The following is a 72,089-nucleotide window of genomic DNA, read 5'->3' as shown; positions in this document are numbered from 1 at the left end:
GATGAGTCCAAATTTGAGATTTTTGGTTCCAACCGCCATGTCTTTCTGAGACGCAGAGTAGGTGAACGGATTATCTCCGCATGTGTGGTTCCCACCGTGAAGCATGGAGGAGGAGGTGTGATGGTGTGGGGGTGCTTTGCTGGTGACACTGTCTGTGATTTATTTAGAATTCAAGGCACACTTAACCAGCATGGCTACCACAGCATTCTGCAGCGATACGCCATCCCATCTGGTTTGCGCTTAGTGGGACTATAATTTGTTTTAAAACAGGATAATGACCTAACACACCTCCAGGCTGTGTAAGGGCTATTTGACCAAGAAGGAGAGTGATGGACTGCTGCATCAGATGATCTGGCCTCCACAATCATCCGACATCAACCAAATTGAGATGGTGTGGGATGAGTTGGACCGCAGAGCGAAGGAAAAGCAGCCAGCAAGTACTCAGCATATGTGGGAACTCCTTCGAGACTGTTGGAAAAGCATTCCAGGTGAAGCTGGTTGAGATCATGCAAAGATTGTGCAAAGCTGTCATCAAGGCAAAGGGTGGCTACTTTGAAGAATCTCAAATTTAAAATATATTTTGATTTGTTTGACACCTTTTTGGTTACTAAATGATTCCATATGTGTTATTCCATAGTTTTGATGTCTTCACTACTTTTCTACAATGTAGAAAATAGTACAAATAAAGAAAAACCCTTGAATGAGTAGGTGTGTCCAAACTTTTGACTGGTACTGTAGATGGAGAGATAGATGAAGAGAAAGATGGAGGAAGGAGGACAGTTAGGGCCCATAAGGAGAGACCAGCTGCTCTGCCCTATCACCTCCTCAACAAAACCTTGCTGCTCATTAGCATAAATTCGAATGACAAATGTGGCCAGCTTTGGCAAAGACTAATTAATTCACGAAGGGGGGAAAAAAATCACTGGAGTAAGACTCCAAATCTTTCACTGCCAAAGGCATGAACAAGTGTTAAGTGTAGAGCTAGCTATACCTTTGATGGAGTACTTTCATTACACTTTCTAAGTACTTGCTTCTCGGTTTATTTGACTGCGCTGTGTGCGTTATTCTGTGTTGGTGACAGTTGAGGCCTAGTCAGGCTTGCTTTCCAGAAAAGGAATATGGCTCTCGGTGTGTGTGTATGGCTGTATACATGAACAGTTTGAGTGAAAAGGCATAGCTTTTGCTCGTGTGCAATGACGGCGTGCCGGCATGTGTGCATGTGGGCACGTGTTTGTTAGTTGTTGAGAGATTTGTTAGATTGGTGGATTGTGCTCAATGTGTCTCCACACACTGTACTTTAAAATCTGATGGAACGATAGAGTGAGTCAGACTGCGCTGCTCCTCTGCTGTGGACTGTTTGGCTGGCCCTCTCCCAGCCCACAAACACACTGTGAAGGAATAAGTGTGCCCCCTTGTGGTCACTGGATAAGCAATAATAAGGAGCAGAGAAAATGCTTTCAGACGCCTCTTACATTTTGGACAGTTGTTGTCACAAAGGTAAATTACTTAACATAATACACCAGAAATGCAACTGTTTAAAAATAAACAAATAATAATTCAGTCATGTCAGTCATAGAGCGATATATGAATTGGATTCTGTCCACTATGAGTATGATATTTCATTTAGAGACACCAGGGGTTTACCCAACCACGGGTGCTTGTTTTATTGAAAGTGAGAATGACAGTTTGAATACAAATACACAGTGGGAGCCGATACCGAACATACAACCTTGCCTCTGGTGACTCATGCATCTGAGCTCAGAAACTCTACAAGGCAGGAGACGGAGAATCCGTCACATGTCCATAATTTCTGCCCTTCAAGCAATGCCAGATCAAAACAGTACAGAAGTGTCTCCCTGTGCCTCCTTGGATTGGATTAGAACTAGCCTGTGTCTGTATCAACACTGCTAAAGATCCTGCAACAGTACTGAATGTCAAACAGAGAGATGAATGTGTTCGTCTACATAAACTGTACTCTCCTTTCATTACAGGTAGTTTTCCTGTCTTCTCTTTTCATCTTTTAACAACGTCCATTTAATAAAAGAAGGTTTGTTAAACCCCCTAGAGTCGATATCTGAGCTCCCGAGGACATCTAATTAGCATAAATAAATAACAAATCTAAATCCGCCTGTTTAATCTAGAGATATCTTTTTTTTGTTGCATTTGCTGCGTCTCAATCCACCGCATCCGCCAATGGCGGCCTTACACATCGGCGGAGGAAGGTGGCCGAGCTTCATCTGTGTTTTTCAGAGCATGAGACCTCCTAAAAATCCACCCCCACAAGTGTCACAGGACTCGTCTGAAGTCGATAGCTCAGATCTGCAAATTTCTGTCTGTAACAGTTTGAGTTGCACACTAATAACACATGGGGCGGCAGGTAGCCTAGTGATTAGGGCGTTGGGCCAGTAACCAAAAGATTGCTAGACTGAATCCCTGAGCTGACAAGAAAAAAATCTGTCATTCTGCCCCTGAACAAGGCAGTTAACCCACTGTTCCTAGGCCATCGTTGTAAATAAGAATTTGTTCTTAACTGACTTGCCTAGTTAAATAACGGTTAGAAAAATATGACCCCTCTATTGAAAGGTGAGACTTTGTCGGTTGTTTTGCTCTAAGACACCCACCAGTCTCACAAGACTCGTCTGAAGGTAGCCCGGTAACAGCTAAAAAAGTTAATGGAAGTATACACTCGCTGGTCATTTTATTAGGTACACCACCCCGTTCACAAAAGTGGAACGCTTCTACAGACAGTGAGTCACGTCACGTGGCCGTGGCTGTGGCTCGCTATATAAAGCAGGCAGACAAGCATCGAGTCATTCAGTTACTGCTCGATTGATTGTTAGAATGGGCAAAACAAGTGACCTAAGTGACTTTGAGCGTAGTATAATCGTCGGTGCCAAGAACGCCGGATCCAGTACCTCAGAAACGGCTTCCTCCCTGGGCTTTTCACGCACCAGTATCAAGGGTTTACCGAGAATGGTGTGTCAAACAAAAAACATCTGGTCAGCGACAGTCCTGTGGGTGAAAAAAGCTTGTTGATGAGAGAGGTCAAAGGAGAATGGCAAAAATGTGTAAGCTAACAGGCGGGCCACAAACAGACATATAACGGCGCAGAACAACAGTGGTGTGCAGAACGGCATCTCTGAATGCACAACTCATCAATGCTTGTCACGGATGCGCTATTGCAGCAGACAACCACAACGTATTCCACACCTATCAGCTAAAAACAAGAAGAAGCCGCTCCAGTGGGCACGCGATCACCAGGAGTGGAAAAACATTGCGTCATGCTGATGGCAGAGTCAGGATTTGGCATGGACCCATTCTGCCTGGTGTCAACGGTACAGGCTGGTGGCTGGTGGCTGGTGGCAGAGGCGGTGGTGTGATGTCATCTATTCTGTATGGACCAACATCCCTGTGGAATTTTTCCAACTTGTAGAATCCATGCCCCAAAGAATTCAGGTTGTTCTGGAGGCAAAGAGAGATATGACCCGGTAATAGTTGGGTGTACCTAATAAACTGGCTTGTGAGTGTATATGGAATGGGCTTAATGCCAAAAAAGAGGCTAAATATGGGTAAAAGGACAGACACTTTAAAACAAACTTTCTTTTGATTTATTTTTGTTTTTTTTCCATGTATACATCTGTTATTCAATGCGTTTCTATGGGCTAATAACAGTAAGGCCAAAGTCAATGTTTCATTAACAATTTTTTAAATATATGATACCTAAAGTGGTCCTAAAACCTACAGTAAAGGTGTCCTCAAACTGGCTTCACTCTTGGACAGTTCACATAGCCCATGACAGCCCCGAAGAGGGTCGCCTGTATTGCTTCCTCTGTTTAACAAAATCCTAGATGATTATTAATGATTTATCAGTCACAGTGGATCTGTTTAGTCAGAGTAAATCGTGCCTTTTGGCAAGTGCCACTGGCATAAGGGGCTGAAACGATCCACTTGAATAAAATTACTGATAAACTGTCTGCTTTATGGCTCGTCTTGTGTTTCCCATCAGGCTCTTTGTTTTCCACTTTACAACAGGCTTAACTGGCCTAAACATCTGTCTCTCATCAAGTCCAGGTGTTCCCTTACTACACAACACACAGTACCATGCCGTCTGCTCTGCTGCTCCTCTCTCTCTCTCTTTCTCTCTCTCTCTCTCTCTCCCTCCCTCTTGCTCACTCACTCTCTCTCTCTCTCTTTCTTTCTCTCTCTCTCTCCCTCCCTCTTGCTCACTCACTCTCTCTCTCTCTCTCTCTCTCTTTCTTTCTTTCTCTCTCTCCCTCCCTCTTGCTCACTCACTCTCTCTCTCTTTCTTTCTTTCTCTCTCTCTCGCTCTGTCTCCTTCTTTTCCTTCCTAGCAAGTTTAGCCAGGTGCAACTGTTCTTGCCAAACCCCTCGTAAAATTCTCTGCAACGCTTGTTCAAGTGCTACCTCACCCAAGCTGTTCCTCCACAGCAATTACGCCAAAACAGTTAATGTGGTTCAATGTGATGTACACTATATATACAAAAGTATGTGTACACCCCTTCAAATTAGTGGATTCGGCTATTTCAGCCACACCCATTGCTGACAGGTGTGTAAAATCGAACACACAGCTATGCAATCTCCAAAGACAAACATTGGCAGTAGAATGGACTTACTGAAGAGGTCAGTGACATTCAACGTGGCACCATCATAGGATGCCACCTTTCCAACAAGTCAGTTTGTCAAATTTCTGCCCTGCTAGAGCTGCTGTTATTGTGAAGAGGAAACATCTAGGAGCAACAACAGCTCAGCAGCAAAGTGGTAGGCCACAGAACCTCACAGAACAGGGACCGCCGAGCTCGCTGCTTTTGGACTATGGAGCAGTGGAAACGCGTTCTCTGGAGTGATGAATCACACTTCAACATCTGGCAGTCCGACGGACAAATCTGGGTTTGTTGGATGCCAGGAAAACTACCTGCCCGAATGCATAGTGCCAACTGTAAAGTTTGGTGGAGGAGGAATAATGGTTTGGGGCTAATGGTCTAGTTCCAGTGAAAATAAATCTTAACGCAACAGCATACAATGACATTCTAGACGATTCTGTGCTTCCAACTTTGTGGCAACAGTTTGGGGAAGGCCCTTTCCTGTTTCAGCATGACAATGCCCCAGTGCACAAAGCGAGGTCCATACAGAAATGGTTTGTCGAGATCGGTGTGGAAGAACTTGACTAGGCTGCACAGAACCCCGACCTCAACTCCATCGAACACCTTAGGGATGAATTGGAATTCCGATTGCGAGCCAGGTCTAATCGCCCTACATTAGTGCTTTACCTCACTAATGCTCTTGTGGCTGAATGGAAGCAAGTCCCTGCAACAATGTTCCAACTTCTAGTGGAAAGCCTTCCCAGAAGAGTGGAGGTTGTTATAGCAGCAAAGGGGGGACAAACTCCATATTAATGCCCATGATTTTGGAATGAGATGTTCGACAATACTTTTGGTCACGTAGTGTATTTATATCACAGGAGGTTGGTGGCACCTTAATTGGGGAGGATGTGCTCGTGGTAATGCCTGGAGCGGAATCAGTGGAATGGTATCAAATACATGATTCACATGGTTTCCATGTGTTTGATGCCATTCCATTCGCTCCATTTCCAGCCATTATTATGAGCCGTCCTCCCCTAAGCAGCGTCCTGTGATTCATATCTTGCCAGTTTTCTGTATTTCAGATCCAAGGAACATCCTTCTACTCAGAGCACCCAGCCGTGAGTGAGAGCAGTGTTCTTCAGGTGGCACACAGAGAACGCTGGCCACCGACCATTACCTAATACCCCAAGTCTACACCTGTGAAACACATTAACTTGACCCAAACACTGAAACTAGGTGGTATTCTTTTTTGTCTTCGTTATGTCTGACAGTGGCAGGACAGCTAAAGCCATTTCAAGGCAATGCTATAACCATCGGTTCAAAAGGGATCATTCAAGCAAAGCCACAACTATTATGGGCCTACTATTCATATCTTCACATGAAGCCATCAGAATTTCCATACTGTATGTAATATGATTGCTCTCCGTTTTAAAAGCTACAGAATGGGCCTTTGTTGGCCAGATCTTATATTCTTGCAATGTTCCAGTCTCTAATGGGCAATTACACTAGGCCTGGTCATTTATTTATTTCATATCATTGCTACCATGGCAATGACGTGTTCATTAATACTAGCATGCTGTCGTTTACCATTTCGATCTCTGTTCCTAAGCTGCTGCTTCACAAAGGAAAATGAGAGGGTCTTCAATGAAAACATGTATCATGGGCATGGAAATAAACAACACCATCGAGGAGGCAATTTTCTGTGCATTAAGTTTAGCCGTCAATTTGGAAAGATACGGTCCATAGCATTGGTTCCTCCTGGCCAAATCCAACATGCTGCGGTATGTAGATGATAATGGTAAAATGGTAGCCGTGTTGGAGCCATTGGCCAAGCTGGTTAATCTAACAGACAGTTAGTGTAATAGGTTAGGAGCCAGACTTGGGGTAGAACAACAGAAGCGAGACCAGCACAAGCAAACAGGCCATGCCAATGGGGAGCTGCTCAGTGTCTGAGAGAGAGAAGCCATCTTAGCAGTGCTGCTCATTGTCACTTTGTGACTCAACCTTTATACTGAACCATGGCGGCAAAGCCCTCGTGTCTCCAGAAACATTTATTCTACAAAATCTGTCTTTGACGTGAACATAGACAATCAGACTGCGGAGAAAACGGCATTGAATTATGATGAGTAATAAGTTACCCATGTGTCTGCCACTGAGTTCAAAGGACATAGATTCTAAAGCATGCTGTACTTGAATCCCTGGCCTTTGAGAGGACAAATCATTTCCACAGAGGGGAATATTTCTAGAAAAATACTTTCTAGATGTCTACATGTCCATAGTACTTATTCATGTTTTTTGATTGAATATGTTCTGTTAAGCTATGAGTTGCTATTCTTCCAATCCTCTTTGACAATAAGAAAGAAGTACAGTTGAATTCGGAAGTTTACATACACTTAGGTTGAAGTCATTAAAACTTGTTTTTCAACCACTCCACAAATTTCTTGTTAACAAACTATAGATTTGGCAAGTCAGTTAGGACATCTACTTTGTGCATGACACAAGTAATTTTTCCAACAATTGTTTACAGACAGATTATTTCACTTATAATTCACTGTTTCACAATTCCAGTGGGTCAGAAGTTTACATACACTAAGTTGACTGTGCCTTTAAACAGCTTGGAAAATTCCAGAAAATGTCATGGCTTTAGAAGCTGTTGATAGGCTAATTGACATAATTTGATCAATTGGAGGAGACGCGTTCTGTCTCTTAGAGATGAACGTACTTTGGTATGAAAAGTGCAAATCAATCCCAGAACAACAGCAAAGGACCTTGTGAAGATGCTGGAGGAAACAGGTACAAAGTATCTATATCCACAGTAAAATGAGTCCTATATCGACATAACCTGAAAGGCCGCTCAGCAAGGAAGAAGCCACTGCTCCAAAACTGCCATAAGAAAAGCCAAACTACGGTTTGCAACTGCACATGGCGACAAAGATTGTACTTGTTGGAGAAACGTCCTCTTGTCTGATGAAACAAAAATAGAACTGTTTGGCATAATGACCATCGTTATGTTAGGAGGAAAAAGGGGGATGGCAGCATCATGTTGTGGGGGTGCTTTGCTGCAGGAGGGACTGGTGCACTTCACAAAATAGATGGCATCATGAGGGAGGAAAATTATTTGGATATATTGAAGCAGCATCTCAAGGCATCAGTCAGGAAGTTAAAGCTTGGTTGAAAAATGGGTCTTCCAAATGGACAATGACCCCAAGCATACTTCCAAAGTTGTGACAAAATGGCTTAAGGATAACAAAGTCAAGGTATTGGAGTGGCCATCACAAAGCCCTGACCTCAATCCCATAGAAAATGTGTTGGCAGAACTGAAAAAGCGTGTGCGAGCAAGGAGGCCTACAAACCTGACTCAGTTACACCAGCTCTGTCAGGAGGAATGGGCCAAAATTCACCCAACTTATTGTGGGAAGCTTGTGGATGACTACATGAAACGTTTGACCCAAATTAAACAATTTAAAGTCAATGCTACCAAATACTAATTGAGTGGATGTATACTTCTGACCCACTGGGAATGTGATGAATGAAATACAAGCTGAAATAAATTATTCTCTCTGCTATTATTCTGACATTTCACATTCTTAAAATAAAGTGGTGATCCTAACTTATCTAAGACAGGGAATTTTTACTAGGATTAAAAGTCAGGAATTGTGAAAAACTGAGTTTAAATGTATTTGGCTAAGGTGTATGTAAACTTCCGACTTCAACTTTATCTTAATATCCATCATACAGAGCTTAGCGTAGCTGTAGTCTCCTCTTTGATGTATGGTGTAGATACACTCAGCACAGTGTTGCCGTGCCTACACACACCTTATCTCTGTGTTCCCCCTGTGACCACCATTGTTGATAGGCTAACCACACACATGATGTCCATATCTCAGGTAAGGCTGTAACTTCAGAGAAAAGGGAGGGAGAGATGGAGATAAGGAGACCCACATGAAAAAATACTATAGTTACTAAAGAATGTTACAGGTCTTACTATAGCATTCTGTAGTAAACTGTAGTATACTGTAGAAAACTATACTACACACGGTTATATACCTCGTTAATGTGTAGTACTTACTATAGAATATTGTAGTATACTGTAGAATACTATAGTAAATACTACAGTTTAATATAGACCACAAAAACATTACAGTAAATACTACAGTAATGTCATCAAAAACACTACAGTCAGCAAAAACACTCCAGTAATTACTATAGTATATACTACAGTGTTTTCGTACTACAGTATTTATACCAAAGGAAACTGTAAAAACTACAGTATAATGACAGAATTCACAACAGTATTGACGACAGTAGGGTGGATATGGTGGGTGGAAATGGTTTCATGGCTGGTCTGACTGTTTGAATTAATGTGTCTGAAATGGGCATCGTCTGCTAACGCTCTGACATGGTGTTGCTCTGCCCCCCCGGTGTACCCACTTCAAACCCTCCTCCCCCTTCTCCCTGTGCCATGGCACCCATGATACTTAGCCCCAAAGGCTATGTACTGTCACACTGGTGGAGTGTGGCTAGACTGACATCTGAAAACATGACAGAACCAAGTGTGTCTTGCTCTCGTCAAACAAAGAAACAAAAGAAAGACACCTACTGTAAACTTATTTCAGCTGTCACAGCTACTGGAACAACTTGATTTACACCTAGCATTAAATAAGTAAGGAGGTGGATGAAATGTCTGTTTTTTACTGGCCAGAGTAGGAATGATCCAATGATCCAGAGGCTCACGGGAAGGGCTTGGAAATTCACATGTAGAACATTTGGTCAGAATTGATGGTGAAATTCCACAGAGAGTAGTTTCTATTGTAAGAACCCGTAGGTTCTGACTGTAGTTGTAGAATGAGCACTATCCTGCTGAGCCTCTGTTTCTGACAAGCTGTCGTCAGGCAGAGCGGCTCAGCTCGCAGCCCAGCTCAGCCTAAACCTGGCCCAGACTGTCCAGGCCTCTGGACCACACATCCACACATCAGCCCTTTATTCTTCCTTCCACTGGGGTAATGGAAACTACGGCGCGGTGTGGAGGGGGAGGATGTGGCCATGGGCCCTGGGCCCCATCGTGGTTGGCACCCCCCTAACACCACTACACCGAGAGGTCTGGGCAGGCAGGCCACACTGAAAGAATTACAGTGGAAACACTGCAGCGCCCATGCTGCATGCCTTCAAATGGAAGGAAATCCTGGACATGTAGAGCCCATTAGAAAAATACTTGAGGTTTTAGAGAAATTGGGATAACCTCGGCCCTGGGTAATGCCATGCTGTTTATTAAAAAATTAAGCGGGGTCCATATGGAAACCATCGCAGACTTCATGCACAAACCAATCAAAAGTGCTGCTCTCCCTGCTAATAAGGGTGACCATGACGTTTTCATAATGTTATCCTACTGTGCGGCTTGGTAATGACTGAACGATGGGGATATTTTATCCGTGAACGCACAGGGGGGTCCTGCTGGTATTGTTAGAGCAGAAAAGACATTTGGGGTGAGTACCTTCCAACAAGTGGAAGGTACTTTTTATTAGTTGGTTAGCAAACTTGTTTTCAAAACTCCACTGGAAGCTTGTTTAATGAAGACAGAAATATCAGCCAGGCTGTCTATTTTGGAAGCATCTAAAAACCGTAGACAAGGTTCATTTGAGGCCAACAATTAGTTTAATTTTTTTTTAGAAATGCAGTATGTAAGGGGCATTTCTAAAAGCTGGACCTGTTTTATTTGAGCATGAGCACTGGCTGACATTAGATGTCTGTTGTATAGTATGGGTTTTGATCTGTGTGCTGTGGCCACTGTTTCCACAATCTTTGGGTCAATCACCTTTTGCCAGCTCTAGGCCCTTCACCACACTCATACAAAGCTCTGTAACCCTGATAATCACACCTTATTCCCCAAGGCGCTACTCTGTGAGCTATGCAAACAAACCCTCAAACACACTTGGCTGGGCTGCTACAGGAGATAGGCTCTAATCCCTTGTTAACCTGAAACACTGCTATAAATTAACTTTATTTATCTGACCCGATGCTCCACCGTGAAGCAAATTTTGAGGGGGAGGGGATTGGGGACAGGTTGTCTTGATGTTATCTGTCTTGGTGTGGGTCTGGGTGTAGGTGCTATCGGCCTTGGTCCATGTGAAGACTGGCTCCCTGTGTTTCCTTTGCCTCCATGTGTAGTCAGGGTATTCATTAGAAACTGTTTGTCCTCTATCTGAGACAGGTGCCAAGCCCAGTGCTGCTGTCAAAGTCCTGGCTGGTCTGTGTCTAAACTATAGTACGTCCTCTCACCACGGCTACTATCACAGCACAGTGGCACAGACAAAAACAGGAAATCCATCCAAGACCTCAGGTGCAATCTATAGAATGGATCATTTCTGCAGATATGAAGTATAAAAACAAGGTCTTACAAAGATGTGAAATAGTTGGATTTGTCTTACGGCTTGGCACATTTCTTCCCTGTATCATCATGACATATGAAAAACATTTGTCACCAAAGGCCCAGCCTAAGACTGTGTGAGAACACATCTCACATTATCATGGCTGGTGTCCGAGGGCCCCACTATGGCATCAGGCACTGGGATCTGATGTTTGTCCCTCTTAGAGACAGCACCATGGGCATCCCCCCATCAGAGCCACTTGTGAAATGTGTCTGTTTGAGAGGGAGCGACTGCAGCATCTGGCACAGTGATATTGCTGCCAAAGGCCTCTTCTATGTGTCACAAGGGGTCAGGGGTCATTACGTCAGCCGCCCTGAGGGTTAGTGATAGGACCTCAGAAGATGACTTCAGAGACTATGTGTCTTTGCTAGCGATAATTTAAGATGTACATTGTATTGTTTGCCTCAAATTATATTCTACCTGGCTATGATAGAAATGTGAAGCTATAATATGGACAGTGTTTGATCGTGTATGACCTTACTGATGTCCTGTTTCATTTTCAATAACATCCATGAAGACCAGAAAAAAATCACATTTTTGCTAAATAAATCTAATTTTATGTCAATACTGAGAGGAAATGTAAAGGATTTGGGTACGAATAAAAGTCCAATAAAGGCTATACACTCATTCTACAGTGCCTTTGAATTTAATTTTAATATACAGTAGGCCCACCCGAGGATATGTGACTGTTGTGTTAAACAACTAATGGCTTTTTCTCTAATTCATTGATGATCAGATACTTCAGATGTAACTGGTTCTGTTGCGCTACATTTTTACAGTTGATAGACAACTTTATCACTGTTCCAAACTTAGATGATCCTCTTTTTTAACAAAAGCCTGTATAGAAATCACAACATCTCTGGTGCTGCAGCATGCGCTCATTCGTTGTCATGCTCTGTTGTGGGATTAAAAAGGATTCTGCTTGTCTCCAGTCATGTGAAATGACATAGAATTGCATGAAATGCGTTTATTAAAGGCAATTTTTGTCTAGGACCGCAAAAAAGATAGATTCATGCAGTGCTTTTATTAAATTGGAAATCTTTTCACCCCTACCCTTGTCTGCGATGTTCTGCGAATCCAACACCTTCTGGCTACTTTGTCACTTAATGCTTACAAAACAAAGACCTGTTTCTAAAACTCCATATATGGTCTGTCCTATGAGTGAGGGTAAATGGTAGGCATGTTCATTGCTATTTATTTATTTTATTTTATTTCACCTTTATTTAACCAGGTAGGCTAGTTGAGAACAAGTTCTCATTTGCAACTGCGACCTGGCCAAGATAAAGCATAGCAATTCGACACATACAACAACACAGAGTTACACGTGGAATAAACAAAACATACAGTCAATAATACAGTAGAACAAAAGAAAACAAATAGTCTATATACAGTGAGTGCAAATGAGGTAAGTTAAGGCAATAAATAGGCCATGGTGGCGAAGTAATTACAATATAGCGATTGAACACTGGAATGGTAGATGTGCAGAAGATGAATGTGCAAGTAGAGATACTGGGGTGCAAAGGAGCAAGATAAATAAATAAATACAGTATGGGGATGAGGTAGGTAGATAGATGGGCTGTTTACAGATGGGCTATGTACAGGTGCAGTGATCTGTGAGCTGCTCTGACAGCTGGTGCTTAAAGCTAGTGAGGGTGATATGAGTCTCCAGCTTCAGAGATTTTTGCAGTTCGTTCCAGTCATTGGCAGCAGAGAACTGTAAGGAAAGACGACCAAAGGAGGAATTGGCTTTGGGGGTGACCAGTGAGATATATCTGCTGGAGCGCGTGCTACGAGTGGGTGCTGCTATGGTGACCAGTGAGCTGAGATAAGGCGGGGCTTTACCTAGCAGAGACTTGTAGATAACCTGTAGCCAGTGGGTTTGGCAACGAGTATGAAGCGAGGGCCAACCAACGAGAGCGTACAGGTCGCAATGGTGGGTAGTGTATGGGGCTTTGGTGACAAAACGGATGGCACTGTGATAGACTGCATCCAGTTTGTTGAGTAGAGTGTTGGAGGCTATTTTATAGATGACATCACTGAAGTCGAGGATCGGTAGGATGGTCAGTTTTACGAGGGTATGTTTGGCAGCATGAGTGAAGGATGCTTTGTTGCGATATAGGAAGCCGATTCTATATCTAAAAATATATTTTACTCCAGGTGTCCCTCATTATAAATAACGTACAGTCCCTTACTGAGTGGAAATGTAAAGGATTGGGGTACGAATAAAAATCCAATAAAACGAAACCATAGAGAATAATTTCTACTGGAACCACATAAGAGTTAATAAAGAGCTAAATCTCTTTTGGTTTTCAAAAAAAGATCCAGAATTCATATTTTGTGGGAACAGTTTTCCAAGGAAGCATTCTGAAGATGAGGTAAGACATTTGGTAGTGCTTGTTGCTAGATTCAAAGCAGAAATGTTTCAGTTTCTCATCTTGGAAATCTAAAATTGGCAATGCAGTTGACTACATTAATTATCAACTAGCAACGTCCCCCTGTGGGTTTCTCCACTTTGAAGATTCCTCCACATCAGAGAGCAGATTTAACCATTCAGCAGACGAACAATCCAATGATCTGATCACAATGCCACACGCTGTCTGATGGCAAAGAGAGATAATAGCATAAAAACAAAACCGCTTCATTGGAAAAATCCAGAGGAAGAAATGTGGCCAACTAGTCCGACTCTTCTCCAGTGATTGGAACAGATTTTTTCCCCCCTTTTCTCTGAGACAGAGCGCTGTTCTAATCCTCTGCTCCCATTGTTAGGCCGTGTGTGGGACTTGTATGGGGAAATGACTTTTTGATGGCGGTGGTGGGGATAGTGAGCTTTGCCAGAGAAGGTTTCAGAAGTTAACAGGACAGTTTCTATGTTGACAGTAAAATCTTGGCTGGAACACCAGGCTACTGACTATAAGGGTTATCTATTTCAGTGGTTTTAAAGATTATGTCTTAAAGGAAAAAGGAGAAAGCACAATATCAAGAGCTAGTGAGATTGTTAAAAGGAAAAGGTTTAATCAAGACTTACACAAGATGTAATTCTCATACATCTAAAGCTGATTTATGTTGGCAGAAAATAATGGTTTGGAATCATCTGTAAGCTGTAATCATCTCAGTATCAAGGCCTATTCTAAGTGTCCATTTCAACAAGAGTTCAAGTGCTACAAGAAACGACTTGTTTTGAAGTGTACAGTCAAATAGAAACTGTTGGTCAATATAATAATGTTATCATAACCTAATGTAACCTGATATGACGTCCGTTTACCCAACACTCTCCTTACCATACAGAGGCAGGGAAAAGGGAGGCGAGAGCAGCATGGTCAGTCTGGGCTGAGCCAGAAGTCTCTTTTTATTTCATAGAGCGCGTGAACACTGAGGCTGAATTTAACAATGCTGAGAAGGACTCAGACAGGACAGGCAGGCAGGCAGGCCTCAGGCACACTGGCTGGACAGTCAACAGCCATGGGACCTGAAGTGTGTGTGTGTGTGTGTGTGTGTGTGTGTGTGTGTGTGTGTACAGTGGGTATTGTGGGGCATAGGGTGACCCTGTCTTTCCCAGACATGTTATGGAGGCAATAAGGGGAGGGGGTATCGGTCTTCAGCCAATCTCACACCTATCTTAATTAATCACTAAATGTCATTGTGGAGTATGAAATGATCAGACAGTGGAGGCAGAGAAAGAAGAAGCAACAAGGGTGTGTGTGTGTGTGTGTGTGTGTGTGTGTGTGTGTGTGTGTGTGTGTGTGTGTGTGTGTGTGTGTGTGTGCGTGTGATCTGCTGCACCAGAAAGAGAGTGAGTCCCACCAGCTAGCTACAGCCAGGTCAGATTACTGCTATGTTGTTGGCCTTTGTGCTGATAATCCTGCAATGACTGGCATTTTCCTACCACCTCACCTCAGCCTTCTCACACTTGTCAGCTGTGGCCACCAGCAGGCTGATAGGGCCTGTCAATTAGCAGATAATGGTAGGAGGGACTGGATGTCAGAGAGCCGGGGATCCCGGCAGAGATACATCAGACATTCGTCTCTTTACCCTGGGCTATGATGTTTTGTTAGTGAAGAAGCTCTGAGGGGGAAAACAGCCATGAGGACTGAGGAAACTTGACAAAGACTGGCACATTAGTTAGGGGCTCCCTATAGCTCCGCTTAATTCAAAGAGACATCGCAGCCCAACTCTCTATGAGGACATCAACGAGACCAGAGAGATGGCGGCCGATGAGGCATGAGACAATATGCCCAGCATAAACTCCAGAATTAGGACCGGCCAGGTTGACATTTTGAAAAACGTCCTGTCAACACAACCTGTCAGCCTTTCTTATACATCGTTTCAGGAAGCTGCTGCAAACGTCATTCAAATTGTCCGAAATTGAGGCAACATCAGTGCTGTCATTCACTCACCAAAATTATAAAATTAACTCTAACTCTTAACTTCTAGGACACAATATCCTCAGGGGTTACATTTCAGTATTACCTCTGTATGGTTATGGTTAGGGTTAAAACAGAAAAACTATACAACCTACTGTACTAGAAATGTGAGCAAATGTCTTTAGTCGTCCTCTCAAACAGAATTCTTGACTTTGAGATGTACTCCGGCTAAACATTCTCAGTCATATTAAGTGACCTGACCAAAGTCACAGTTAGGTTTCTTTGACAACATTGTTCTGCAAAGATGCTTTGCCTCTTCCCCAATCACCATTTCATAACAGCCTTATCAACTTAAAAATAACACTAATTACCTTTTTCTTTGGGCAACGGAGACAAATACTCCCCTGGATATGATTAGTCATGTCAACACACATCACTTCAACCTGAGTGAGACTGAGCCATGTTGAACATTACCTCTAAATTCAATCCAGACTACCAGAACTGGCAGGACTGCTTATTGGACTGCCAACACCAGTAACTTATGATCAGTAAAAAAAAAAAAAAGGAGTTTTGCAGAAATATTAATGTCACATTCAATCAGTAATAATTAGGGGTAGCGGTATTAGTGCTTTGAGCTTTGGGAAAAGCAGGATATACCTTATTAAAAATGTGCCACGTCTTTGGCTGTCTTGGCTGTGATATCCCCCCAATTCACTATGCTCCTCCTGTACTAGTTTTGTCAATGCCACTTTACAAAAAAGCAATGTCTCCCTCTAGAGGTATGCATGTCACATAACAGTCTACATATTGCCCTCAGCATCACACATACACATAGCATATTACAGATAGTTGGCATATAGCTTTTCAATAGTAAAACATTTATGATACTTATTTAAACAGTGTACCCTAGACACTGTGCTGACAGAGGCTGTACCCTACACATAATTGGGTCCTCTGTTTAAATGAGTATCATAAGAAATGTTTTACTATTGAAAAGCTTCCAGGCCTTTAATAAGTAACAGTGAAGTACAAGCTGATGATAAACTTCCTATTTGCACAGGCAGAGAAGGCCATCAGAATAGTGTATACACACCTCGCCACCTTTATAGCTAACACCATTCATATTTGTATTACATTATAAAAACGAACAAGTTGTACAAGACATGGCAAACACATGACTTAAAACTATACATCATTGGGGAATCGACATCATGGGTTCATTGGGTTGAATTGGTGCATGGGTGCATTGCAAAATGTGACATCAGCTATAACTGGCCTAGAGTATGGTCTGGCCTGGAGCAGCATGTGTAAATGTAGCCAGGTCTGCAGCGAGTTTTCTGCTCAGGTAAGCCAATAATACATGCTCTCTAAACAGAACAGGTCAAATAAAGACAGTGAATAAATAAATCATTAAACATCCCTATGTACTACATTTGTTCTTGGTTTACTTCCCAGTAAACAACAGTTTGATGGAGTAAGACAGTTGAACTTAGCTCATGAGACATTTATAACCTATATTCTTCAATATTAAATGGCTATATATAATTATTTTAAAATACCAAAAATGGATGTAGATTTCCCATTTAAACGACATGTTGCCATGTTTTAAATTAGGAAAAACAAAACAAGATTATTGTTCATCCTAAATACACCAGTCCTGAGTGGCTCAGTAAGCATTGATGATGCTAAAATACAAACTAATAGATCTGCTTCAAAAAACGTGGTTGAACGAGATGCAGGCTATGTTTGCTGCTATTGTTCATTTATTGGTGGTTATTTCATTTTTAAATTAACTGTTTGTTATAACTGTATTTCTGTCATTTCTGTTATTCAGGGCTCTTGGTCTCAGTATGACTCCCTGATCAAATAAAGGTTAAAATAAATACAATTCAAATAAATCTGAGGTTCCAAAAATATTCCTGGCTGCTCTGCCTGAATATTGTACTTCTGACTGAAACAATTTTTAAAAATTCTCTGCCGTCTTTTGATCTCATCAATCATTATTCTCGTCTGTCTTCTGTTATGCATGGACTGGGAAATGTGGGTTACAATTTAAATTACAGTGCCCTTATCACAGTGTAACTATTCCTGGTATTACAGTGTAACAAGTATTGCACTTACCCAGTATTACACTTGAATAATGTATGATAGGATTGGTTAGCTTTAGGAGTTATGGATAGGGTTACTGCTGTAAGTAACATTGTAACACATTTTAGCAATGAGTAATTACAACACTGCTTTCTTCTCATGTCCTAATGTACTTGGACAGTTGCATTACTTTTGTGTGATGCACCAGTTGGCGGCAGAGACCTTATGTGTGTATTATATCTCTCAGACACTACAGAGAGTCACTTACAGACAGTCCCCTACACCATTGTTTCCCAACTCCATTCCTCCAGTACCCCCACCAGTAAACATTGTTGTTGCCCCAAACAAGCACACGTGATTCTACTTGTCAACTAATCATCAGGCCATCAATGAGTTGAATCAGGTGAGTTTGTCTGGGGCTACAACAAAAATGTTTGCTGTAGGGGGTACTCGTGCACTGGTGTTGGGAAACACTGACCTACACACCTACGCATCATTCTATACATTGGAAGATGTTTACCACTGCTACTCTTTGGAAATACTGACACAAAGCAAACAGCAGCAGCATAAAACCCCATAGCAATACAGAAATGAGCACTACATGTTGATATGTGAATTATCATTAGTGAAGACTGACCCCTTTATTGATGCTCCCCACTACAGTTGCATGCTAGTCATACAATGGAGGCTGGTGAGATGAGCTATAGGAGGATGGGCTCACTGTAATAGCTAGAATGGAATAAATGGAACGGAGTCAAACATGAGGTTTCCATATGGTTGATGTGTTTGATACCGTTCCATTCATTCCATTCCAGCCATTACAATGAGCCCGTCCTCCTATAGCTCCTCCCATCAGCCTCCTCTGTCCTCACAGTGAGCTACTGACTGGAGCCATTCTCTGCTTGACAAAGTTAAGTGCTAGGAGTAGAAAAAATACCCTTGGTTTTGAGCTGAAGTTACCTGAACCATTTTCCCTGTCAAGGGGTTCCAGTTAAAAATGCATTACCCTCTTGTCTGCCGTATATAGTCACATGAGAACATTCTCATTGAGGAGGAGAAGACCAACTATGAGAGACTGAGGTGGGGGTTACATGTATAACAGGAGATCATCCTAGACAACGAGTTTGGCCGGACCATGTTGTTATTATCACAGAATATGAGAATGACTACAAGAGGTAGACCTGTCTAAGGCAGGAGGATGATGAGGTCGCTGGTTTGTGGCACGGAGTCTTGATCAGTTATAACAATGTTCAGTGTTGAATCTGAAGCGAGAAGACATTATCATTCATTGTGAAAAAGGTCTCATGCTTTGAGTTGTTGCAGGCTCTGGGCCTTCAAGACATTTCTCTTTGACACAAAACTATGATAAATACACCTACTGTACATTAAACAAAGCCATAGGTTTGCGGTCCACTAGTTCTTGTGTTCAAACTTACAGTCTGTCAATCAGGCAAATTACCAGTTCTCTTCGTTTTGAGGCAAGTATTGGACAGACAGTCTTTAACTGCAGTGCTGTTTCGTCATTTGGTGTGGAGCTTCCAACATTTCCATGAGGAATGTGTCAACGGGTGTATCCCCTATCAGTTTGAAGAAGAACAGGTGCTCCAGAAACTTGAGGCCAATGGAACGTAGGGCTGGCAATCGAAGTAACAGTTTGGCAAATCTGTATAAGACAAGAACATGTAAAGAGTGACTATGATGATAACGAAACTATTATACATGTGGCTGAAATTACATATGTCACTAAGTACCGTAGAAGTAGGTTCATCAAATATTTGGTGATGACCAAACAATGACCAGTACCTTCCTGGTTGATCAGGGTATTTGTGTTTAGAGTACGCCTCCAGTGAAGCATACACCCCTTCTCTGAGAGCCTCAACCTCCCCTGGGTTTGACAAGCCTTTGGAGTCTACACATATGGAAACAAACATAACGTGTTACTGGTGACACTTTTAGACCAACACACAAAACACATTAAAACTCTTGTGTAATAGAAATGTCTGCCCAGGAGAGGGCAGTAGTAAACTACTTAACATTGTACTGGTCCAACCCAAACAATGGTTTAATTTTCCAAACTGATGTTAGCTTTAAGGTTTGGTTGAAAATAAGCACACTGAGCGTGTAGCGTTTGAGGTCAATGACGTGGACTTTGAAGGCAAATATTATCAGACTTATGAACAGTCTTATGTACAGAGAAACCAGCAAGAAAATTTTAACTGAAGATGTTCGTTTGACAATGGCCTATAAATGAATCATCACAGCAACTAAACTGAGTTAATATAGGCTTCTGTTTCTATTAATCCAAACCATTTGAGGTGTAAGTCATTGAGATCAAGTCTTAAGTACCGAACTGAATACAGTATCTTAGAAAACGGTTGCCTTTCACACACATACTAATAATGATGGCCAATACACTGCATTCGGAAAGTATTCAGACCCCTTGACTTTTTCCACATTGTTACGTTACAGCCTTATTCTAAAATGGATTACCTCACCAATAAACACACAATACCCTATAATGACAAAGCAAAAATGTATATATTTTTTTTAATTAGTGTAAATTTATAAGAAATAATAAACTTAAATATCACATTTACATAAGTATTCAGATCCTTTACTCAGTACTTTTTTGAAGCACCTTCGACAGCGATTACAGCCTCGAGTATTCTTGGGTATGACGCTACAAGCTTGGCACACCTGTTTTTGGGGAGTTTCTCTCATTCTTCTCAGCAGATCCTCTTAAGCTCTGTCAGGTTGGACTGGGAGCGTTGCTGAATAGCTATTTCCAGGTCTCTCCAGAGATGATCGATCGATTTCAAGTCCCGGCTCTGGCTGGGCCACTCAAGGACATTCAGAGACTTGTCCCAAAGCCACTCCTGCGTTGTCTTGGCTGTGTGCTTAGGGTAGTTGCCCTGTTGGAAGGTGAACCTTCGCCCCAGTCTGAGGTCCTGAGCAGATTTTCATCAAGTATCTCTGTACTTTGGTCCGTTCATCTTTCCCGCAATCCTAACTAGTCTCCCAGTCCCTGCAGCTGGAAAAATATCCCCACAGCATGATGCTGTCACCACCATGCTTCCCCGTAGGGATGGTGCCAGGTTTCCTACAGACGCTTGGCATTCAGGCCAAAGAGTTCAATCTTGGTTTCATTAGACCAGAGAATCTTGTTTCTCATGGTTTGAGAGTCCTTCAGGTACCTTTTGGCAAACTCCCAAGTGGGCTGTCATGTGCCTTTTACTGAGGAGTGGCTTCCATCTGGCCACTCTACCATAAAGGACTGATTGGTGGAATGCTGCAAAGATGTTTGTCCTTCTGGAAGGTTCTCCCATCTCCACAGAGGAACTCTGGAGCTCTGTCAGAGTGACCATCGGGTTCTTGGCCCTGACTAAGGCCCTTCTCCCCCGATTGCTCAGTTTGGCCGATGGCCAGCTCTAAGAAGAGTCTTGGTGGTTCCAAACTTCTTCCATTTAAGAATGATGGAGGTCACTGTGTTCTTGGGGACCTCCAATGCTGCAGAAATGTTTTGGTACCCTTTCCCAGATGTGTGCCTCGACACAATCCTGTCTCGGAGCTCTACGGACAATTCCTTCAACCTCATCACTTGGTTTTTGCTCTGACATGCACTGGCAACTGTGGGACCTTATATAGACAGGTGTGTGCCTTTCCAAATCACGTCCAATCAATTGAATTTACCAAAGTTGGACTCCAATCAAGTTGTAGAAACATCTCAAGGATGATCAATGGAGACAGGAAGTACCTGAGCTCAATTCCGAGTCTCATATCAAAGTGTGTGAATACTTATGTAAATATGGTATTTCTGTTTTTTATTTTTAATACATTTGCAAAAATGTCTGAAAACCTGCTTTCGCTTCGTCATTATGGGGCATTGTGTGCAGATTGAAGAGGAAAAACATTTGTTAAATCCATTTTAGAATAAGGCTGTAACGTAACAGAATGTGGAACAAGTCAAGGGATCTGAATACTTTCCGAATGCACTGTATTGTTGATAGTTTAGGAGGAAAGCAAAACATTAAAATGGTTCAGGCTTTACATAACACACTACATTTGGAAAGTAGGCCATCACAATCTATTCCTCTTAACAACCTGATTAAAATGTGTTAAACAGAGACCAGGCTTTTACTTCATATAATACACACACACACACACACACACACACACACACACACACACACACACACACACACACACACACACACACACACACACACACACACACACACACACACACACACACACACACACACACACACACCCGGGGCTACTGGATTTGTATTAGAGAGAGCCTGGTTTATACTAGGATGTTGGTGTGGTGAATTAACATTAAATATAACCCTGCTCTATTTACCTCATTTATATATTTTATATAGTGCTCTGTAACCCAAGTCATACTGTCTTCATATTCCTCCTCTTCACATTTACAAATGAATATGCATTGAACAGGTATACACTACAGTATATCAGTATTACTACTGTATGTAAACAACACAAAGCAACCTTGACTAAGAATAGGCCTGAAATAAGAGTCTTTGTCCCATTCATGTACAGAACAGCTTGATGAGTTGCTATCCAGGATGGAGTGTGTGATGTACAGTAGACCTACCTGGGTTGAAGAGAACGATGGCTCGAAGGCACCCTAACTCAGACCTGTCCATCTGCATGTCTCGCATTTTAGACACCAGCTCAGTCAGCACTCTGTGCAGGTAAAACAAGCTACTTTAATATACTGACAACATTCCTCTGATAGCCTTGGATGTATCGCTGTTTAGAATTCATGGCCCCAACAACTCTTCAGAGACAAAATATTCAAAGATTAATTCATCACTCTGCAAGCATTACAAATGCACAAAATGTTGCATGTCAGATGAAATCTGAGGGAAATATTAATGATCCTACATCAAACCTTCTGAAAAGGTTAGGATTTGAAAGCATGCAAGCATAATTAGGACAGATTTTGCGATAATAAGGCAATGAGCAATGAGCATGTAATGAGCTTGAAAAACCCATGGAATATTTATCAGGAATTTTGAGTAAAATTGGGTTTGTTAACAGTAACACTTTAAATCTTAACTGTAATTATATGATAGTACTCAATACACTATAAGGTAGATTATTCAAGTATCCAATGGTACCAATGAATGGACTAACTGTGATGATGAGGATCTATGAGCCAGGCTGTTAGTGTTTACCTGTCAAAGATGGCCCCCACCCCTGCACTGTGGGCGCTGTTGCGATGCACTTGGAGTCCGTTTGCCAGCAGAATGCTGTCGTTCACAGTGATGGAGCGATGGGAGAAAGAAGCTATGAGGAGCTCATTCCACCCTGAGGGGTAGAGAAGGAAACCTCTAACTGGGTCATATTCATTAAGGCATGCAATGGGAAACGTTACAAAACATTTTCCAATGGAAAATGTAAATGAGCATTTCTTGTTGGATAAGTTAAAACATCCCCTCCTTGTTCAGGTCCATTTGGAGCCTAATGAATATGGCCTTGCTAAGTGGTGGGACATCAAGTAAAAGGCAAGTAAATCCCAGTTGTCAGAGCTGCTCAGTTTGGATAAATTATTTCCCCTTACAGGTTTGACCACAGCAGATGAGATCAGACGATACCTGCTCTTAGGAGGATGACCTGGTCGTCCAGAGCCAGCTCTGAGAAGTGGGGGATCATCTTGGCCCACTCCACCAAGGTAAAGAGCTGCTTGTCTGTTGCCTGGCATATATTGGTCACAGGGTCGTTGGGCTGGGGAGACAGAGTGGAAGTCAGGGGGTCAAGAGTTCATCAGAGACCTGAACTGGAGGGATACAATGAGCTTGAGTTAAATATGGCCTCTACCAAGGGGACTTTTCTGTGGTGGTTTCTAAAGCAAATTGAAGAACATTCAGCTTGTGTCTCATCTATACCTCCCGCCTAAGCAGTTAGCATAATATGGGGGAATGAGGTTGCTTTGCCTGTATGTGATATACAGTGTATGCTACTAAATAGTCATAGAGTATAGTAAGTGATCAGTAATAAGTTATATAGTGTGCAGTGAACTCACTGAGTTGGTGGGCACGCCCAGGCTCCCCTTGATGTATGTCTTGGTCTTTGGCTCCACAGCGAGCTCCGCCTCCTCTATCCTCTCCACAGGCATGTCCTCGTTAGCACAACCTAACGAGTCCGCCTCACTCTCACTCTTCTCCTTGGCTCTCTGGCGCTCGTCCTGCACAGCTGGGGTCAACACATTGAATGTAGCTTCTGTTATAGACAGCCCCATACAACACTGTCCAGGGCCAGCTCAGAGAAGTGGGGAATGCTCTTAGCCTACTCCACCAAGATGAAGATCTCCTTGTATAGCATGACATTTGATATGAATGGCCTCATGAAGAGTTTATGAAAGGTTCAGTAAGCTTTAAAAGTTATATTTTGTTTAAAGTGGGACCAAAGTGTTAATCAGTGGTGTCTCAGTATATGAAACTATTGGCTAAGATCCAATTAAACATCAAACATGATAAACAGTACAATAAGCAGGGAAAGCGTCCGTATTCCACAACGAGAGCTCATTTCTTCACCAGCCATGCCCTGAGGGTAGATACAGGAACTGTGCTGACAGACGCTGAACCCTAGACACCGTGGTAACAGACGCTGTATCCTAGACACTGTGGTGACAGACGGTGTATCCTAGACACTGCGGTGACAGATGGTGTATCCTAGACACTGTGGTGACAGAGGCTGTATCCTAGACACTGTGGTGACAGAGGCTGTATCCTAGACACTGTGGTGACAGAGGCTGTATCCTAGACACTGTGGTGACAGAGGCTGTATCCTAGACACTGTGGTGGCAGAGGCTGTATCCTAGACACTGTGGTGACAGAGGCTGTATCCTAGACACTGTGGTGACAGAGGCTGTATCCTAGACACTGTGGTGACAGAGGCTGTATCCTAGACACTGTGGTGACAGAGGCTGTATCCTAGACACTGTGGTGACAGAGGCTGTAACCTAGACACTGTGGTGACAGAGGCTGTACCCTAGACACTGTGGTGACAGAGGCTGTATCCTAGACACTGTGGTGACAGAGGCTGTATCCTAGACACTGTGGTGACAGAGGCTGTATCCTAGACACTGTGGTGACAGACGGTGTATCCTAGACACTGTGGTGACAGAGGCTGTATCCTAGACACTGTGGTGACAGAGGCTGTATCCTAGACACTGCGGTGACAGATGGTGTATCCTAGACACTGCGGTGACAGATGGTGTATCCTAGACACTGTGGTGACAGAGGCTGTAACCTAGACACTGTGGTGACAGATGGTGTATCCTAGACACTGTGGTGACAGAGGCTGTACCCTAGACACTGTGGTGACAGATGGTGTATCCTAGACACTGTGGTGACAGAGGCTGTACCCTAGACACTGTGGTGACAGATGGTGTATCCTAGACACTGTGGTGACAGAGGCTGTACCCTAGACACTGTGGTGACAGACGCTGTATCCTAGACACTATGGTGATGGATGGTGTACCCTAGACACTGTGATGACAGAGGCTGTATCCTAGACACTGTGGTGATGGATGGTGTACCCTAGACACTGTGGTGACAGACGGTGTACCCTAGACACTGTGGTGACAGATGGTGTACCCTATAAAGTATGTTGTGCTGTGCTGTGCTGTGCTGTGCCGTGCTGTGCTGTGTGTGTGTGTGTGTGTGTGTGTGTGTGTGTGTGTGTGTGTGTGTGTGTGTGTGTGTGTGTGTGTGTGTGTGTGTGTGGTGGGTTCCTATTCAGTAGCACAGCAGAGGAGTATCCTATGGAGCAAGCTAAATCTACTCAGGGTTTTCTAAAGCTAATTAGCTTCCGTTAGCTTCACAGTCCAGCTCAGGCTTCATCCGTACAATGACGGTGGATATTGCTCATCCGCCTGCTGCGAACTCTAGCAGGCTTGTAACTGTGCATGCATGTCGCACGTGGCTAGTCAAACGCCGAACTCTTCAATCCATGGGCAAGTCACTTTTTAAACACTTTTAACACACAAAAAAGCATTTGATTAATAAAATATTTAAAAAGCATTTGATTAATAAAATATTTAATCAGTCTTCTTCCTCAAATGAAGGGGATGATGTCGCAATCTTTGCGAGAGGGAGGGAATCTGATTTCATTGGTCCTCAAGTTGTGGCTCAGACACTTCATTCTGGATAAATGGAGTTAGCCCTGAGTTAGCCTTCCCTGGATCAAGTTAGTTCTTAAGGATTCGTTGCCATAGACATTTACCTGACAAAAATGTACATGACTGGTTATTCCAAGTTGAACTCAGAGTTGACCAATGCTACCTCACTAACTCCTCAAACCTGCTTCGTAGGATACCCTTTTGGTTGGTGCATTGTGGAGGAAGTCAGTCATGTGTGTTTGCGACGGGACAGGGACAGTGGAGGAAGCAAAGCAGCACGCTGACGTTGGTTTCACATGAGTGTCTGTCTGTGCTCACTCTTTCAGGTAATTTCCTGGAGCATACCTTCTCTCTTCATGCCCATGGCCAGACACTTCTGGTAGCGGCAGTACTGACATCGGTTGCGTTGGCGCTTGTCAATCAGACAGTCCTTGTTGTCTCGACAGGTGTACGTCAGCTCTTTCCTCACTGTTCTCTTGAAGAAGCCCTTGCAACCTTCACAGCTATATACTCCATAGTGTTTACCTGCCAGAACAATACATACAACGGTTTAGTTCTTCCCTTCATGCTTGTTTAGTAGAATGACAATGATTTGCATTTTGAGATGAGGGACCCCCCAGCCTGTAGGGCCCTGTATTGGGGATCAGGGAGACGTTGTGGGGCTGTTGTGGGGACGTTTGGGGTGCTGACCTGAGGCGCGGTCTCCACAGATGGCACAGATGTGTTTGTTAAGGGAGAGACAGGTGCATGTGGGCTGAGCAGGAACCTTTAGCACTCTGTTTTGGCCCAGTGGGGGTTTGATGTCCTCTGTGCTGATAATGCTGCTGCTACTGGAGATCACTGGGAAGCTGAGCTGGAAACAAGCAACAAAGAGAACAGACTAGTGGAGACAAAGACGCTCATCTCTCTCATTCTTCGCACACACACACACAGCTGACACGCAGCCACATACAGTCTTGAGATCTTGTACCACAGTTATAGACAGACACCCTTTAGACAAAACTGTGTTGTGGTGATTCACATTGCATCCTCACGTTGCCAACATCCTAATTTTAGACTGGAGAATATGTTGTTCTTATTTTGGCTGAGTCCAACCCCTACAGGTAGAAGAACAACCACATACATAAACCGAATTCAAATCTTTGTAATGAGGGTTTATTCAGGTCTCCTCTTAGACCTTAGATGCCAAATATGGACATTTGTTTTCGGATGTCTTGGATTTTGGGAGAGAGGTTCAAATCAAATCCCCAAAAAATTGTCACATTCACATGGTTAGCAGATGTTAATGCGAGTGTAGCGAAATGCTTGTGCTTCTAGTTCCAACCATGCAGGAATATCTAACAAGTAATCTAACCTAACAATTTCACAACAACTACCTTATACACACAAGTGTAAAGGAATGAATAAGAATATGTACATAAAAATATATGAATGAGTGATGGCCGAACGGCATAGGCAAGATGCAGTAGATGGTATAGAGTACAGTATATACATATGAGATGAGTAATGTAGGGTATGTAAACATTATATAAAGTGCCATTGTTTAAAGTGGCTAGTGATACATTTATTACATCAAGATGGCAAGATGCAGCAGATGGTATAGAGTACAGTATATACATATGAGATGAGTAATGTAGGGTATGTAAACATTAGTGGCATTGTTTAAAGTGGCTAGTGATACATTTATTACATCAATTTTTCCATTATTAAAGTGGCTAGAGTTGAGTCAGTATGTTGGCAGCAGCCACTCAATGTTAGTGATGGCTGTTTAACAGTCTGATGGCCTTGACATAGAAGCTGTTTTTCAGTCTCTCGGTCCCAGCTTTGATGCACCTGTACTGACCTCGCCTTCTGGATGATAGCGGGGTGAACAGGCAGTGGCTCGGGTGGTTGTTGTCCTTGATGATCTTTTTGGCCTTTCTGTGACATCGGTTGGTGTAGGTGTCCTGGAGGGCAGGTAGTTTGCCCCCGGTGATGCGTTGTGCAGACCTCACTACCCTCTGGAGAGCCTTACGGTTATGGGCGGAGCAGTTGCCGTACCAGGTGGTGATACAGCCTGACAGGATGCTCTCGATTGTGCATCTGTAAAGGTTTGTGGGTGTTTTTGGTGACAAGCCAAATTTCTTCAGCCTCCTGAGGTTGAAGAGGCGCTGCTGCGCCTTCTTCACCACGCTGTCTGTGTGGGTGGACCATTTCAGTTTGTCCGTGATGTGGACGCCGAGGAACTTAAAACTTTCCACCCACTCTACTACTGTCAATGTGGATAGGGGGCTGCTCCCTCTGCTATTTCCTGAAGTCCACGATCATCTCTTTTGTTTTGTTGACATTGAGTGTGAGATTATTTTTCTGACACCACACTCCGAGGGCCCTCACCTCCTCTCTGTCGGCCATCTTGTCGTTATTGGTAATCAAGCCTACCACTGTAGTGATGTCTGCAAATGATTGATAATTGAGTTGCAGGCGTGCATGGCCACGCAGTCATGGGGGAACAGGGAGTACAGGAGAGGGCTGAGAACACACCCTTGTGGGGCCCCAGTGTTGAGGATCAGCGGAGTGGAGATGTTGTTACCTACCCTCACCACCTGGGGGCGGCATGTCAGGAAGTCCAGGACCCAGTTGCACAGGGCGGGGTCGAGACCCAAGGTCTCGAGCTTAATGACGAGTTTGGAGGGTACTATGGTGTTAAATGCTGAGCTGTAATCGATGAACAGCATTCTTACATAGGTATTCCTCTTGTCCAGATGGGTTAGGGCAGTGTGCAGTGTGATTGCGATTGCGTCGTCTGTGGACCTATTGGGGCGGTAAGCAAGTTGGAGTGGGTCTAGGGTGTCAGGTAGGGTGGAGCTGATATGGTCCTTGACTAGTCTCTCAAAGCACTTCATGATGACGGAAGTGAGTGCTACGTGGCAGTAGTTACCTTAGCTTTCTTGGGAACAGGAACAATGGTGGCCCTCTTGAAGCATGTGAGAACAGCAGACTGGGATAAGGATTGATTGAATATGTCCGTAAACACACCAGCCAGCTGGTCTGTGCATGCTCTGAGGATGCGGCCGTGGATGCCGTCTGGGCCTGCAGCCTTGCGAGGGTTAACACGTTTAAATGTTTTACTCACGTTGGCTGCAGTGAAGGAGAGCCCGCAGGTTTTGGTAGCGGGCCATGTCAGTGGCACTGTATTGTTCTCAAAGCGAGCAAAGAAGTTGTTTAGTCTGTCTGGGAGCAAGACATCATGGTCCGCGACGGGGATGGTTTTTCTTTTGTAGTCCGTGATTGACTGTAGACCCTGCCACATACCTCTCGTGTCTGAGCCGTTGAATTGCGACTCCACTTTCTCTCTATACTGACGCTTAGCTTGTTTGATTGCCAAGCGGAGGGAATAGCTACACTGTTTGTATTCGGTCATGTTTCCGGTCACCTTGCCCTGATTAAAAGCAGTGGTTCGCGCTTTCAGTTTTGCACAAATGCTGCCATCAATCCACGGTTTCTGGAGGGGGAATGTTTTAATAGACGCTGTGGGTACAACTTCACCGATGCACTTGCTAATAAACTCGCTCACCGAATCAGCGTATTCATCAATGTTGTTGTCCGCCGCTATGCGGAACATATCCCAGTCCACGTGATCGAAGCAATCTTGAAGCGTGGAATCCGATTGGTCGGACCAGCGTTGAACAGACCTGAGTGCGGGTGCTTCCTGTTTTAGTTTCTGTCTATAGGCTGGGAGCAACAAAATGGAGTCGTGGTCAGCTTTCCGAAAGGAGGGCGGGGGAGGGCCTTATATGCGTCGTGGAAGTTAGAATAACATTGATCTAGGGTTTTGCCAGCCCGGGTTGCGCAATTGATGTGCTGATAGAATTTAGGAAGCCTTGTTTTCAGATTAGGCTTGTTAAAATCCCCAGCTACAATAATAATGAAGTTCTTTCAGGGCCGTCGATGTGTCTGCTTGGGGGGGAATATACATGACTGTGATTATGATCGAAGAGAATTCTCTTGGTAGATGATGCGGTCGGCATTTGATTGTGAGGAATTCTAAGTCAGGTGAACAAAAGGACTTGAGTTCCTGTATGTTGTTATGATCACACCATGTCTCGTTAATCATAAGGCATACACCCCCGCCCTTCTTCTTACCAGAGAGATGCTTGTTTCTGACGGCGTGATGCGTGAAGAAACCAGGTGGCTGTGCCGACTCCGATAGCGTGTCTCGATTGAGCCATGTTTCTGTGAAACAAAGAACGTTACAGTCTCTGATGTCTCTCTGGAAGGCAACTCTTGCTCGGATTTCATTTACCTTGTTGTCAAGAGACTGGCCATTGGCGAGTAGTATGCTCGGGAGCGGTGCGCGATGTGCCCGTCTACGGAGCCTGACCAGAAGACCGCTCCGTCTGCCCCTTCTACGGCGCTTTTGGGTCTCCGGCTGGGATCTGATCCATTGTCCTGGGTGGTGGGCGAAACAGAGGATCCGCTTCGGGAAAGTCGTATTCCTGGTCGTAATGTTGGTGAGTTGACGTTGCGCTTATATCCAATAGTTCCTCCCGACTGTATGTAATAAAACCTAAGATTTCCTGGGGTAACAATGTAAGAAATAACACATAAAAAACAAAATACTGCATAGTTTCCTAGGAAACTAGGAACGCGAAGCAAGGCGGCCATCTCTGTCGGCGCCGGAAGTTGGACATATTGAAATGCTTTGTTTGTGCGTGTATACACTGGAAATCTAATGAAAACGTAGATAGAAGGTCTTCAGCAGAGGCTCAGTGTTATAGAAACTGAAAGCGTGTCTGTTGATTATTTCATATGGACCACATGGACGAGGTTGTCTTCTGGGGCCAAGTCAGAGATCTGTACATGTCGGCCACTCTCCATCTGGCTGCAATGGAAAAGCTAGTTAACTAACTCCTCTGGTGTAGTGGTGGAGGTAGAGTGAGACTGCCTCTGAAATGGTACTCTATTCCCTATTCAGTGCACTCACTACCTTTGACCAAGGTCCATAATGCAGTATATTTCAGACACACCCAAAGGCTGAGACTGGGACCGCAGGGTCTTTCTAAATTCACTGTCCTGTATAAAATAGACTGTATTCCTCATCACAAGACAGATCAACAGCCCTGCTCGTGGTTTATATTACACAACTACTCATCCTTCCTCTGAAAGTTTCTAACTTTACCTTCACACATTGGGAGAGGAGGGATCACCATGGGCCACTATAGTGTTCTAATATAGATCTGGACATACACCACGTGGTCAAGCTGCTGCTGCTTTCAACTGTCGCTAGTTTCCTCTCTGACAGGCGTCTGCTAAGCCCATTTAGGTGGCTAATAAAGAGCATTCAACCCATGTGGCAGACTCAAATCATAGGTGATACCATGGGGTCAGGGGTCAAAGCCTCTGATGGGGATAATGAGTCTGTATGAGATACAGACCAGACGTCCCACAGAGCTCGCTTTACTAGCTGACAAGGAAGCCAAAAAGGTCAAATCTGCAGGTTTAATATACACACCCTCTCAATTTAGCCAAATTGGACACACTGTAAATATGTCCCAAAAAAAACAAGTCCATTGTTTCCATGCATACCAGCTCCAATTTGAATTAACCACAGGGTTTGTTATATTAGTGGCAGTGAGTAGACAATACTGTTGGAAAGCCCCATGGTTGAGGATCTAAATGAGTCCTTTAGATGTCACATAAATGTATACAATTAGGCCTATATGATATTATATGATGATAACCGTAAATATAACAGTAAATAAAACACTCAGAGGAGACCGGGGTTGGTTGTCACACGTTTTACTCTTGTATGTACTTCTCAGCACCATTATATCTTACAAGACTATTTTCAATATTAGGAGAAAAAGCAATGTTTTGGTTTGAAACGGGGACCCTTTTTTATCTTCATATCGTATTCCGACATGGAGTTATAAGCCATCAACACACTCTGTCCTCCAGCCCCATCGCAGGGTTGGTTGTCACAATTTTTGCTAGTAGCTTCCTTTTATAACAGGAAATGAAACAATAAAGAACATAGTCTTAGAAATTGCCTTTCTTTGATTGTGTAACCTTTATTTAACTAGGTAAGTCAGTTAAGAACAAATACTTATTTACAATGACAGCCTACAGTGTGTTAACTGAAGAAAAAAAAATATATATACATATGAAATGTGTTCACTACCGTAAGTCGCTCTGGATAAGAGCGTCTGCTAAATGACTAAAATGTAAATGCCTTGTTCAGGTGCAGAACAACAGATTTTTTTATCTTGTCAGCTCAGGGATTTGACCCAGCTACCTTTGAGTTACTGGCCCAACACTCTAACCACTAGGCTACCATATTCCTAGAAAAATGCAACATTTAATGCCGTGACAATAACAAATGACATTTTGAGTATATTGGTGTGTGTATTCGTGTGTTTGCACATACATGTGTGCGTGTGTGGGTGTGACAGAAAAAATATGTGTGAGGGGGAGGCAACAATGGGAGCTCTTTATAGCACAAAGCACAAAAGAGCTGGGGATTTATTGTACAGTGGCAGTGGCAATGTCCCCAAACAATATGGTTACAATGGGTTGGAGTGTGACAAGGGCGTTTTCATGTAAAAGACTCCATGAGCACTAATATATGGACACATACAAATTGGTGTTAAATGGAAGCTAAGAGGCTATATACAGCTGAAGTTGGAACTTTACATACACTTAGGTTGGAGTCATTAAAACTCATTTTAGAACCACTAGAGTTAACAAACTATAGTTTTGGCAAGTTGGTTAGGACATCTACTTTGCGCATGAAACAAATATTTCCAACAATTGCTTACAGACAGATTATTTCACGTATAATTCACTGTATCACAATTCCAGTGGGTCAGAAGTTTACATACACTAAGTTGACTGTGCCTTTAAACAGCTTGGAAAATTTCAGAAAATGATGTCATGGCTTTAGAAGCTTCTGACATAATTTGAGTCAATTGGAGGTGTACCTGTGGATGTATTTCAAGGCCTACCTTCAAACTCAGTGCCTCTTTGCTTGACATCATGGGAAAATCAAAAGAAATCAGCCAAGACCTCAGAAAAAAAATTGTAGACCTCCACATGTCTGGTTCATCCTTGGGAGCAATTTCCAAACACCTGAAGGTACCACGTTCATCTGTACAAACAATAGTACACAACTATAAACACCATGGGACCACGCAGCCGTCATACCGCTTAAGAAGGAGAGGCGTTCTGTCTCCTAGAGATGAACGTACTTTGGTGCGAAAAAAGTGCAAATCAATCCCAGAACAACAGCAAAGGACCTTGTGAAGATACTGGAGGATACAGGTACAAAAGTTTCTATATCCACAGTCCTATATCGACATAACCTGAAAGGCCGCTCAGCAAGGAAGAAGCCACTGCTCCAAAACCGCCATAAAAAAAGCCAGACTACGGTTTGCAACTGCACATGGGGACAAAGATCGTACGTTTTGGAGAAATGTTCTCTGGTATGATGAAACAAAAATATAACTATTTGGCAATAATGACAATCGTTATGTTTGGAGGAAAAAGGCGGAGGCTTGCAAGCTGAAGAACAACATCCCAACCGTGAAGCACGGGGGTGGCAGCATCATGTTGTGGGGGGGCTTTGCTGCAGGAGGGACTGGTGCACTTCACAAAATAGATGGCATCATGAGGATGGAAAATTATGTGGATATATTGAAGCAACATCTCAAGACATCCCTCAGAAAGTTAAAGCTTGGTCGCAAATGGGTCTTCCAAATGGACAATGACCCCAAGCATACTTCCAAAGTTATGGCAAAATGGCTCAAGGATAACAAAGTCAAGGTATTGGAGTGGCCATCACAAAGCCCTGACCTCAAACCTATAGAAAATGTGTGGGCAGAACTGAAAAAGCATGTGCGAGCAAGGAGGCCCACAAACCTGATTAAGTTACACCAGCTCTGTCAGGAGGAATGGGCCAAATTTCACCCAACTTATTGTTGGAAGCTTGTGGAAGGCTACCCGAAACATTTGACCCAAGTTAAACAATTTAAAGGCATTGCTACCAAATACTAATTGAGTGTATGTCAACTTCTGACCCACAGGTAATATTCCACTTCGCTACATTACAACGGCTTGATTTGTTTGATCTGAGCAATTCTTCTTAGCTAGCTACATAGCCGTCTTTGTATCAAAGATAATTGTGTAGTTTAGAGTAACTGAGTAATTATCGAGGCTAGCTATCTTCGTCTTCCTAAAGTAGTCAACACTGCTAGCTGCTAGCTAGCTAGTCATCACTGTTAGCTAGCCAACTTCTACCGACTAGCAGCACCGCAGAAACTATTACATTACAACGCAACGACTTGATTAGTGTAGTGTTAGTGTTAGTTAGCCAGCTACATAGTTGTCTGTGCTGTCTCTGTATCTAAGATAATTGTGTAGTTTGAGTTTGAGTATTATCGAGGTGTGCTAGCCAGCCGCGACGCGGCGCCAGACTTACTCAACACACCTAGTCATCATTAACCCACTGCCAGATAGCCATCCGTTACCGACTAGCAGCGCTGTAGTTACTAATACTTCACAACGGAACGATTTGACTAGTGCAGTGTTACCTAGCTAGCTACCTAGTTGTCTTTGTCATAGCTTGATAATTGTTAATTGATAATTGTTAGCTAGCCAGCTATTTCCGTCCCCCGCGACGCCATTTTTCCTAACCTAGCCAACTATTACCGACGAGCAGCATTGTTGAAACTAAATACACTACAAGGAACGTCTTGATTAGTGTTATGTTAGCTAGCTAGCTACAAAGTTGCTTTGTATCATGACAAGGTGTAGTACTGAAACTACCGAGGTTACCTAGCCAGCTACACGTTCAAAGTCAACAACGCAGCCACTGCTAGCTAGCCTACTCCACCAGCCAGCAGTACTGTATCATTTTAGTCAATAACATTTTTGCAACGTAAGCTTAACTTCCTGAACATTCGAGACGTGTAGTCCACTTGTCACTCCAATCTCATTTGCATTAGCGTAGCCTCTTCTGTAGCTTGTCTACTATGTGTCTGCCTATCCCTGTTCTCTCTCCTCTGCACAGGCCACACAAACGCTCCACACCGCGTGGCCGCTGCCACTCTAACCTGGTGGTCCCAGCGCGCACGACCCACGTGGAGTTCCAGGTCTCCGGCAGCCTCTGGAACTGCCGGTCTGCGGCCAACAAGGCTGAGTTCATCTCAGCCTATGCTACCCTCCAGTCCCTAGACTTCCTGGCGCTGACGGAAACATGGATCACCACAGATAACACTGCTACTCCTACTGCTCTCTCCTCGTCTGACTACGTGTTCTCGCATACCCCTAGAGCATCGAGCCAGCGGGGTGGTGGCACTGGAATCCTCATCTCTCCCAAGTGGACATTCTCTCTTTCTCCCCTGACCCATCTGTCTATCTCCTCATTTGAATTCCATGCTGTCACAGTTACCAGCCCTTTCAAGCTTAACATCCTTATCATTTATCGCCCTCCAGGTTCCCTTGGAGAGTTCATCAATGAGCTTGACGCCTTGATAAGTTCCTTTCCTGAGGATGGCTCACCTCTCACAGTTCTGGGTGACTTTAACCTCCCCACGTCTACCTTCGACTCATTCCTCTCTGCCTCCTTCTTTCCACTCCTCTCCTCTTTCGACCTCACCCTCTCACCTTCCCCCCCTACTCACAAGGCAGGCAATACGCTTGACCTCATCTTTACTAGATGCTGTTCTTCCACTAATCTCATTGCAACTCCCCTCCAAGTCTCCGACCACTACCTTGTATCCTTTTCCCTCTCGCTCTCATCCAACACTTCTCACTCTCCCCCTACTCGGATGGTATTGCGCCGTCCCAACCTTCGCTCTCTCTCTCCCGCTACTCTCTCCTCTTCCATCCTATCATCTCTTCCCTCTGCTCAAACCTTCTCCAACCTATCTCCTGATTCTGCCTCCTCAACCCTCCTCTCCTCCCTCTCTGCATCCTTTGATTTCCTCTGTCCCCTATCCTCCAGGCCGGCTCGGTCCTCCCCTCCTGCTCCGTGGCTCGACGACTCACTGCGAGCTCACAGAACAGGGCTCCGGGCAGCCGAGCGGAAATGGAGGAAAACTCGCCTCCCTGCGGACCTGGCATCCTTTCACTCCCTCCTCTCTACATTTTCCTCTTCTGTCTCTGCTGCTAAAGCCACTTTCTACCACTCTAAACTCCAAGCATCTGCCTCTAACCCTAGGAAGCTCTTTGCTACCTTCTCCTCCCTCCTGAATCCTCCTCCCCCTCCCCCCCCATCCTCCCACTCTGCGGATGACTTCGTCAACCATTTTGAAAAGAAGGTTGACGACATCCGATCCTCGTTTGCTAAGTCAAACGACACTGCTGGTCCTGCTCACACTGCCCTACCCTGTGCTTTGACCTCTTTCTCCCCTCTCTCTCCAGATGAAATCTCGCGTCTTGTGACGGCCGGCCGCCCAACAACCTGCCCACTTGACCCTATCCCCTCCTCTCTTCTCCAGACCATTTCCGGAGACCTTCTCCCCTACCTCACCTCGCTCATCAACGCATCCTTGACCGCTGGCTACGTCCCTTCCGTCTTCAAGAGAGCGAGAGTTGCACCCCTTCTGAAAAAACCTACACTCGATCCCTCCGATATCAACAACTACAGGCCAGTATCCCTTCTTTCCTTTCTCTCCAAAACTCTTGAACGCGCCGTGCTTGGCCAGCTCTCTTGCTATCTCTCTCAGAATGACCTTCTTGATCCTAATCAGTCAGGTTTCAAGACTGGGCATTCAACTGAGACTGCTCTTCTCTGTGTCACGGAGGCTCTCCGCACTGCTAAAGCTAACTCTCTCTCCTCTGCTCTCATCCTTCTAGACCTATCTGCTGCCTTTGATACCGTGAACCATCAGATCCTCCTCTCCACCCTCTCCGAGCTGGGCATCTCCGGCACCGCGCACGCTTGGATTGCGTCCTACCTGACAGGTCGCTCCTACCAGGTGGCGTGGCGAGAATCTGTCTCCGCACCACGTGCTCTCACCACTGGTGTCCCCCAGGGCTCTGTTCTTGGCCCACTCCTATTCTCGCTATACACCAAGTCACTTGGCTCTGTCATATCCTCACATGGTCTCTCATATCATTGCTATGCAGATGACACACAATTAATCTTCTCCTTTCCCCCTTCTGACAACCAGGTGGCGAATCGCATCTCTGCATGTCTGGCAGACATATCAGTGTGGATGACGGATCACCACCTCAAGCTGAACCTCGGCAAGACGGAGCTGCTCTTCCTCCCGGGGAAGGACTGCCCGTTCCATGATCTCGCCATCACGGTTGACAACTCCCTTGTGTCCTCCTCCCAGAGTGCTAAGAGCCTTGGCGTGACCCTGGACAACACCCTGTCGTTCTCCACCAACATCAAGGCGGTGACCCGATCCTGTAGGTTCATGCTCTACAACATTCGCAGAGTACGACCCTGACTCACACAGGAAGCGGCGCAGGTCCTAATCCAGGCACTTGTCATCTCCCGTCTGGATTACTGCAACTCGCTGTTGGCTGGGCTCCCTGCCTGTGCCATTAAACCCCTACAACTCATCCAGAACGCCGCAGCCCGTCTGGTGTTCAACCTTCCCAAGTTCTCTCACGTCACCCCGCTCCTCCGCTCTCTCCACTGGCTTCCAGTCGAAGCTCGCATCCGCTACAAGACCATGGTGCTTGCCTACGGAGCTGTGAGGGGAACGGCACCTCCGTACCTTCAGGCTCTGATCAGGCCCTACACCCAAACAAGGGCACTCCGTTCATCCACCTCTGGCCTGCTCGCCTCCCTACCTCTGAGGAAGCACAGTTCCCGCTCAGCCCAGTCAAAACTGTTCGCTGCTCTGGCACCCCAATGGTGGAACAAGCTCCCTCACGACGCCAGGACAGCGGAGTCAATCACCACCTTCCGGAGACACCTGAAACCCCACCTCTTCAAGGAATACCTGGGATAGGATAAAGTAATCCTTCTAACCCCCCCCTTAAAAGATTTAGATGCACTATTGTAAAGTGGTTGTTCCACTGGATATTATAGGTGAATGCATCAATTTGTAAGTCGCTCTGGATAAGAGCGTCTGCTAAATGACTAAAATGTAAATGTAAAAATGTGATGAAAGAAATAAAAGCTGAAATAAATCATTCTCTCTACTATTATTCTGACATTTCAAATTATTAAAATAAAGTGGTGATCCTAACTTATCTAAGACAGGGAATTTTTACCAGGATTACATCTCAGGAATTGTGAAAAACTGAGTTTAAATGTATTTGACTAAGGTGTATGTAAACTTCCAGCTTAAACTGCATTTCTTTTTAAAATTATTAAAGCAATATATAAATGATTCAACCATTTTCCATCCTGCAAATTAGGAATAAGCAAAGGCTTTGATTTCTGGTCAAACAGATGGAAAAGGGGTCTTAGAAAAGTAGAGTATGGTTTAGTTCAGTACAGTAGAGTAGACTCGAGTAGAGTAGACTCGAGTAGAGTACAGTTCAGTAGAGTACAGTGGAGTAGGGTAGAGTAGAGTACAGTTCAGTAGAGTAGAGATGAGTAGAGTACAGTAGAGTAGAGTTTCGTACAGTACGAGTAGACTAGAGTAGAGTACAGTACAGTAGAGTAGATTATAGCATAGTTCAGTAATGTAGAGTAGAGTTCAGTACAGTACAGTAGACTAGAGTAGAGTAAAGCACTGTACAGTAGAGTACAGTACAGTAGAGTAGAGTACAGTAGACTGGAGTTCAGTACAGTAGAGTAGAGTTCAGTAACGTACAGTAGAGAAGACTAGAGTATTTTATTTTGTATTTAACCTTTTATTTACAGTACATTACAGTACAGTAAAGAAGACTAGAGTAAAGTACAGTAGAGTACAGTACTGTAGAGTAGAGTAGACTAGACTAAAGTACAGTACTGTAGAGTACAGTAGATTGCAGTTGCAGAGTACAGTAGCATAGAGTAGAGTTGAGTAAAGTACAGTACAGTAGATTAGAGTACAGTACAGTAGAGTACAGTAGAGTAAAGTAAAGTAGAGTACAGTAGAGTAGACTAGAGTAAAGTACAGTACTGTAGAGTACAGTAGAGTGGAGTAGAGTTGAGTAAAGTACAGTACCGTAGAGTACAGTAGAGTAAAGTAAACTACAGTACCGTAGAGTACAGTAGAGTAGAGTTGAGTAAAGTACAGTACAGTAGATTAGAGAACAGTTCAGTACAGTACAGTAGAGTACAGAACTGTAGAGTAGAGTACAGTACAGTAGAGCAGAGTACAGTAGAGTAGAGTTCAATACAGTAAAGTTTAGTTCAGTAGAGTAGAGTAAAGTACAGTACTGTAGAGTACAGTAGAGTAGACTAGAGTTCAATAAAAAACATTAAAATGTAAAAATGTAACCTTTTTTTAACTAGGCAAGTCAGATTAAGAACAAATTCTTATTTACAATGACGGCCTACCGGGGAACAGTGGGTTAAATGCCTTGTTCAGCGGCAGAACGACACATTTTTACCTTGTCAGTTCAGGGATTCAATCCAGCAACCTTTCGGTTAATGGCCCAATGCTCTAACCACTAGGCTACCTGCCGCCCCCAAGATTAGAGTAGACTAGAGTTCAATACAGTAAAGAACAGTACTGTACCTTAGAGTAGAGTTCAGTACAGTACAGTAGACTAGAGTTCAGTACTGTACAGTACAGTAGAGTAGACTAGCATTATGTACAGTACAGTACTGTACAGTAGAGTTCAGTTAAATACAGTAGAGTAGAGTTCAGTACTGTACAGTAGAGTAGAGTTCAATACAGTAAAGAACAGTACTGTACTGTAAAGTAGAGTTCAGTACAGTACAGTACAGTACAGTACAGTACAATACAGTACAGTAGACTAGAGCTAAGTGCAGTACTGTACAGTACAGTAGAGTGTAGCTCAGTAGAGTACAGTAGAGTTCAGTTAAATACAGTACAGTAGAGCAGAGTTCTGTAGAGTACAGTACAGTAGAGTAGAGTTCAGTACAGTAGAGTTCAGTACAGTAGAGTAGTTCAATACAGTAAAGAACAGTACTGTACCTTAGAGTACAGTACAGTACAGTACAGTAGACTAGAGTTACGTACAGTACAGTACAGTAGACTAGAGTTACTTACAGTACAGTACAGTAGACTAGAGTTCAGTACTGTACAGTAGAGTAGACTAGCGTTAAGTACAGTACAGTACAGTACAGTACTGTACAGTACAGTAGAGTATTGTTCAGTAGAGTAGAGTTCAGTTAAATACAGTACAGTACAGCAGAGTTCTATACAGTACAGTACAGTACAGTACAGTACAGTACAGTAGAGTAGAGTTCAGTACAGTAGAGTAGAGTAGAGTTCAATACTGTACAGTAGAGTAGAATTCAATACAGTAAAGAACAGTACTGTACTTTAAAGTAGAGTTCAGTTCAGTACAGTACAGTACAGTAGAGTAGACTAGAGTTAAGTACAGTACTGTACAGTACAGTAGAGTGTGGCTCAGTAGAGTACAGTAGAGTTAAGTTAAATACAGTACAGTAGAGCAGAGTTCTGTAGAGTACAGTACAGTAGAGTATAGTACAGTAGAGTTCAATACAGTAGAGTAGAGTAGAGTAGAGTAGAGTAGAGTAGAGTAGAGTAGAGTTCGGTACAGTACAGTAGAGTTCAATACAGTAAACAACAGTACTGTACCTTAGAGTGCAGTACAGTACAGTACTGTAGAGTACAGTTCAGTCAACTAGAGTTCAGTAAAGTACAGTACAGTAGAATAGAGTGCAGTGCAGTAGAGTAGACTAGAGTAGAGTTCAGTACAGTACAGTGCAGTAGAGCAGACTAGACTAGAGATCAGTAAAGTACAGTACAGTAGACTAGAGTTCAGTACAGTACAGTACTGTACATTATAGTAGAGTAATGTAGATTAGAGTTCAGTACAGTACAGTAGAGTAGAGTATAATATAATTGACTGTATTGTACTTTACTATACTGTACTGAACTCTACTGTGCTGTACTGTGCTCTATGATGCTTTACTGTGATGTCCAAACCTGTGAAACATAGACATCTATGATTGGTACAGATTTGGTCCAGTCCATACCAACCAAATTTGGTCTTGTTTGGGGGCAGAGCTCATTAGAATAATAGCCAGTGTGAGAATAATACCCAAACATGAAAAGGAGGATTCAACGTTTTTCTACCTTGTGTACCTATTCAGGATACATCACCATGAAGAGAATGACATCAATAATTATGCATTTCTGTTTAGCAGAGATCATGGACCCATGATGGAATTCTGTTACCTCGAAATTACCCACAACCAACCACACATTTTCTTTATAATGGAGTTGATTGTGACAATCAACTCCACATTCCAACCCTGGGACAACCAACCCTGGTCTCCCCTACTGTACATACAGTACATTGCATATATTGTTCCCCACTCTGGCATGGTCAGAGTGATGTCATCCAACTTTGACCTTAGAAGTTTCTTTTAACAGTGACTGAGTTAGACCATGGTAACATAACCCATATACTGCCTGCAAAACATAACCCATATACAGCCTGCAAAACATAACCCAGGTCCTGGAGACCAAAATTACAATAATAACACAAGTAGACTATACAATTTGAGTATTAAAACATGACTTGCATCAGATTTAAGACTTAATTCATAATGAAAGTTAAATGACAAATATTGGCATTTTCCATAACAACTGCAAGAAGAAGAGTCCTCTGTTTAAATGAGTATCATTAGAAATGTTTTACTATTGGAAAGCTTCCAGGCCTTTAATAAGTAACAGTGAAGTACAAGCTGATGATAAACTTCCTATTTGCACAGGCAGAGAAGACCATGAGAACAGTGTATTGTGCTAACAACCTAATGCTACTGTATGCATCAGCACAGTATAGCACAGAGCTCTGTGTTATGCGACAGTACAGTACATCAGCTTAAGTGGAAAAATATATCTAAACGTAGCTCTCCGTTCTGTTCAACTATTCTTCAAAAGGAATAACTCAGGGTTTAGTTGATTACACAGATAAAAATAGGAAATAACCGTCTAGAAACAAAAAGTATTTTTATCCAGTTTGTCAAGCCCATTACTATATCATATGAATTTGCATACCACAAAACCTCTTGAGACCTTTTCAAATATAAATGGGCAACTCTGGCATTTGTCAGTTTCACATTAAAGCACCCAGGCCTCAGCTTCTGCTTTGTTAAAAGGTTATCCTCACATTTGGCCGTCCTTTTACACAACGCACATGTTGCCATCCTGAATCCTTACAGACGAGCTTGTAAAGAGTTTCATTTGACAACATTTGGTTTTACTGAATTTAGAATGGAAACCTAGCAGGCCAGCCATACACCAAGTCAGCTCTTCTCAAGACCCCAACTAAGGAAGGAAAAGCAAGTCCAAGGAGCAGGTGATTGAGTGTGGTGTCTGGGGGTGGTAGGTTGCGTTGGAGGCCTTACCTGCGGGCTGAAGCCCATGCTGGAGGAGGTAGAGTGGTGTCCCGCTGGACGGCTGCTGACAGAAAAGGGCAAAGCCAGGCTGGTGATGGGCGAGCTCAGGGTGCAGATGGGTGAGTGTGGAGGGCCTGAGGAGCTCACAGAGGACGGGATGAGCAAAGATGGGTGCAAGGGGTGAGCACCCATTCCCCTATGGGCGTGGTGTGAGCTGAGCGATGGTGAGGACAGCTGACCGGAGGGGGCTGTGAGAGAGAGGGAGGACAGGAACAAGGTTGATGTACACCTGATACACACATCTCCAACATATTTTCATCAGTGTCGCTAAATTCAAAGCAGCCCTCTTCGGGTGGACATGCTGGTGAACCAACATTTAATTAATCATTATATTGTATAACAGACATTAACCCACTCATATTATTTGATCCCATGAAAACACAGGGCTCCAATGGTTTCTGTATTTGAAATCTGGTCTGAAATGTATATTCAAAACCTTACAAAACCTTACCTTGCTGATACGCAAGGGGGGAAATTAGCGTAAAGTGTGTCCTGTGCTGGTTGTGTTAAATCATTCTAAAGCCTTCTATAGGATTTCCCTCCATATATCCAACAACAGAATAGGAGACTGCCCACTTCAACTAGCCTCCTGTACAGGATAGTATTACCTGTCACAGAAAGACTGAACTATGTGGAACGAGACACCTTCTGAGAAAAGTGGACAAGAGAACAGGTATGGACAGGGCTACACTTTCAACATTATGTTATCTGTGTGGTGTAAAATGTTTGCAGTTTTTTAAATGATATCTAAGCGAGATTGACTAACAAAAATAATTTCCCCCCAAAAATGTTTTAATAATAATATTAATTGGTTTATTTTATTGTATTTATCAGAGAGCCTTCAAAAGGATATCTGAGTGAGACTGACAAACAAAATCAATGGGGTGCCCCCTGCCGGTAAATCGACCATGATAACAAGGAAGATAGATACTGTAACTGGCTCTAAACAAATTTAGCAATCTAAAAAATGGGCTAATTAACCTACTATCAGTGACTGACATAACAAGAGGAATAACTGCTGATGCACAACCAAGATTCGAAATTGCATCTTGTGGATTCTATTATTCGAACTCAGAACAGCAAGTTGAGACCACGACTGAGGACCCCCACTCAATTTTTTTTAAATGATTTTTTATTTTATTTATCCTAGGGCCTTCAAAAGAGGGTCGTGGGCTGCCAGTTGCCCATCCCTGATTTTAAACATTCTTAAGCAGGATTTACTGAAAGGCAAATCTATATGTGTGTGTAATCTTAAAACAATAAATTGACACATTTATTAAACATACTCACACTACGAGGGAGTATCAATTTAGCCTGTAGTTAATAAAACCACCATTTGTACTGCAAAAACCAACCAGTCCAAATCTATTGAAATTCCAATCCATCAAATAGAAATGTCAACACCTCAATTCAAAGTTAATTTAATAGGCTCTGTTACATTTGTTATATTCATGGCACAAATGCTATACACACCAACATAAAAAAAAAACACATGAGCTTTACAAAAACAATAAAACATGGGTAAACAAACAGCATAAATGTCATTTGTGTCAACATGAACTTTGGTCACATAAATCACTATGTTAAGAGAGTTTACAAGCTAGAGTGTCCCTGGTCCTTTTTAGTAAGCCTGAGTGTTATGTAACTGGGAGTGTCCTTCTGTGAGAATTCTGTGGTTGGTTTGAGTTGTCCAGCTTGGCATGGTGCCCATGTGTGACAGACAGGTTTGGGCTGGGTTTCCCACCCTCACTACATTCCCCAGTTATTCAGTGTGGGATATGTGAGAGCTGGAATTGTGAGACCCTGTGAATGCCTGGCAGTGCAGCAAATGGATCCTATTCTCCATCTCTGTATTCATTCCCCTATGGCACTGCCCTGGCTCTCTGCCAGCATCACAGCTGGCTTCAAATAGCTTTGGTGTCCTTCTCAAATACTTCAACTGCGCTCAATTGCACTTGCGTGAATAAATGAAACCAATGGGAATGTCCCAGAAGTGCAAAGACTGCACATCTGGCACTTACAGGTAGGCTCAATCAAACGCTCAACCAATTTGAAAAATAATAATACTATTTAAACTCAGGTCTGTCCAGCATAGGCCTGCAATCAGCACTACTCTATGTAGGCACAGGTAAAGAAAAATAAGGCATTACATACACCAGATAGGTGCAGTGAAATGTGTTGTTTTACAGGGTCAGCCATAGTAGTATGATAGGTGCAGTGAAATGTGTTGTTTTACAGGGTCAGCCATAATAGTATGATAGGTGCAGTAAAATGTGTTGTTTTACAGGGTCAGCCATAGTAGTATGATAGGTGCAGTAAAATGTGTTGCTTTACAGGGTCAGCCATAGTAGTATGATAGGTGCAGTAAAATGTGTTGCTTTACAGGGTCAGCCATAGCAGTATGATAGGTGCAGTAAAATGTGTTGTTTTACATGGTCAGCCATAGTAGTACAGTGCCCCTGGAGCAAATTAGGGTTAATTGCCTTGCTCAAGGGCACATCAAAAGATTTTTCACCTTGGTTGGCTCGGATATTCAAAACAAACACCTTTTGGTTACTGGCCCAACGCTCTAACCGCTAGGCTGCCAGGACATGCACACACACGTAAACCTGGGTAGGCAAACAGAGAGTCAGGGTGGGAAGGCAATGGTGGGACCAACTGCAAGTGAAACCAAAACCTTCATAGAATTGCAACAACTGCAACATATCTAATGATATGTATTTGAGAGAAATTGCACTACAATACAGATTCAATGCTGTGACCGTCTAATACTACGTCCCTCTAACATTGATGTCATTAGAGATTCAGTATAATGTGGGCAGATGGATCCCATGGCAACTATGCATTCTGGATCACCAGTAAATATGATGTAGTCACTGAGTCCACAGATCTGATTTATTTAGTTATTTATGCCAATTCTTGTTATTTTAATGTTAACACTGTGTTGAGGAATGTATGACTTCATTTCAATGTGCATCCAGGACTTGGGGCTATGGGCTATTCTAGGAGGGATGATGGGATGGAGGGAAGGAGGGAAGGAAGGAGAGTGCTGTCTTCTTTGTGTTGTATAGTCTAGGCTGGGATTCAAACAAAACGTAATACGCCGACATCCCACTGGACTTGACTTTTAAAGTAGTGATGAGGGGAAAATCAATACGGTTACATGTTATTTTTGACGATATATCGTATCGTGTTGTTTTGACAATATCGCAATATTATTTGTGCGCTAGTTTGCTGTACCTGCACCAAAACTCCAGTATTTTTCCTTTATAGCTTGTTCTCCATCTTCTTTTTAAATAGGGAGACAATTTCTTTTCAGCACTTTTATTTCCATTAAGTTTTTTGAATGGCTCTCTCTACTTCCCTCTGCAGCAGATATACGGTGAGAAATATGTTTGGAACATCTAAACGCAATACATATAGAATTGTGAGAATCGCAATAGATATCGTATCAGTACCTAAGTACCGTGATAATATCGCATTGTGAGGTCCCTAGCAATTCCCATCCCTATTTTAAAGGTGATTTCCCTGACGTGTGTGTTCAATAAGAAAATCCCTACAGAAAGGATTCCATCCTCTCTCTCTCAGTGTAAAGCTCAGTACAGTATCTGAACATCTAGCTCATGTGATGTCAAGAACATTTTAGTATTTTATTAGGATCCCCAGTAGCTGTTGCTGAAGCAGCACCTACTCTTCCTGGGTTCCACAACATAAAGCTGTGGCAACCACCAAACAACACTTGAAGGGAGTTGTGAAGGAAATGTACTAAATGTCCGCATTACTGTCATCGTTACTAACCTCCGCTCAGTCCAAATGTATTTTCACTAGGCCACTGTGGGTGTGATGTGGGAGGGTGTCTTATCACCTGCCTCCATTATATGGACATGGAGTCACATGCTGTATTTACACCCATACTATCACACCTACACCTAGCAGAAGAAATAACCTACTTTCAAAACCATCAGCAACCATCACCTCTTCAACTCCCTTAGTCTCTATACTGTAGTCTAAACTATCAGTTTTTAAGCAGTTATTCTGATTGAGTCGTGGGAACCGGGAGGACAAGGTTTTGAAATAATATATACCATTATGAAAGCAGGTAATTAAAGAGGCAGTGCAGTTAAAAATCATAATTTGTCCCAAAAATATTAAAATCCACACTATGAGGTCGAATGAACATTCTGAAATGGTGAAAATGATCATAATGCTCTTTTTGTGTAAGAGCTGTTGGTAAAAAAAAATGCCTGGAATTTCAGCCTGTTTAGGTGGGATGGACATGTTGGCCCACTGTCAAGTGTCAATGTGCAGCGGGTTGGACGGAGTCAGGCGCAGGACACAGAACTGAGTAAAAAACATACTTTACTCGAATAAACCACAAAATAATTCCACGCAGGGAAAATACTCCAGCTCACAGAAATAGCGAACACTTAACAACAAACAAACATGCACAAAACCAAGTGGGAACCAGAGGGTTAAATAGGGAATAAATAATAATGGAATGGAAACCAGGTGTGTACAATAAAGACAAAACAAATGGACAATGAAACGTAGATCGGTGGCGGCTAGAAAGGCGGTGACGTCGACCGCCGAATGCCGCCCGAACAAGGAGGCACCAACTTCGGCGGAAGTCGTGACACCCACATCATGCCATCACAATGTGATCTGATTATATTAGACCAATGACTGTTCGTCTGGGTAAGATGTGGGCCCTCCTATCAACCAATCAGGGCTGTGTATGTAAATATCTTCAAATTTGTTTCCTAGTGACCACATGATAAGACTGGGCATTTAAAAGGCCAAAGGAGGCTCAGGGAAATAAATGATACAAAATATATTTTGGAGTTATTTTCATTAAACAAACACATACAAACACACACAGTAATTTATTACAATCACAAAGACTGCACGGGGGCTTTAATGATATGTTCCAAAAAAAACATTAATGGACCCAAAAGGAGTTGAATAAATGGGCATGGCAGAAATGTGTTTATCCAAAATGTGTTTATCCAGAAATGTGGATAAACAACCTATTTCGGTGAATAATGTACTAAAAGGGAGAGATGGCAGCCAGTGAATGGTTTCGGAAAGAGATATAATTTCAGTGGAGAGATTGAGTTTAACTGTGACATGATTCGTCCCTAATGACTCCTGGGACTGAAAATAGGGAGGGACTGCATGAACTTGTCCAATTTGTTGCAAAACAGTAAAGAAATACATATAAGTTGTGTGCCCTAATGAACCTGAGTCTGATAAAGACCTGGGATAGATACAGTAGAGGCATCTCCACTGCACTTGCATCTCTCCAACCATCCTCTGCTGTAAGCAGCACAGACAGACACTACAACATGAAACCTGACCCCTGACATCACCATAGCAGTCTAAAGAGGGACATTGTACTGTAATTGTTGTTGTACCCACATAATCCAATAGAACATCTATTGTTATATGCCGCTTATACCACACACTTGCCTCAGTGTTTCCCCTTGGAAACATTCGTGTGGGGGCGGGGGGTGGCAATGCTGCAGTTGTAGAGGCCCTCTTGGCCGCAGAGACAAAATGCTTCTGTTTTAAAGCTAATTTTCTTCAATTGTACACTTTTTGCCATGGGGCTGAGAGAAAATGTGCAGTTTTAAACAAATTTTACCATGGCTTATACAGTGTTCTTATGCTATCTGAGTGACTCAAACATTATAAGAAAATCAATGGGGGCCCAATGCCATGCCATTTTTTGAATTTTAGATTCTCCCTGACTGTCTAGTTGTTATTTTGGGGATTGTTAGTTCTCAAAGATTCTCTTATTTAAAAAATATATAGGTCCACTATATTTTCTACATACTTTATATCTGATTTTAGTCTTTTAACTTTACACTGAAAACTATTTACCATCCCAAAAATTATATATAAACAAATAATAATAATGATGATTATTATTTATTAAACTTTTTGTAGTGGCGACCACGATTTAGCAGCGGCGGTGAGCCTCTGCTAAATGCATATAGGGGAAACACTGTCTCACAAAATCACTTGTCTCCCTCTCCTGTAAAGATGTGTTTCTCTAAGAAGGCATGTGTAGAAAGCTATCCCCGCGCTGCCAGTCTGCTTTCACTATAGCCCAGGCAGTGGCACTCATCATCAGGAAAACATAAGCTTAGTGCTGGGAAGAAACCCTCTTCAAATTGGCTTCCTCTCCCATCCAATCATACAGTGCATTTGGAAAGTATTCAGACACCTTCACTTTTTCCAAATGTTGTTACGTTACAGCCTTATTCTAAAATGTATTAAATCGTTTTTTGCCTCATCAATCTACACACAATACCTCATAATGAAGAAGCAAAAATATTTTTTTTCTATTTTTTTTGCGAATGTATAACAAAAAGAAGTATTCAGACACTTCACTCAGTACTTTGTTGAAGCACTTTTGGCAGCGATTACAACCTTGAGTCTTCTTGGGTATTACGCTACAAGCTTGGCATACCTGTATTTGGGGAGTTTCTCCAATTTTTCTCTGCAGATGCTCTCAAACTCTGTCAGATTGGATGGGAGCGTTGCTGCACAGCTATTTTCAGGTCTCTCCAGAGATGTTCGAACAGGTTCAAGTCCGAGCTCTGGCTGGGCCACTCAAGGACATTCAGAGACTTTTCCTGAAGCCACTCCTGCGTTGTCTAGGCTGTGTGGTTAAGGTCATTGTCCTGTTGGAAGGTTAACCTTCGCCCCAGTTTGAGGTCCTTAGTGCTCTGGAGCAGATTTTCATCAAGGATCTCTCTGTAATTTGCCTTGTTCATCTTTCCCTCGATCCTGACTAGTCTCCCAGACCCTGACACTGAAAAACATCCCCACAGCATGATTCTGACACTACCATGCTTCACCATAGGGATAGTGCCAGGTTTCCTCCAGACGTGGCGCTTAGCATTCAGGCCAAAGAGTTCAATCTTGGTTTCATCAGACCAGAGAATCTTGTTTCTCATGGTCAGAGAGTCCTTGACTTTTGGCAAACTCCAAGCGGGCTGTCATGTGCCTTATACTAAGGAGTGGCTTCCTTATGGCCACTCTACCATAAAGGCCTGATTGGTGGAGTGCTGCAGAGATGAGGAACTCTGAACCTCTATCAGAGTGACCATTGGGTTATTGGTCACCTCCCTGACAAAGGCCCTTCTCCCCCGATTGCTCACTTCTCCCCCGATTGCCCATTGTGTTCTTGGGGACCTTCAATGCCACAGACATTTTTTGGTACCATTCCCCAGATCTTTGCTTCGACACAATCCTATCTCAGAGCTCTACTGACAAGTTTTCAACCTCATGGCTTGGTTTATGCTCTGACATGCTCTGTCAATTTCAAACAACCTGTTTTTGTTTTGTCATGATAGGGTATTATGTGTAGATTGATGAGGAAAATTGTTTATTTAATCAATTTTAGAATAAGGCTGTAACGTAACAAAATGTGGAAAAAGTCAAGGCGTCTGAATACTTTCCGAATGCACTGTAGGTCAGCCCAGATATTCCATTCACCCATTCTGCTTTACCCAATAACTGAAACATTGCATTAAACCTTCTGGTTTGTGCAGACCTTTCACATGTGTAGTTTTTATACGTGTAATCGGCCTGTGTGTAGCTGGTGTAGAGAGGCAGGCGCAGGACAGAAGATATGAGTATTCACAAATACAACACAATATACCGAGCCAACAACAACGGACCGTATACAAGACAAACAATTACTCACAAACAAACATGGGGGAACAGAGGGTTAAATAATGAACAAGTAATTGGGGGATTGAAACCAGGTGTGTAAGACAAAGACAAAACAAATGGAAAATGAAAAGTGGATCGGCGATGGCTAGAAAGCCGGTGACGTCGACCGCCGAACGGCGCCGAACAAGGAGAGGGACCGACTTCGGCGGAAGTCGCGACAACATGTGCATGTAATGTAGTCTCCCCTCCCCACGGCTTTGTTTGGTTTCAGGTGACAAAAGTTCTTCCAAGTTTGGATTGCTGCGCTATTCTCAGTCCTCGGAGACAGAATCCTCTCCAGGCTGTGTGTGAGACATGTCAACCCACCACATCACAGAGAAGTGTTAAAGTCATCTGCATGCCCTCTGGAGGTTCCCATCATCCTCTTGTCTATTCTGAACCGCAGATAGCATGTTATCATTGGGACTTTCCATAGCAAATGAACACCTCAGGAACTATAACAAGGCAATAGAAGTGATTCGGTTCTGTACAACCCGTTTAAATGCAGTTCAACAAACCAATGACTAGATGAAACTCTAATCAAGGCTCATGACTAGTTTTATCTGTTATTTACATGTCAGATAAGTGTTTATGTGGATGAATATGTTTTACTGAATCAACATTCTACCAGTTGCATATGATAGGTAATTACTGGATTTTTTCACACATCAGATGGGAACTGTGAGGGCTGTGGAAGAGAACTCAGCTCAGGCTGTGTTGTAACATCCCACTGGGAACAGATGTCAATTCAACATCTATTCCACGTTGGTTCAATGTAATTTCATTTAAATTGTGTGGAAAAACGTTGATGCAACTAGTGTGTGCCCATTGGGATGTCGACATAGGAAAATATTATTTGTAGTTGACACAGTTTTCAGGCAAAGACAACAACAAAAAAGTCCACCAAGAGGTTGAATATTAAAAATCAGGTGTCCTAAAAATATAAGGTAGTTGATACCACCACGCTCCACTAGAATACCCTGCCAGTCATGTTTTTGTGTTGTTTTTCTGGAAAAATTTATTGATTTGTCAGTTCCATGTAAAGTAATTGAATGATTACATTTCCAATCATGTTTACATACTGTTATCATTATTAATCATGTACAATTAGAAACCAAAAATGCCCAATGCAGACACTATTTTACATTATATCATATACATGTATATACAACAGTAACTGGTTGATACAGGTGAGACAAACAGAAATTGTATAAGTGATGCACAGGTGTGTTCCTGCCAGGGGGTTTATCACAGGTGTGTTCCTGCTAGGGGGTTTATCACAGGTGTGTTCCTGCCAGGGGGTTTACCACAGGTGTGTTCCTGCCAGGGGGTTTACCACAGGTGTGTTCCTACCAGGGGGTTTATCACAGGTGTGTTCCTGCCAGGGGGTTTATCACAGGTGTGTTCCTGCCAGGGGGTTTACCACAGGTGTGTTCCTGCCATGGGGTTTACCACAGGTGTGTTCCTGCCAGGGGGTTTACCACAGGTGTGTTCCTGCCATGGGGTTTATCACAGGTGTGTTCCTGCCATGGGGTTTATCACAGGTGTGTTCCTGCCATGGGGTTTATCACAGGTGTGTTCCTGCTAGGGAGTTTATCACAGGTGTGTTCCTGCCAGGGGGTTTATCACAGGTGTGTTCCTGCCAGGGGGGTTTACCACAGGTGTGTTCCTGCCATGGGGTTTATCACAGGTGTGTTCCTGCTAGGGAGTTTATCACAGGTGTGTTCCTGCCAGGGGGTTTACCACAGGTGTGTTCCTGCCAGGGGGTTTATCAAAGCTGTGTTCCTGCTAGGGGGTTTATAACAGGTATGTTCCTGCTAGGGGGTTTATAACAGGTATGTTCCTGCCAGGGGGTTTATCACAGGTGTGTTCCTTTACCTGTGGGTCTCCTGTGCTGGTGAAGTGGGCAAATGCCTGTTTGGCACAAGCATGCTGTGGGCGAGCCGCCTGTCTCCCCCGGGCACCATCGCTGAGGAGGTGGGGCTACCGAGCATTGGCTCTTGAGGAAGCCTGTAGGGTGTAGGGGCATATCACATGGGAAAGGACTATTAATCCCACTGGATGAGGAATTCTCTTCAGAACACAGCAGAGCTCACATGCACAATAAAAACAGAAATCTCACAACAGCTGATGAGTCCACCAATCTAGTACCTTTATCAAGTGGAAGGTAGTTCAATCAGGCATAAGCCAATTATATTTACATACATTTCAAGTAACATACTTTAGTTCAATACATTGAGAAACAAAACAAAAAGGTAAAAAAATATAACCTTTTTTATAGGGATCTAGGGATTGGAAGCACTTCAAAGACGGTCTTATCAGTGATAGGTGTGCTACTGAAATGGCCTCTAGACACAAGGAAAACACTCCAAGTAAAACACTCAGTGGTGTAAAGTACTTAAGTAAAAATACTTTGAAGCACAACTTAAGTAGTTTTTGGGGGTATCTGTACTTTACTATTTATATTTTTGACTACTTTTACTTTTACTTCACTAGAAAATAATATTTTCCCTGACCCCCAAAAGTACTTGTTACATTTTGAATGCTTAGCAGGACAGAAAATGGTCCAATTCACCCACTTATCAACAGAACCTCCCTGGTCATCCTTACTGCCTCTGATCTGGCGGACTCACTAAACACAAATGCATCGTATGTAAATTATGTCTGACTGTTGGTGTGCCCCTGGCTATCTGTAATTTTAAAAAACAACAAAATTGTGCCGTCTGGTTTGCTTTAAATTATTCATACTTTTACTCTTAATACTTACGTATATTTAAAACCAAATACTTTTAGACTTTTACTCAAGTAGTAATTTACTGGGTGACTTTCACTTTTATTTGAGTCATTTTCTATTAAGGTATCTTTACAATGCAATGAAAACACTCCAAAGAAAGCACTCCAAGGAAAACACTCTAAGGAAAACACTCTAAGGAAAACACTCCAAGGAAAACACTCCAAGGAAAACACTCTAAGGAAAACACTCCAAGGAAAACACTCTAAGGAAAACACTCTAAGGAAAACACTCTAAGGAAAACACTCTAAGGAAAACACTCTAAGGAAAACACTCCAAGGAAAACACTCCAAGGAAAACACTCTAAGGAAAACACTCCAAGGAAAACACTCCAAGGTAAACACTCCAAGGTAAACATTCTGTTTGATTTTATTGATTTCAGTGACACTTCCTTCCTTTAAAGAGCCAGGTTTACGAGACCTCTGCTTGTGTTGTTGCTTTCTTGGAATATAATCACCCTGCCTGGACTTGTATTTGGTTTCCAAGATAATCAAGACAGGGGGTCAGAGTTCAGCGGTGTAGTCCAATACATCAATAACGTCATAAACAGAGTATGGCTGGAGGGACAGACCTACAGCAATATCATCTATTGTCGTTGTGTGCCAATTTGATAAGAAGTCACCTTCAAGTGTCTTTTGTTAAGCCGATGGCTACATTAGAGAAGAGTGGAAGCAGGACTCTCCAACATTTCCATTTCACAAGATGCCAATCATTAAGTGACCTATTGTGTTGTGTTATGTGTTGTGTTGTAGGTAGGCTTTTTGAGAGTGCAGATGTATTGAACTTTACTTAGAAGTGTTGGCAAGCCGAGTTTAGATTAAGGATTTTTGGATGACCTAGTCCAAAAAATTGCAAGAAACTATGTTAGCTCTTTGCACCCATATTCTGGTCTGAAGGCCTAATTAGAAAGAAGCAACAATGAGCATACCCATAAAAAAATCTTTCAACAATTATCTTATTGAAAATAAAAAGTATATTTGTCACAGTAAAGACGGAGTGCATACTGGTGATGCTGACAATGCAGCTCTTTGAATGTAATAGGTCATTCACCAGCTTTAAACCCCATGCTATACTATCTACACTTTTAGGCAAAAGGGTTCCCAAACGGTTCTTCGGCTGTCCCCATAGGATAACCCTTTTTGGTTCCAGGTATAACTATTTTGGGTTCCATGTAGAACCCTCTGGGGAAACAGTTTTACATGGAACCCAATAAAGTTCTTCCTGGAACCAAACGGGTTCTACCTGGAACCAAAAAGTGTTCTTCAAAGGGTTATTCTATGGGGACAGCCAAAGATACCATTTCGGTTCTAGATAGCACCTTTTTTTCTAAGAGTGTATTGCCAAATTCTCTAGAATGACATTGGAGGCACAATATCCAAGCTGTGAAATCTGAGCTGATGCAGCAAGAGAGAAAAGACAGTGGAAAAAATGGTGTGCGCGTGTGTGTGCGTGCCTATACCCCATAGCATGTGATCCAGGCAGGGGAAGTTTTGACCCCAGGTTCAATTTCATGGTCAGGGTTTATTCCTCAACTCATTCTTCGAGTCAGCTCTGCTCTGAATAGCCCCGCCCTCTCTGCCTTTCTCAGGGCCCGACCCGTATACACAAGGCATCTCGGGGAAGGAGTGTTGATCTAGGATCAGGTTCCACCCTGTAGATACTGTATAATCTTATTCATTATGATATAAAAGGCAAAACAGATCCTAGGTTTCGGCCATGCCTTATGTAAGACACAAGTCTCTCAATAATACAGAGACAATGTTCTCTTCTAAAAAAATGTTTTTTTGAGTGAGATTTCATTTTTTTAAAGACACAAAGTTCCTTTGACATAGACTGAGACAGGGAATCATTTAATACAAAGTGTCCAAACTTCCCTCTCTCTCCTGATCCTTTCATTAATGAATTTCATGGCCAAAACAATTCCCCTTCTGCTGCCTTCTAGTACAATATTAGGGAGAAGCTGTTAGCTCATTTACAGTAATACAGCTCATTTACAGTTAATACATACTGTAGCAAAGCAGCTTATACCATTGGATAACAAATCTGCCTCATGAGAGTATATCAATTTGACTCTCTTTGGTAAAAACAGAACAATAACAATAATTCCAAAAACAGGAACACAGGCAATTGCACACACTCACACACACACGCAGACACACAGTTGATTGTTGTACAGTGCGTGTTCCCTGAGCCAGATTCCATCACAGGTTGAACCTCAGGTGCACCAGAAGAAATATTGAGCTCTGAGCTCATGATCGAATATGTTGACAAGGGATCTCACAGCATACCCAATCACCACAGTAGTGCTTTCATCCTGAGGCCATTACAGAAGAACAGCCAGGTTAATATCTGTTGGCTGAGCCTGGCTGGTCCTCACTCACATTTACCAGAGATGGAGAAAACCATCTAGTCTGTGCAGTCAGTCACTGACAGCGGAATGCTCACTGCACTGATGTCAGACACATATATCACCTCAACTAGCTGTTCATCTTTCTCTTGTTCATAGGTTGACAATGAAAAAGCAAAATGCAGTCAGCAATGAGCAAAATAATCAGAATAATGCAATTAATATTCAGGAAGGTGAGTTCCAATGTGAGTCCCCAATACTGCCACTTGCAATCCACTTGCAAATCATGTTCATCACATACATTGTGCAGTTTACCGGTAAACTTCATGACAAAATACGGCCATAATAAAACAGAACTCAGATATCTTATTCAAGCTCTTATTTTGAAATTACCAGCAAACCATCCATCCTCTGTAGTTTGCCTCTGAGTACACTGTAGGCTACAGTGCAATGAGGAGCATGCTGCTGGTGCTGGCATTGTTTTTGTAGACGGACTGGCCTGGGACTTGTGGTTGTCTGTGAAACATTGACCTAAAGCAATTAAGTTCCCCTTTAAACCTCAACAAAATAAAAGGGACAGCTGCAGACCTTCACAATGGACCAAACTTCACCTTAGACACAGACCTGCCATGCTGTAAAACATCATTGTTCTGTTTAAATGATGGGGTCTTGACTGACTAAATACGCCCTTCCAGGTTGAAGGGCGTATTTAGCAACGACCATGGACTTGGGAGGATATGGACTAGGTGTGTGGCTTCCTTGTGGAAGTCTAGCTAGTGCTCTCGCAGCCTGTAAAAGTTAAATAGCTACAACATGGAGTCCATCTAGGAATGGTCTTCCATATATGCAACACGGTGAAAGATCAGCTCTGTCCAGTCAACTGGGAAGAGGGGTCAAGAAAAACATCTGACACACACAAACAGCTGAATTAATACACATACAAGAGAATAGTGGTGATGAAACAATATTGTACTTTTATAATAAGTTCATATTTCGAGGGAAATAGTATAGCCTAGTGTATACTGTTTCTAAAATGATAGCAGGGGAGTGAACAACTCTCAACAACAGCAACAACAACAAACTACTTCTCACCAAAGAGTTCTGTCAAAATAAGTATCAGAATGCCAGTTAATACCTTCCTAAATATTCTGAAATAAAAACAAGATATATATGTATATATCAAGCTATTGAGATTTTTTTATTTTGTATTATTGAGAATACATTATAACAGGGTACGTTTTTCTGAATGGATTATCTAAATAAAGGTAGCTTGGAAAAACGAAATGCTGAATGATCATTGTTGGTTTATGCAATAATCAGTTTGCCAAATCTTCATATTCACACTCATATTTACACGTTATTATCGCACGTCCTGGATTGAAATGTCTTCCTGCCGAGCATGTATTACTTAAACGTTTCAATGTGTCCTCTATGTTGTAATCATCATCAACTGTTCATACCATAATGTATTACAAATTGGTTACAAAGTATCTCGCATAAAAGTTTATCCTTGAACGATAATCGACTCGCCTATTAGGCTACTTTCTCTATGTCATGATGACTGATGTTTTCAAATGTGCCACAACAACAGTGTTCCAGAAGTCTTTGCAATGGAAGGACCAGTGGCAATTACAAATTGTAATGTCACATTTTATATCGGATGAAACTTACCAAAAGAAAGGAATGGTTTGGTTTCCATGTTAGCTCATACCAGCGAATCTTCCCAACAGCAATACCGGCCTATCACAGATCAAGAAGCCAAACGTATGCTCTAGTGAAAGGGACAGTTCTAGCCTTGGTAGAAATCCAGCGATGTCACCGCCGACTTCGTGAAATCCGGACGTGAATTCAGATTCACAATACCTTCCGTTTACTGTGTTTTGTCCCACAACCATTGCTAGTGTGCTTACCACAACCTATGATGGGGACCCTCCAAGGGGGATTCCCAGTATGGCTTCAAGAATCAGCGACAGCCTATTGTGTAGACCTATTATTGTGCCCCCATCCTTGAGCCCTAAATGTTGATTGGCAGAAAGCTGTTGTATATAAGACCTTGTACCACTGGTATGACCAAACGTTTATTTTTACTGCTGTAATTAGGTTGGTAACCAGTTTATAATAGCAATAAGGCACCTCGGGGGTTTGTGGTGTATTGCCAATATACCACGGTAAAGGGCTATGTCCAGGTACTCTGCGTTACGTGGTGCCTAAGAACACCCATTAGCAGTGGTATATTGGCCATATACCACACGCCCTCGTGCCTTATTGCTTAATCATAGAACAATAACTTTATTTTCCTCTACACACAATATTGAGTAGGCTATTACATTCACATAGGCCTAGTATAAATAACATATTTTACAATGATATTTAACTTTGAAAAAGGAAACAATTTTGCATTGTTGTTTTAAATACCGTTGGCTAGTATATTATTTTAGAGATTATATGTTTTAAAATGCTCAATGTTCAACAAACTTGGGGACAGCGTATACTTTCTTGGTGAAGTGTTTCCAGCGAATACGAACGAGGAAAAGCATTTGGTAAAATAACAGGCTGAGGGCTGAGATAGTGAGATCTGAGCTTGACTGTTCAGACACACTCCTCTCAGGGAAAAATGCCCCAGCAGAATGATGGCTTTTCCTGTTGTGTTTAACTCTCTCCACAGAGACACATAGCCAGCCAATCCATCAGCTGTTGGAGTTCGTGTTGAGTGGAGTGTGTTTTAGCAACAAAAAAACCAGATCTACCCCCTAACACCTACCCTGTGTCCAAGATGGCACCCTATTCCCCATATAGTGTGCTACTTTTGACCAGAGCCCTGGGGAAAAAAAGACCAAATAAGTGTGCAATGCATTTCCTGTCAAACATATCGGTATGTTCCAGATTTCACATAATTACATTCATTATCTGATATGTTTGATCTCGTCTTAATAAATAGACCAAGAAATGTTATCCTGTTCCTTCTCACATTCTTAATATATACAAATATATACAAAAAGACTGCCATAAATCTTCACACTTCCTTCCTTTGGGTAGTAACAATGTATTCCCATTCAAAATCCTAATTTCCCAAACCCCTAACCCTAAACTTTACCCTAACCCTAAACCTTTACCCTAACCCTAACCTTTACCTTAACCCCAAGCACTAAATCTATCCCTTAATTAAACCTAAAATAGCCTTTTTAAATGTCCTGATTATTTAAATACTTTTTCTTGTTTCATATCTTGTCAGGACATTCTTGTCATCAAGACAGGAAAACAAGTCCAGATACACATACACACACACAATAACTATAGCCATCAGATAGTCATCATCTGACTCAAATAGAGTTGTTCAAGCCAAGACATTCTCAAGATGTCAAACGTCAAGGTTATCAGAAGGACACCATAATGAACAGAACTCTGATCTGTTTCACCTGTCTTTGTGATTGTCTCCACCCCCCTCCATGTGTCGCCCATCTTCCCCATTATCCCCTGTGTACTTGTACCTGTGTTCTCTGTTAGTCTGTTGCCAGTTTGTCTTGTTTGTCAAGCTGACCAGCGTTGGTCCTTTCAGCTCCTGTTTTTTCCCAGCTTCTCTTTTTCTCACCCTCCTGTTTTTGATCCTCGCCTGTCCCGTCTCTGTACCCGCCTGCTTGACCACTCTGCCTGCCCCTGAGCCTGCCCGCCGACCGGTACCCTTGCCCCTTCTCTGGATTATTGACCCCTGCCTGCCTTGACCTGTCTCTTGCCTGCCCCTTGGACTATTAAACCATTGTTTATTCAACGTGTCTGTATCTGGGTCTTACCTTGATTCCTGATAGAACTTAGCAAACTCACAAATATGTCACACTATATACAAGACTATGTAGATATACTACAAATACAGTGCACACCAGCAAACCATTCACAAGGAAAACACTAGCACAACAGTCTAAACTGAATGAAATGATTACTGATTTCCATATTTTATACAAATTAACCATTCAATAAGCAGACAAAGTCATACTACTCACCCCTTAGAGCTCAGAACACCTGCTGTATTGCCTCTACCACAAAGTGAATAGGGAGACACCAGAAGTAATGATTGGTAACATCTTGAGCTTACTTTGTTATGTCTCATCACACATCTCCCTGCTGTCATGACTGTGTGTGTCCATCTCAGGCTACAGTGGGGCCCCTCCGGAACATCACCGGCAGGCTAACTCCATGGTGGGGTTTGTTGTTGGGTCACAGTCAAGTCAACTCCAAAGCAAGCACCCCACTGACATGAGGCCTGGAGTTGGCCTTTAGTGACCTGGCAGGGTGCAGTAAGCTCACCAGTGATGGAGACACAGGGCTAAAAAGGGAAAGGCCATGAGTAGTACTGTTCTGTTGTAGGTGGCACTGTGAGACATTAGGAATTCAGACATAATGGGTATCATTCTCCATAAAAATGAAGTAACCCTGCAAAATGTCTTGCTGCATCCAAGGTGTTCTAAGAGAAAAATAACATACAGTTCCTTCGGAAAGTACTCAGACCCCTTGACTTTGCTACGTTACAGCCTTATTCTAAAATTAATTTAAAAATCTACACACAATCTACGCAATCTACACACAATACCCCATAATGACTAAGTGAAAAAAGGGTTTTAGAATATTTGTATTAAAAATAAAAACCTAAGTAATTTACATATGTATTCAGAACCTTTGCTTTGAGACTTGAAATTGAGCTCAGGTGCATCCTGTTTCCATTGATCATCCTTGAGGTGTTTCTACAACTTGATTGGAGTCCACCTGTGGTAAATTCAATTGATTGGACATGATTTGGATAGGCACACACCTGTCTATATAAGGTTCCACAGTTGACAGTGCATGTCAAAGCCCTGTAGAGCCCTGAGTCAGGATTGTGTCAAGTCACAGATCTGGGGAAGGGTACCAAAACATTTCCGCAGCATTGGGGCCAACACAGTGGCCTCCATCATTTAAAAACTGAAGAAGTTTGGAACCACCAAGACTCTTCCTAGAGCTGGCCGCCCAGCCAAACTGAGCAATCGGGGGATAAGGGCTTTGATCATGGAGGTGACTAAGAACCCGATAGCTCAAGAGTTCCTCTGTGAAGATGGGAGAACCTTCCATAAGGACAACCATCTATGCAGCACTCCACCAATCAGGCCTTTATGGTAGCTTGGCCAGATGGAAGCCACTCCTCAGTAAAATGCACATGACAGCCCACCTGGAGTTTGCCAAAAGGCCCCTAAAGGATCTCAGACCATGATAAACAAGATTCTCTAGCCTGATGAAACCAAGATTGAACTCTTTGGATGTTTTTCAGCAGCAGGGACTGGGAGACTAGTCAGGTTTGAGGGAAAGATGAACAGAGCAAAGTACAGAGAGAGCCTTGATGGAAACCTGCTCCAGAGCGCTCAGACTGGGGCCAAGGTTCACCTTCCAACAGGATAATGACCCTAAGCACATAGCCAAGACAACACAGGAGTGGCTTCGGGACAAGTCTCTGAATGTCTGGCCCAGCCAGATTACGGACTTGAATCCCATCGAACATCTCTGGAGAGACCCGAAAATAGCTGTGTAGTGACGCTCCCCATCCAACTTGACAGAGCTTGAGAGGATCTGCAGAGAAGAACTCAGGTGTACAGGTATGCCAAACTTGTAGCGTCATACCCAAGAAGACTTGAGGCTGTAAACGCTGACAAAGATGCTTAAACAAAGTACAAAGTATGTAAATGTGATATTTCAGTTTTTTATTTTTAATAAATTAGCAAAAATGTCTAAACCTGTGCTTGCTTTGTCATTATGGGGTATTGTTTGTAAATTGATGAGGGCAAACAATTTAATCAATTTTAGAGTAAGGCTGTAATGTAACAAAATGTGGAAAAAGTCAAGGGGTCTGAATAATTTCCGAAAGCACTGGAGGTAACAAGGTCTTGGCCAGGTCACTGTCAGACCTAACTTAGACCTTCTGGTCCAAAACATTTTTTTGTGATTTTAGTTGAAAATTGGGTTTTCGTTTTTGGTTAAGACATTAGTTATGTCCAGCAGGATTTTAGAAACAAGATTAATCTCATTTTCTACAGTGGGATGTAAAGTAGAGAATACATATTTTAAACAGCTTCCCCTCACTGTGTTAATGAAATACACATACACTACCGTTATTTGGACAGTAAAGCTAAAACTTGTAATTTGGCTCGATACTCCAGCAATTTGGATTTGAGATCAAATATTTTATATGAGGCGACAGAACAGAATTTCACCTTTTATTTGAGGGTATTTTCATGCAAATCAGTTTTACCATTTAGAAATGAATGCATTTAATGTCTATAGTTCCCCTGTTTGAAGGTATCATAATTATTTGGACGTATTCACTTAACTTTATGTAAAAAGTTTTGTATTGGAACCCATATTTCTAGCACCGAATGACATCAAGCTTGTGACTCTACAAACTTGTTGGATGCATTTGCAATTTGATTGTGTTTCAGATTATAATGTGCCCAATAGAAATTAATGCTAAATAATGTATTGTATCATTTTGGAGTCACTTTTATTGGGGAATATAATATGTTTCTGTACACTTCTACATTAATGTTGATGCTACCATGATTACGGATAATCATGAATGAATCATAAATAATAAGGGATAAAGGTACAGATGCACAAAGATCATGGCCCCAAAGCATGCTAACCTCTCACCATTAACAAGGAGGTGAGTGTTTATTTTTTTAAACTTTACATAGTAGGGGGAAATGTTAAAGGGAAAGTTCTGGATTTTACAGCTTGATGTTAGATGGTTCCTCACCCTGAAAGTAATCTATGGGCCAGAAGAAACTGTAATACATGGTTTGGTTTTCTCTAAACAGCCACTACAAACTTCAGCTAACTTTAGCCACCGGCTACCAATCAATGGGTGCATGTTCAGTTGCTACACTTCAAACGTAGTCCTACTGTACAGTCTAGTCTTGAAGTGGTTACTTCAGATATCCCCATTCTAATCCACCACAACCATACTACACAGTCATTTCACACATACTATCCTATGACGTCGTCACACCGGCAGTTATGTCAGAACCAACCCCGTATGGCTTTCTGAACAAAATGAACCCCACTGTGACTCCTCTAATCCATTACTGTGAAATCCGTTAGTTGAGCAGTTATGTGCTGCTGACTGTGTCAACTCTGTCAGTGGCACTGTGCATAATTAAAGCTAGCTGAATGAAGGGACGTTTCATTCCCTCTGCCTGCCTGCCATAATCAGATGAATGTTTCCCTGTGATGATGAACGACACACTGTGATGGAAGACTAGCCAGGCATTAACCCCTAGGGAGTTAAAGGCTTTAAGAGCCCAAATTAAGGCTTTTTATTTATTTTATTTCACCTTTATTTAACCAGGTAGGCTAGTTGAGAACAAGTTCTCATTTACAACAATCAAATAATATTACATTTTATTCATCACATGCACAAAATACATCTGGTGTAGAATTTACAGTGAAATGCTTGCTCCAAACAATTGTTTACTACGTAGTCTGTTTCGTATGATATGTTAAGAATTCCAATTTGCACAATATGTTACGAATTTGTAAGTGCTTAAGATCCCGGTGTCACGACTTCCGCCGAAGTCGGGTCCTCTCCTTGTTCGGGTGGCGCTCGGCAGTCGGCGTCGCCGGTCTTCTAGCCATCATCGATCCACTTTTCATTTTCCATGTGTTTTGTCTTGTTTTTCCTCACACCTGGTTTCAATTCCTTCAATTACTTGTTGTGTCTTTGTGTGAGATTGTTTATTGTAAGTGCTTGTACACATGTTGACTGGTGTGCGACGGGGTTTGTACCCATGTTCTGTTACTTTTTATGCCGTTGGTTTTGCTATTAATCTGCTTCGACTATTGCTTAGTTCTACTCTCCTGCGTCTCACTTTCCTGCCACCGGTTACACACCCCTTACACTCGGACTGCATCTTTAAGTCTCAAAGTCACCCCAGCCTTGAATAACACTGGACTTGCAATTTTCCTATAGCTCTGCGGTCTATGATCACAGTTTCTGTCTTTTGGGGATATTAAATAATATTTTCTGGGTAATAATATGCTGTTCTAGTCTTTTACACTCACTTTTTGAGCACAGACTAGTGCCCAAAACATTCCATTTAGGAATATACAAACGAAGGCAGCAGTATCACTCGAAGGCTTTCACTGATACTGTCCAGCACACCAAACAACCAAGGTATGATTACTGTCCCTGTGTATTCCAAAAGCCGTTAACAAAGAAATCCCAATGTAAGTAGATGTCTATGCATGTAATTATTCCTCTGAGAGGCAGAGGTAAGATAAAACTCAGACTAATTGCCCTACTACTGTACCAGATTGGTTATCTTAAGAAGGTGCACTTTGGAGCGCGAAGTAAAAGTACGAATATCGGAGCATCGTAGCACCATTAGGTGCAAAAACTCGATTTACCCAGATGCGGCCCACTTTTTGGAAGCAAACCACTCAATTTCGTCTCTACGTTATATTGGCATTGGACCTGTCACCCTCCCTAGGAGAGGGGGTGACCTCGATAATTGATTGTTAAAACGAGAGGCTGCCTGATCTTTAATTTAAAGACCCTTGCTCCCTTCGGTCTCAACGTAGACTTTGATCTGAAGCCATTCTTGTGATAATTGTGATTTTGCTATTGCAAATTTTTGTAGGCTTATGTAGCCAAATTGTATCTATGATCGTATGCTATCCATTTATTTTTTTGGTATGCTATTTTAATATATGAGAATTAACCAATGATATCAGGCCACACCCGGCCATGATTACAGACACCTTTGTGTTTCTTTTGACACTATATAAACGAGTCACCCCGCAGTCTTTGTCATTATACCCTGATGAAGACAGCTTGTCTGTTGAAACGTTGGAGATTAGGTTATTACATTTTTGCATCTGAGCTCCTAGAGTGTGCGGCTCTCCTTTATTTTTTTAAGTGTTCTACTCCGTTAGCCAGCACCTCGCCTAAATAGGTGTGCGTTTCTTTCGCCTCTAGCACTTTGGAGTGTAATCAAATATCAAAGGAGTGCGAACTGCCATAATGTCATAACTGTCATAATTGCAATTTCGCATTTGAAAAACAGTTTATAAGTATTGTTTTTCCACACACAGTATTTTATATTTACATTTTGAAAATGTAATCCCTCCTTCTTCCCCTCTCTTGGATGTGTCTGTTTTAAACTGAGGATTTGCATACCTACCATATTCCTGCTGTTCTCTGTTTACTGAATGTATACAAAGAAGCATTATTCTGAGATGGAAATAGACAATGCCTCGGCTGGAGTTTCCCTGGTGGTTTGGATGAATGGATCTTTTTAATAACATTGAGAGGAAACAACCAGGAGTAGCACTCAGTCTGTTTTCCTTTACTGACTTTTTTGTAAGATTCAAACAATCTACAATAAACCTGAGAGAAAAAACAGATGTGGATTACAGATGTAGGATCTTCATTTGACCACTATTGTCACAGCGTAATAATCCTGCAGCAACAGGATTTGAATGTTTATTCCATAATGTTGTTTGATCGGTGGTTAGGCCATTAGCTTGGCCAAAAGTAGGCTACATGAAAAGTGCAATACTGTTAATATAACCATGTGTTCGTTTGGGTTTTCAGTGAATTGATCTTAATCACAAAGTTCATCTGCATTGAAAATTCTCAGCAACAAAAGAGTAATCAAATTAAAATCTTACACCTGTAGGTTCACTCAACACATGGTAGTCGGAATTATCTAAAATATAGTGGAACAGTGGTACAATCTGAAAACAGAAAACACCTTTTGGTTCATTGCTTGCAGTTGTAATCACTTTAAACCACTAGACTAATAGGGATAGGAAAACCCACCATTCCTGGGGTCAGCTACTAGGCTGATCAAATACTCAGATTACTGAAAGTCGATGGATGCTTGCCTTTCCTCTGATCCTAATAGTTTCATGGCCAAATAAAGTACACTTGAACTCTCTTAATTTCCTTGGTTCAAGCTTCTGATGTTTAGTTCTGCAAACGCACACCAATGCAATTTTCACAATACCATGCTTACCCGAGCTGGGATGTGCTGGCTCTGATCATTTGTTTTCACATGATCCTTTCTGGCACGGTTACAGCAACTATGGTGCTCGGATCGTCTGTGTGAAAAACATAAGTGACCACCAGGTTGAACAAGCAGCTTTCTGCTTTCATTAATTTTCCTAACTGTCAATGCTAAACACATAATTACTTTTATTTTTTTACTATAATTTTACTATAAGTAGAGAAGCATTGTCAACTGTTGAAGTTTTTACATTTAAGAGGGGAGTAGAAAGCGCTCAACCAACAAGAGTTGAGGTGCTGCCATAATCACAAGAAGATCAAGAAAAATAAGTGCATTGATGCCGGCCCAACCATCATGGAACAATGACTTGAACTGGCATGTCCGTAATCAATGACTTGAATTGGCATGTCCATAATCAATGACTTGAATTGGCATGTCCATAATCAATGACTTGAATTGGCATGTCCGTAATCAATGACTTGAATTGGCATGTCTGTAATCAATGACTTGAATTGGCATGTGTAGTAATTTTATCTCAATAAATATGTTACATCATGGAGGTAATCAGGCCTGCTGGGATCATATTCTGCTGAGATACAGCTAAGACTAGAAGTGACTTTTTACTTCCAGTTGGGAGAATTAACATAGCAGGTTAGGAGAATTAGGTTTGGAAAAGAGTCATGGTCAGGGTTAGCTAAAATGCTCTCCTAACCTGCTACGAAAAGTCACTTCCGGTCCATCTTGTCACCACCTCTGATCAAGACGACAGTCCCTACTGTAGTGACAGGCAGTTCAATACTGAATGGACTTTGTTCTACAAATCCTTCATGAATGGACTGTATGTACCAATTAGTCTGCTGAATGAAATCCAAATCCTTGTCAGATGTAGCTAAATAAGGGTAGGATCCGAGAATATAAGAGTTCCCTTTATGCTAGAAATGCGTTATTGACATTGTTCGACAGTGGCAAATTAAAGTGGCCTCCAGAGCACATTGGTTGCTCAAGGGAAGGCATGCACACCACAAGAAGTGGTGGTGAGGTACAGGGGCGCAACTTTCACTAGGGACGGGGGGACAGGTCGCCCCGCCCCACCACATTCTGAAATTGCGTTTTTGTCCCCTCCAGTTTTATCATTGGAATGTGATACAAAACAAGGTAACGGTGTGCTTTAGGACCATGCGGACGCCTCCGAGCAGTCGGTAGGATGTTTGGAGTGTTTGTCCGACTAGATAAAAAAAAATAAACAATTATAAATAAAAAACAAGTTGCACCCCTGGTGAGGTATTGTAACGCCCTGGCCATAGAGAGGGGTTTTTTGTTCTTTATTTTGGTTAGGCCAGGGTGTTACATTGGGTGGGCGTTTTATGTTCTTTTTCTAGGTTTTTGTATTTCTGTGTTTTGGGCCGTGTGTGGCTCCCAATCAGGCACAGCTGAAGTTCGTTGTTGTTGATTGGGAGTCACATATAAGGAGGATGTTTTTCCTTTGGGTTTTGTGGGTAACTGTTTCTGTTTAGTTTTGTACCTAGCAGAACTGTAGGCTGTCGTTCATTTTCGTGTTTTGTTTAAAGTGTTTCTATTAATTAAATAATGAATATGAACACTCACTACGCTGCGTATTGGTCCACCTTTTCGGACGATGACTTATCTGTTTCATCTGACAACGAAGACAGCCGTTACAGGTATACATATGATGCTGGCCAAGTTTGTGTTTGTTTATTTGTGTGGTGGCCTCCATGCCTGTTGGTGCCCTTATTTAAGTTGACATAAAAGCTGTGCCTGTTCCTAAGCATCATTGCAGATGGTCAAGCCTCTCCGTCCATGGGGCAAGGCATTATTCCCGGTTTCTATGCTCATTGCTTTTTTCAGACACTGTTTCACACATTATGAAACTGTCCTCCTGAAGCTGTGAATTGTTTTGCCTTCAGAACAGCATGTGTGTGTGCGCGTGTGTGTGCGTGTGTGTGTGTGTGTGTGTGTGTGTGTGTGTGTGTGTGTGTGTGTGTGTGTGTGTGTGTGTGTGTGGGTGTGTGTGTGTGTGTGTGTGTGTGTGTGTGTATGTATGCGTGTGTGTGTCGGCACGTGTGCGGAGCCTTGACTTCAGCTTGATTAGGAGTGACAGCTCCTGTGGTTCCTGCCGGTTTGACTCATGTGTCTGAAGCCTGGGGCTGTGATTATCTCAGGCCCAGCCCCGCTACATGAAAGGCCTCTCACTCCCAACAGTGTGAAACCAGACACTCCTGTAATCTACATCAACATCTAGATAGCCTGATTGGTACAGTAATCGCTCCATCCAATCCCTACCTCCTTTTCTCTCTACTGTTATTTCTGACTAATCAATTCAATCTTTTCTAGATTAGTTAATTTGTTTTGTGTGTGTCGTGACAGACCAAAGAAGGGGAAAGTATAGTGTGGTTGTCAAGGTGCAGTTTGCCATAATCAGCTTTTTCATATCCAGCCCTTTGTTGTCATTTAGCCTAAAAATCAGGTAGACTTGAATATCCTACAACTTGCAACTATTAGTAAATATGGGTTAATGTAAAACAATTACACAGATCTCATTGTATCTTCACAGTACAATACAATGTACCTTTCATCCATATGATAGACTGTCATTGCTGTAGTAAAGAACTACACTGTAATGGCACTACCCACGCTTTACCAACAGTGAGGTTGATCCAGTGCATTTACCAAGTCCTACGCAGCATTACGGTAAAACCTGTAAAAGAGGCCCACGATAATCCCCTCACCGCATGTCCACTCTTTCCCAGCCCACACAACCTAACCTTCATACAGTATTAAGCTGTAAGTTATTTGAGTGGTGCCACAGTCTTGGAATAGGGCTCCAATAAAACAAAGAAAAACAATTAGGGCTTGGGCATTACTGTAATCACATAGTGCCTGGGCTTGAACTGCTGCCCCAGCATAAAACCTGTTACAGATCCCTGGGAAATAGAGATGTGAAGTTCACAATAACACACCTGCATCATTTTTATGACCCTCCCCATTGATACCTTTTCCACATGTTGCTGTGATTTATAATATGGCTGCTCGGGCTCCCAGAATGCTCTGCAGCTTGCCTGCCTGCTGCCAACAGGTTTGGCTCTGTGCTTGCCACTACCTCCATTCTTCTCACACAGTTCTTTCATGCCTCTCATGTAACTCAAATAAACCATGAATGAACACCCTGCCTGGCTGCATCTGAAATGGCACATTGTTCCCTATGCAGTATAGTGCACTACTTCTAACCAGGGCCCAAAGGTAGTGCCTTCTATAGGGCAAGGTTCCCTAATAGGCGGCCGGTGGGCCAAATTCCATTTTATTTGATACCCAGCTTTCTGAAAATAAATTACAACATTTTGTTGTTGGACATAAGACTCCAAAATCATCAATAAATCAGCTCAAAGTTATTTTAATTCAAGAAATCTGTTCCCAATCATTCCCATGCATTAATAGAGAGGCATAGGCCTATGTGATCGCATCCAAATTGAGTCAAGGTGTAACAGCTGTCTGGAAGAGGGAACCAAGGTGCAGCAGAGGATGTGTTCATCATTAGAATTTTAATTCAAATAAACAAGAGAACACTACAAAATGAACAAAAACGACAGCAAACAGTCCTGTTAGGAACATACTCAAAACAGAAACAATTACCCACAAAACCCAAAGGAAAAACATGCTCCTTATGTGTGACTCCCAATCAGCAACAACGAGTTTCAGCTGTGCCTGATTGGGAGCCACACACACGGCCCAAAACAAAGAAATATCAAAACATAGAAAAAGGAACATAGAACGCCCACCCAATGTAACACCCTGGCCTAACCAAAATAAAGAACAAAAACCCCTCTCTATGGCCAGGGCGTTACAGTACCCCCCCAAAGGTGCGGACTCCGGCCGCAAAACCTGACTCTGAAGGGGAGGGTCCGGGTGGGCCTTCTTACGGCGGCGGCTCAGGTGCGGGACGTAGCCTCTGCTCCACCCTTGGCGTCGCCCTCTTAGGTGGCGCACCTGGCCGCGCCGAAGGTCTGGTGGGCGACGCTGACTGCGCCCGGCTGGCGGGCGGCGATGGCTGCGCCCGGCTGGCGGGCGACCCTGGCTGCACCCGGCTGGCGGGCGTCCCTGGCTGCGCCCGGCTGGCGGGCATCCCTGGCGGCGCCCGGCTGGCGGGCGTCCCTGGCGGCTCCGGCGGCACTGACCCAGGATTCACCAGGCTGGGGAGACATGATGGAGGCCTGGCCCTGGGCACAGTCACAGGACTCACCAGGCTGGCAGGCGTCCCTGGCCACTCTGGCAGTTCAGGGCAGTCTGGCCACTCTGGCAGTTCAGGGCAGTCTGGCCACTCTGGCAGTTCAGGGCAGTCCGGCAGTTCAGCGCAGTCTGGCCACTCCGGCAGTTCAGCGCAGTCTGGCCACTCCGGCAGTTCAGCGCAGTCTGGCCACTCTGGCAGTTCAGCGCAGTCTGGCCACTCCGGCAGTTCAGCGCAGTCTGACCTCTCTGGCGACTGTTGACTGGCGGGCAGCTCTGATGACTGTTGACTGGCGGGCAGCTCTGACGACTGTTGACTGGTGGGCAGCTCTGACGACTGTTGACTGGCGGGCAGCTCTGACGACTGTTGACTGGCGGGCAGCTCTGACTGCTCTGGACAGGTGAGACCCACTGGAGGCCTAGTCCTGGGAGGTGGCACAGGACGGACCAGGATGGGGAGACCCACTGGAGGCCTAGTCCTGGGAGGTGGCACAGGATGGACCAGGATGGGGAGACCCACTGGAGGCCTGGTCCTGGGAGGTGGCACAGGATGGACCAGGATGAGGAGACCCACTGGAGGCCTGGTCCGAGGAGGCGGCACAGGATAAACCGGGCTGTAGGGGAGCACTGGAGTTCTGGTACGGGCACTCTTTACCCACACTCCAGGCTGAATGCCCACTTTGGCCCGGCACGGGCGGAGAGCAGGCATTGGGCGAACTGGACCCTCCCAGCGCTCTGGAGACACAGTGCGCAACGCCGGCGCAGGATAACCTGGACCGAGGAGGCGCACTGGAGACCAGACGCGCTGAGCTGGCACCATCCGCCCTGGCTCGATGCCTGCACTCGCATGGCACTTGCGGGGGGCTGGTATGTAGCGCACCGGGCTTTGAACGCGCACTGGGGACACCGTGCGCTCCACAGCATAACACGGTGTGTTACCAGTACCACGCTGCTTCCGGTAAGCACGGGGAGTTGGCTTAGGTCTACCACCTGACTCCGCCAATCTCCCCGTGTGCCCCCCCCCAAAAAAATTGTGGGGCTGCCTCCCGTGTCCGTTGCGCTCCCTCTCCTCATACCAGCGCCTCTCAGCTCTCGCCGCCTCGATCTCCCACTGTGGGCGGCGATAATCCCCAGCTTGAGTCCATGGTCCTTTCCCGTCCAGGATTTCCTCCCAAGTCCATGACTCCAGATAGCTTTTCTCCTGGTGCCTCTCCTTGTGCTGCTCCTTCCTCTGCTGCTTGGTCCGTTGTTGGTGGGTAATTCTGTAACGGCTGTCTGGAAGAGGGAACCAAGGTGCAGCAGAGGATGTGTTCATCATTAGAATTTTAATTCAAATAAACAAGAGAACACTACAAAATGAACAAAAATGACAGCAAACAGTCCTGTTAGGAACTTACTCAAAACAGAAACAATTACCCACAAAACCCAAAGGAAAAACATGCTCCTTATGTGTGACTCCCAATCAGCAACAACGAGTTTCAGCTGTGCCTGATTGGGAGCCACACACACACGGCCCAAAACAAAGAAATACCAAAACATAGAAAAAGGAACATAGAACGCCCACCCAATGTAACACCCTGGCCTAACCAAAATAAAGGACAAAAACCCCTCTCTATGGCCAGGGCGTTACACAAGGCTTGAAATAATTATGTTTTTGTCAAATACTATATCCGTTCAGGATTCTTGCGCTCAAGGAAAAATCTGCCCACGGCTGAATGAAATTGGGGACCCTGGTATAGGGAATAGGGTTGGATCTCTTCACCTTCTCGCAGACCTGCCTGACCATCATTAATGTGGAAACCACGTAGGAACGGGACTCCACACACAAGCTCAATTATGAATGTGTTACCATTCATAATTGAGCTGCACTCCGCCAGCCACGACTCTACTCATTATGTTAGTATGTACAGTATGTAGAACATGCATGGGTTTAACAGTCAGCCAGAAGAGCACTTCAGTTGGGATATTATTTAAAAATATTTTTCACTTCTCCTTATTAATGAAGGCATGTTAAGTCCTCTGTTTCCTCAATTTTTTGGTCTATGGTTTTGATGGCATCAGGAAAGAATGGATGGATCCAAGATGAGACAGGCAGCGTGTGAGGAAATGGATGAGAGTGCAAAGCTTTTTCCTATACTGTCCTATACTCTCCCTTTTTCTCCTCCCCCCACGTCTCTCTCTCACTCACCCCTCTCTCTCTCTCTCTGTTTTTCCCATTGATACCTGATTTGCCAGACAAATGAAAAAACTAAAACAAAAGAGAGAAAAGCCAAAGACAAGCTCATTTTAGACATTTGTATGCATTTAGAAGACCTTTCTGAAGAGGAAAATTTAACTTTTTAACATCAAATCAGTATCAAGGAACTCAAGAGGTTGTCTTCTAGTTAACCTAAGTTGTCCATTTGTATAGAACAATGCACTAACCCATAATTTCAACGATGCATCCCCCTAATTTCACTGATGCTGATGCATCCCCATAATTTCACTGATGTATCCCCTCTACTGTCATTTCACTGATGCATACCCCAAATTTCACGGATGCATCCCCCTAATTTCACTGATGCATCTCCCTAATTTCAACAATGCATCCCCCTAATTTCACTGATGCATCCCATCTGCTACGGAATATCAGGAACTGATACTATGTTGAATACATACTGTACAGCTCAGGCTTTCAAAATACTTTTCATAATTTAAAGCTGTCTCAAACCTCACTGTGCTTGCTTGGATATTTTTCTTTCATGCAGTCCTTTCCAGCACAGTTTCAGCAAATGTGTCTGGATATATGTACAAAAGCATGTGGACACCCCTTCAAATGAGCGGATTTGGCTTTTTCAGCC

At 43.1% G+C, this 72,089-nt stretch overlaps 1 protein-coding gene across 1 annotated transcript; it reads right to left on the bottom strand.

Annotated features, from left to right (window-relative positions):
* Positions 1–12,236: 12,236 nt before the first annotated feature.
* On the bottom strand, positions 12,237–56,903 carry LOC106585776 (retinoic acid receptor RXR-alpha-B). Its single transcript, XM_014172379.3, has 11 exons — positions 56,657–56,903; positions 51,726–51,857; positions 42,072–42,310; positions 26,318–26,480; positions 25,973–26,152; positions 23,528–23,697; positions 23,100–23,229; positions 22,680–22,812; positions 22,094–22,185; positions 19,279–19,384; positions 12,237–19,138 (listed from the first exon to the last, which is right to left on the bottom strand). Exons 1-11 carry the CDS (start codon positions 56,682–56,684, stop codon positions 18,976–18,978), a joined length of 1,536 nt encoding a protein of 511 aa, XP_014027854.1. The 5' UTR covers positions 56,685–56,903; the 3' UTR covers positions 12,237–18,975.
* Positions 56,904–72,089: the final 15,186 nt, after the last annotated feature.

This window comes from Salmo salar, chromosome 24, assembly GCF_965601325.2.
Source record: "Salmo salar chromosome 24, fSalSal1, whole genome shotgun sequence".
NCBI classification, from domain to species: domain Eukaryota; kingdom Metazoa; phylum Chordata; class Actinopteri; order Salmoniformes; family Salmonidae; genus Salmo; species Salmo salar.
This window is presented reverse-complemented; position numbering and strand designations above follow the sequence as displayed.

Coding starts and splice junctions, on each gene's coding strand:
- LOC106585776 (XM_014172379.3), bottom strand. CDS start 56,684: ATGGAAACCAAACCATTCCTTTCTTTTG. Junction 26,481..42,071: donor GCATGGGCTTCAGCCCGCAG/GTAAGGCCTCCA, acceptor GCTTGTTTCCAG/CTCAGCTTCCCAGTGATCTC. Junction 23,230..23,527: donor TGGGCGTGCCCACCAACTCA/GTGAGTTCACTG, acceptor CTGTCTCCCCAG/CCCAACGACCCTGTGACCAA.